Consider the following 70,301-nt stretch of genomic DNA (forward strand, 5'->3'; position numbering starts at 1 on the left):
AGCTTAATAACCCTGCTCTTTAAGAATTCAGTAAGAACGTATCACAACAGCGATAAGAAACTTGTTGCGAAGCTGTTCATGTACTAGTCTATGTATTCATTATAGTCAAAAATGAGTTTGTACATTATGTGAACAAGCACCTACACTACAGTTCCATGAGGTTTTGCAAATTCAGTCAGGAGACTAGTATTCAGACTTTATGTACGTCAGAATGATATAATAAATGTCATCATGCATGTTTTTTATTTATTTAGAAAAACAAAGTTACTTCCCCTTAAGTTGCGAGAAATAGCTCTGGAGATGAGTTTAACCCTAGTCGTCAAAGTATTGCCTGCTTCGGTGCTTTTACAGTGATGTTTTGCTGAGGTCGACTTTGACCGGAAGTGGCCCCGCCTCCTTGCTCTCCTCCGATTGGCCGATTGTCATTGCAATCATTGGCGTCAAGTGGTAGGGGTTGACCTTCTGGCCGTCATCCATGTACTCTTTATCTCCATTGATGCTAAGCTGTAGATACAAAATTTTTCGTCAACATTTAACTTGTTCCTGTTCCAAATTACGTATTCAAAACAGTATTTTGAATAAGCTTCTCATTATTTAGTTCTCAAAATTAGAGGTGCTCCGATCACAATCGGCCGATCATTAATGCGCATCTCGTCAGTAAAGCCGGTTCTCTAATCAGCCGTTAATTCCATCAGGTGCGTGATTTCACATAGAGCAGCTGTTACTACACAGAGCCGTTGTTAATAGAGAAGATGCGCAAATCCACTTCATTTTCAGCGTTTTTTGCCGCATCTTCTCAGTTAACAACGGCTCTGTGTAGTAACAGCTGCTCTATGTGAAATCACGCACCTGATGGAATTAACGGCTGATTAGAGAACCGGCTTTACTGATGAGATGCGCATTAATGATCGGCCGATCGTGATCGGAGCACCCCTACTCAAAATCAATATGAAGTAGCCATACTTTTGAAAAAGTTCATATATATATATATATATATATATTCATACATACATACACACACACACACACACACACACACACACAGGACCGCTTCTCCTCTGCTCCAAATAATCCATTTAAAGGAATGCTCTCTCTGTCTGGCTTATATTACTTTGATGAATGAGCGTGTACCTGATTCTTGACATGCTGCTCCGGTGCCGTGACCAGACTGGCACAGCTCAGCCACAGCATCACCATGATAGACAGGAAGAGACATGCTGCTAAAATCCAGCGCGGTAGTCCTGAGCGCCTAGGGGAAATATACAGGAAGAATTTACATATTGATGTATGTTAAGAAATTACAACACTTTCATTTAAGTGTATTTCGTATATAGTATATAGTTTTAATTTTTGTGATGGAAAATTGTTTGTTTGCATTAAAAATTTTACTGGCATAGCCACACTGTTACCTAAATACAACCTAAATGTTTTTAGTACATGATCAATGGACCATCAAGCTGTTTAAACATTTAAACATGTCCTGACTGGAAAAAAGTCCCTTTCACCTTGACATGCAGCCCAGGAAGTCGTGCTCAGCAGCTGGGTCCTCAGCATGCTGGCTGATATGCTTTTCTTTCACCCCAGGTTTTGCCGCATTCCTCTCCCCATGTGACCTCCCACCTGAAAGGATGCAGAGGCAGCATTTTCAGCAAGTGGACATTGATTTTATGACCCTCCAGCTTCGGACAAACTACAGCGGCGCTCAATGAGTCGCAAATAAAAGTCAAAGCTCAAGCTCTGGTGCTTGGCTCCACTTAAATGAGCTTTCAGATGAAAAAAAAAAAAAAAACGAAAGCTGTCAGCAGCCATCTGGGGTGAAAGCGGTCATTCTTACCAGTATGTGGCCGCTGTGTGTGGGAGTTGACTTGGGGCCAGGGTTTGTCGACCACGTTGGAGCGCGGGGCTTGTAACTCAGGCAAGGAGTACTCAATCTCTGGCTGACTCTGGGAGAATCAACAAACACAATGTCAAGGGCAGGAAACAGCATTATGGGATTTACTCTGCAGAAAGGCTTCTGAATGAAACGGTTGGGTTTGTGACCATTTTGTTGTGGTGAGGATTTCAACGCAATCATGCACAAAGCGGAAAAACAAATACAATTTGCAGAGTGACATAAAAATGCTTGGATTCTTACAAACATGCAGATGATGAATAACACAGGTAAATATGACAGAGCAAACCTAAATGTTAAAAAATCTGAGATATACACTACTGTTTCTATTTTTCTGAAAGAGATTAATACTTTTAACAAGGATGCATTAAATGGATCAAAAGGGACAGAAAAGATTTATAATGTTAGATAGTTATATTTCAAATAAATGTTGTGTACTTGAACTTTGTATTCACAAAAACTCCTGAAAAAAACTGCTACTTTTTCCACAAAAATATTAAGTAGCACAAGTTTAGCATTGATAAATAACAGGGTTGCCAACTCTCACGCATCTGGCGTGACACTCATGCTTGGACTTCAGCGAGAGATTGATGCTGAAAGCGTGAGTTGGCAACCCTTTAAATAATGAGAAATGTTACAAAAAGGTTATTAAATCAGCATATAAGAATGTTTTATGAAGGATCATGTGACAGTGAAGACTGGAGTAATCTACACTCACTGGCCACTTTATTAGGTACACCATGCTAGTAGCAGGTTAGACCTCCTTTTGCCTTCAGAACTGCCTTAATGCTTCATGGCAAGGATTCAACAAGGTGTTGGAAAAATTCCTCAGAGATTTTGGTCCATATTGACATGACAGCATCACGCAGTTGCTGCAGATTTGTCGGCTACACATCCGTGATGCAAATCTTTGTTCCTCATCTTCTCAAAGATGCTCTATTGGATTGAGATCTGGTGACTGTGGAGGCCATTTGAGTAAAGTGAACTCATTGTCATGTTCAAGAAACCAGTCTGAGATGATTTGAGCTTTGTGACATGGTGCATTATCCTGCTGGAAGTAGCCATCAGAAGATGGGTACGCTGTAGTCATAAAGGGATGAACATGGTCAGCAACAATACTCAGGTAGGCTGTGGCATTAATTGGTATTAAGGGACTAAGTGTGCCAAAAAAATATCAGCCTGAACCCCTGAGACAAGGTAGGATGGATCCACGCTTTCATGTTCTTTATAACAAATTCTGAGCCTACCATCTGAATGTCACAGCAGAAATCAAGACATTTTTCCAATCTTCTATTGTCCAATTTTTTTGTGAGCCTGTGTGAAATGTAGCCTCCGTTTTGATGAATGACATCAACAAGGCATTTTCATACACATAACTGCTGCTCACTGGACATTTTTTTGGACCATTCTCTGTAAACCCTAGTGATGGTTGTGTGTGAAAATCCCAGTAGATCAGCAGTTTTTTATAGTAATTTTATTACCTAAAACTGTTCTCAATAACCTTGACAAGTATCACACAGGAATGCATATTATTTTGTTTACTTTTGTCTGCATTGCACTTGGTAGCCCCGTCCACAGTAAAATGTAATTGGTCCAAATCCTGCTTGACATATCATGCCTGTTTAATAAACACTGAAGATGTTCAAAGTGACTGTGATTTTGCCACCTTACACAGCATTTGTGCTCTCACAGACATACTTCTACCCACTCAACTGTGGTCAAGTTACACCTGGTAAGGACAGGACATAAGTATTAGTCAACATTTCAGTTTGATCGACGCCATCAAGATTCCAAAAAGCTACAGTCAGCTGCTTCCAGCTTGAGAAACCATGCAGAAAAACCATGTTAACAACTCAATTACATGATTGCCTGGCGGCACAAAGCCACGCTGGTCAAGCCGAGCACTAGCCAACTCTGATGAGAGCAAGGGGACTACTAGACTTGAATAAGAACTTTTAAGCTGCCACTAATAAGCAGGATCCAAAAGATGGGATTTGAAATCTGTCTCAGTCTATGACTAGATGTGTCCTGTTCTGCCCCTTCATCTTGCCCTGTATGTGTAAATTAGTACTTGTTTTTTCAGACTAGGTCTCCTTTAGTTCCCCCTTGAGATCTTATTAAATAGAGATTTTTACTCTCTTCCACTGAATTCTTCTAAATCAGGTTCAGCAGAGCAGACCTCGGAGATAACCTCTCTAGGGAGGCTCATATGAATCTTTGAAATGACCACAGACGCAAACACACATGGTTTTTCATGTCAAGTCATGGTAGACAAGAATGCAGGGAACTGTGTGTCCTATTCTAATAGTCTGTAACTGGACACATAAGGAGTCCATTGGGATTGTACTTTTTACATATGTATAACTGACTGGTATGTCCAATCTTAAATTCTAAGGAATAGTTTAGATAAAATGAAAATCCTGTCATCGTTTACTCACCTTCATCATGTTCTAAACCCATGTGTCGTTTTTCTGCGGTGAGAAAATCTGAAGTCTGTTTTCTGTGCACTTTTTAAGCAATTATAGTGAATTACAGCAATTACAGGGAGTGAAGCTTTCAAGCTTAAAAAAAGGGTAAAAGTATCATAAAAGTTCTCCATATGACGTGCACTACATTGAGCTTGAGAACTAAATAAGTCTGCTAAATGAACAAATAGTTCAAAGGTGTGTTTCTCGCTGTTTAAAGGGACAGTTTACCCCAAAAATGAAAATTACCCCATGATTTACTCATCCTCAAACAATCCTAGAAGTATATGACTTTATTCTTTCGGATGAATACAATTTGAGTTATATAAAAAAAATATGTCCTGGCTCTTCCAAGCTTTATAATGGCAGTGAATGGTAAAAGTGCTCCACACGGCATTGTAACATTGTAAACTGTAATCCCTATCTTAAGCTAACTGTATCATTTTATACTATTAACCGTGAACTGGTGTTTTGTTTTACTCTCTCCTCAGCGCTTCCACATGCATCACTTCTCACCACAGCATAATTTCTTTTTTGAGGTCAAATAAATGTCAGATTATTGCTTTAACAAACATGGCATCTGAGGTCTAATTCGCAAATTTTTTTTTTGATAATGCACTGTTTTGCGTTATTTCAGATGTTTGATTCAATCATGGAGCTACAGCACATTCACGCATATGCGCTCTTCAAAAACGTTTGCTTTTATTCTTTTGAAAAACTAAAAGACGTTGAATTGAATTAGTATATGTATGAAATGAAAGAAAGATGATGTTTGCGAATGTTCGTTGGATCTATGTTTCGGAACTACATTTGACAATGACTTGGAAATATTGTTGGCGAATGTTGCTGTGGCGAGTGGGGCGGGGCCGAGAGGCGTGGGAACGAGGAGTGAGGCCAGGTGTAGTGATTGGAGATGAGCTACACCTGAGCCCCACCGCTAGTATCGAGTCCCACGTAGGAGATGGAAGGATATAAAACCGTGAAGGACGAGAGAGGACCAGGCCTGGGACATTACTTTATGTTTTGGTTTTTATTTGTGCGCACCAGTCGTCCGTGAGGGGCTGGTGCGCCGTTTTGTATTTACTTTTGAATATTAAAACGTTTTTGATTGTTCGCCGGTTCCCGCCTCCTTCTTCCCGATGAATATGGAGATTTGTTTGTTACAGTTGCTTTTGGGAAAAGCACCCGAGATTGGTTTGGTGAACAGGATCAATTATTTGACTGAATTTTGGTTTGTTCCTCACAATACTACTGCTAGACTTAAAAATATAGCGAAAGAGTCATATGGACCGCTTTTATGGCATTTTTGCATCATTTCTGAATGGCATTTACATTGTATGGAAATGAAAGGTCATATTTTAAAATACATTCATTTGTGTCCCGTTGAGGAAAGAACAGTATATGGGTTTTTATCAACATGAGGGAGAGTATAGATTCACATTTTTGCATGAACTAATTCTTTACATAAACAAACATGGCAAAACATGAAGTCATGTAATGCAAGATAGTATGGGCAATTTAGCTCTGCAAAAAGAGTCTCACAGTTGCGTTAATTGAAAGGGATGCTGTCAAAAATATTGAATCCAGATGTCCGCAAGGGATGAGAATCAAAGGGGGAAAAATGAACATCTGAGGAAGTTAATGTTGACTGGCCACAGACCAATGGAATCTTGCCATTAGTGAAAGCAGTCTGATGTGCATCTGTCACGCATTACCGCAGAACTCGCCAAAGGTGATCAATGCAGCTTACAAGACTGCCAAGAAGACGAGGCCGAGATTGTTGACTTCATAGTAAACAATCCCATTTCCCTTATTAGGAATTTGCTTGCTTTCTCCAAACTCGTCTTTTCGCATGTAGCAGCCGTCAACATTGAACTTGTCCAGAATTTAAACAAGATGGCCGACCTCCTTCCAAACAACAATCCATCGCACCAATCAGTTGCTATACAGCGACCAAGTCATATTTAACCTTCAGTTTGGAGGAAATAGTCTTATTCCTGTTGATTACCTCTGAGGGACTCATCAAAACCCTACAGAACGGCCAGACATTAAGCCCAGACTGCAGCGTAACCAATGTCAAATGTCTGCCTGGTACTGATGTGAAACTAGGCTACAGATCATAGCGTATATCTGGGGGATTGGGGGATTTTTACAAGGTTTTTTTTATATAAAAAAAACAAATATCTGGGCAACAGTGAAGTGAATGGGGCCAATCTTTAAATGTTACAAAAACACTCTGTTTCAATAGTACAAGCACAAGATGTAAACAATATGTGTGTTAACATGATTTTAGTGTGGAAAAATCGATTACTAACCTTTTCTGTGTAAAGTTATATCCAATTTTGCAACATAAACTAACTACTGTAAAAAATAATTTAAACCGCTTTACAGCTCTAGACTTAGATTAATTGCTTAAATAAAATTCTAAGATGCTTTTGAGTCATCTAAAAATTGGGCAAATTAACTTCCATTGTAAGTGACTCTTTGGTACTCAACATTTTTCCACAAAAGGTGTTGATTAAGCTTAACTCAAACATAACCAAAATAATCATTTAATAAACTGTCCACCTGCAAATTGCAAACAAGATTTACCATTTCAGCTTTAAAAAAAAAAAAGAATGGAATAGCGCTACTATTATTCACAAAAACATATTGCCTGTTCTTGAAAAATTTGGCATAAAAATAATAAAAATGCCAATTTTATGGCTTTATTTGGATGTCTACGTATTCCCACAAATGTTGTCTACCATTACAGATAACCCCCCCCCCCCCCCCCCCAAAAAAAAGTAGTTTACAGAGAACTTAAGCGTCAGGAGAACTTCCAACGCAAAACTTCAAGAATCAAAGAGCCGAACAAGCTGGTTCATAAAGAATTTCACATTTGGTTTCTACCGATACTTCATGCTAGTTACTGGATTTTTTTTCAACATGCAACTTTAGGGAAACGTGTGCAGTGCTGTTGGACACACTTGGGGAAGCTCTTTCTGAAGTGCAAAAAATTCCCTCCAGACTTTCCTTCGAAGATATTTTCATTAGTTCCTCACAGAAATCAAACAGATTATAACATAAATGTGATTTATGAAGAAAACTTTGAAATTCCGGTTCAAACTCCATATTCGTTTTTTTTATGCCGTGCTATTTATATTACAGTTGTGCGGTGGTTCATGCAACTGTGAAAACTGCATCATCTGGGCCAAATGCACACCACAGCAGGTCTGTTGAAAAACAATCTGTTTTACTTTCTCTGTTTAGTCGCCTGAGGCACAAAGCCCATCATTAGTGCTCCACTTCCCCCAGAAATTGAGTCTTGCTATTTCAACAAAGTTCTAATTCCATATGCTTGATTTAGTGCGTAGATAGCACAATGCTACCACTAAACCTTTGGTTTTCACCGTCTGTGCAATCTCTGGCCCGTGTCAGTCCTTCACTTGGGCTGGCCGTCTTCCAGGTGACCGCTAAATACAGACTAGGCCTGCCGCAGGACGGCTGTGGAGGTTTTCTATCGCCTCTTCTCCTGTCAAACCCGTTAAATGCGCATTCATCATGGCTCCAAGCGACTAAACTGAGAAATCATGGATGAGTTTGTAATGATGAATTTCTACATTTCTATTTGTTTTGGCATATTTAAGTAAAGCTTTGTGAAGCTTTATTTACAAGATATTTTTGCAGTCGTCTAATAATTGTAGTTGGTGTAGAAACAGCAGGAATCTCACAAAAACATGTTAGGCTATGGATACATTTGGACTTATTTTCCAAGGAGAATAAGGTTTCTTTGAAGAACCAGCCCCCTGCGCTCATATGATCCCAATAGTGCAGTGATGTGACCGCAACCTTCGTAAAACATACCAGATCTTAAAACAAAGAGCATATGAGAGTCACTAGTGGAATCTTCTACACCAGTGATTCTCAACTGGTGGATTGCGACCCAATTAGAAAACATTTAAAGAATTTGGTCTACGTCAGGTTAATAATTAAATATAAAATATTGAATGTGTAAAAATAAATTAATTTAAAATATAGGACATGTTTATCGTTAAATATTGAAATATTTATATATATATATATATATATATATATATATATATATATATATATATATATATATATATATATATATATATATATATATATATATATATAAAAATGTATTTATTAATCATGTCAATAGAAAAAATTATGTTGAATAGAAGAGTTAATTTTAATGAAAATCATCAAATGTAAATAAAAAAACTGTTAAGTTTGCAACTTTATATCTTACAATTGGGATGTTATTTCTTATAATTTCTCATAAACTCAAAAGGTAGAATTATTTTAATTATAATTTATTTTTTACTCTTGAGATGTAAACTCCGATGTTTTTATTGTTAATTAAAATGATTACTATTAAATTTTTTTGCAAACTTAAATCAAATATAAATATTAAACTTATAAAACTTCAAAATAAAACAATTTCATGAGAATTAGAAATGTCGTCTTGGTGATTATCTGACAAAATAAATTTAAATTGAAAAACAAAACTGAAAATGATTACGTTAAATGACAAACGAAATAACATGAAAACTGAAAAAATTAAAATAAAAGCTAATTCGAAATATTAATAAATACTGTATCATATAATTAGGGGAACCATTCTGTGCAATTCATGGTAGTTCTAATAAACAAAAATGTTTTCAGGATATTAGATAACAAAATTATTTAACAAAACTAACTTTAAATAAACAACTTTGCTACTGTTTAAAGCAAAACTACTTGAGAACCACAATTGAGGTTTACTCCGAAAGCAGAGATGCCGATGACGGACTAACCTGAAACACGACAACCTTCCCATCATCAGCCTGCAGGTAGAAGGTCCAGGTGGAAGAAATGAAGCTCTGGGCAGAGCTGATGATGTCATTGCACCAGCTAGACACGGCATCCATAACAGAGATGGGCTTGGGCCGGTTGGTCAGGGCCTTGAGCTGCAGATTTGATAGAGATGTCAAAACATAACTGCATAACCCTAAAAGGAAGCATCTGAGAGTCGTACCTTTCTCCGTTTGATCTCCGGCTCAGCGGGTTGGCTGGCACACCCCGTGCTGCACGCCTCCTGCTCCAGCAATTTACTGTAGGCCTCCTGACATGCTGCACACACACACATAAACGATACCTGTCGGGCGGCTCCATCTCAATTCAACCCTCCCCACGGTCAAGCAGCATCAATATCAACAAACATCTGAGCAGCAGCCTCCCGCACCAGAAAGCGCAGGATTGATTTTCAATAAAACAGCTTCCCTCATGCCTAGCAGCTTCCCACAGACAGCTCTGTTTGCCACTAGCACACAATACCATCTCTAGATAAAAATCAGCTTGTCTCCACACTCTATAGTATATGTCCTTGGGCTATGGGCACTTTATTCATTGCGTCGTCAAATGCATTTTGACAGACAAAAAGATAGTTTTTCTCGCTTTGAACTTATACTAACACACCAATTCGAAATATTTTTGTGGTTCTTAAGCTGCGTTCATTGTCCTCCAGGGAAGTTTGTACTTCTAAGTGCTGGAATCATAATTACGGCATGCGTTTAAGAGAAAAAAAACAGGACTTTAGGTAAAGTCACAACTTTCGTTATTCAGCAAATTTTATGCTAAATAATGATTGGGAATTTCGCAATGGGGTGAAAGATAAGGTGGGCTCACGTTTACTGTTGCTTGGCGAATTTTTCCGAAAGATATCCAGAAATTTCCACATGATTCCACTTGACTGGAGATTTCACAACATGTTCAAGTTGGTTACACCAATTCACTACACTGATCAACAAAAAGCAGCTTGGTTGGATAGTGGATAAGCTGTTTTTTATACATTACTACACTGTTGACGATAGACAGATGACCTTTTTTGCCCACAAACTTTCGCAAATGTGACTGTGCCATTGAACTTCGTTCAAGTCCTCTTGGGAATGAAAATTACTCCATGATTGACTCACCCTCAAGCCATCCTTGGTGTAAACTGACTCATTAGAATCAATCAGGCTTTCCAACTCCTCACGGTTTAGGTAAACATGTTTGATGTAGTTAAGTTAGTAGCATTTATACTTTTAGTTAGCTAGCTACTTCCCAAAACTGGTCAAAATAGGCCATACCTCCCTGGCACTCTTCTGTGCTGGTATTCATGCCTGCATTTCCATTCACAAACTGGCAGATGGAGTAGAGCCGACAGCCACGGTGACAGGCATTCATGATGGAGTCCTATAGGAACAAGGTAAAGGCTCCATTCAGAATCAGTCTTTTTGTACAGTGATATATGTAACTCCAAGAATCACTCTAATAGATGTTCATATAGGGATGCTCTGGTCACATGGAGGTGTTCTCAAAGGATTTTTTATAGAGTATCCAACATGAGTTCCTAAAAAATCATTACGCAATATCTGACATGCACAAGATTTCCTGAATGGCACATCAGAATTGGGTGGAGACTGGCTGAGGTTTGAAGATGGAAGCGCAAAGTGAGTTGATTCAAATCCATGTAAGGTCGATTCATGACCTTTAGTTTAACAGAAGTCACCCGACCCTGCAGTGACCTTTAGTATCACCTTCAGAATTGACAGGAAGCAACATAAAATATATATCTATATATTAGATGTTTACATATAATAAATGTAAACATATAAAGTTGTGGCCTAGTGGTTAGACAGTTTGAATCCTAACCCTAAGGTTGTGGGATCGAGTCTTGGGCTGGCAACAGCACGACTGAAGTGCCCTTGAGAAAGGCAAACCCCAACTGCTCCCCGGGGTGTTCCACTTGAAATAAATTATGATTCTTTTCATTATAAGCTTAGGTGTAATCAGTGATATTCTATTAAAAAAAATGAATGAAAGTTACATTTGAGGGTCTGTAAAAAGAATACAAAGAGTAATTAAAAGTCTATTTAAACACCTTTTCCAATAGACTACTAAAACTTCTTATTTGTTATATCGGTTCTGTTTATAATATATCAGCTCATTTGTATTTAAGGGCGTTTAAAGCTCTAACTGATAAGGATTATAATCGTTCAAATCAATTCTCATCCAGACGAACCATGTCTAGTGCAAAGTGATGCGGGCCGTAAGGAAAATAAGGATCTCAGCTTCTGAATATATATATATATATATATATATATATATATATATATATATATATATATATATATATATAAACAATTCCTTCACATTATATGAAAGCTAAACGACCGTAATTGAACGACGTCGCCTCGCATATCGAGCAAATACCAACCCAGTTCTACAAGCGTTCATGGGCCAACATCAGACAATAGAGACGCGCTCGCGTGCTTCCATTGGCGCGCTCCGTTCTGCGCATTTAGCAAGTAGAACGTTCATTGCGGTTTAAACACATTTAAACAGATCTACATATTGACCGTTAACTTCATGCGTCATAGAGCATCCTTCTCGGCCTGTTCTTGGTGGATACAAAGTAACGTTTCCCGTGCTGTGCCAGGAACTGGGACACAGAAATCCATGAATCGATTAAGAATTGGCTCGAGGTGCTGCCAAATAATGCTCTCATCTTTGCGCAGGACAGTTTTGTGTGAAAATGAACGTCGGATTAAATCTCGTACGTTCCCTTTAGCGATTTTTAATTGCAAAACGACTCTGATGAACCTCTAATAAACGCAAAATCTTATAAACAAATTTTCCACAAGCCGTTACAAATTGTAACGTTACTGCAGAAGCATCTGGTATGTGGCACTTACTTTGGCGGGGCTTTTGTTTTTGATGGACATCTGGCATTGCTTTTTGCAGTAATTGATATCGCCCAGTTGGTTGTCAAACAGATCAGTTGATGCCGCCGACAACGCCACCAGAATCAGGGAGACGAGCGCGTGAACGCCGCGCACCCTGCCGCCGAGCTGGAGCATCCTTTTGTGTTTAGTTTTTTCGCAGGTTTCGGTGCACTGGCGCGTCTGCGGGGCTCGGTGCCTCTCTACCTGTCCCTGCCGTCTCCGCTTCGGATCGGGCTCTATGTCAGCCTCGTGCCTTTGATGCGCCGTGGCGTCACTCCTCACATCATCACGCACGCGCTGCGCGTCTCCGGCCAATGCATTGCATTGCAGTATAAAAGAGAGGTTAGAAAAAACAGCGAAAAACACGTAGGCCTACTTTAATGTAAATAAAAACAACTCAAATGTCTCATTTATACCACATGAAATAAAATTTTAATGGGGATGACTGTAAAAATCTTATTCTGCCAGCAATTAAACTAAAATGTATTTATTTATTTTTTTTTTTTTACAAATGAATAGTAATAAACTCCTTAAAATAGCGTTTATATGTGTACTGGTTATCAACCTGTGGTTATATATATATATATGTTAATGTTAAATAATAAGATCATATACTATTGCAATGACACCATAACAATAATGTACGAACTTATCTCCTATATATATATATATATATATATATATAATTGTGCATACGCGCCTATTCTTACATTTTTATTCCTATTTTTCTCATAATTGCCTCATTTGGAAAATAAAAGTTTGGTATGTTACTTAATTATTTGAAACTGAGCAATCCAAAACTGTGACCAGGAATAAAACACATACCCGACACATTTATAGAAAAAAAGTACAGTTTGTTTTATTAATGCCTCCTGGGTAGGACTGAATTAATTAAATCTCTGAAGTCTAATACACATTCATAAAAAATAAAAATGTATTTATGGTTATGAGAAATGTTATTAAAGAATCTCTAAATTATAGTGTATCCTAACTAATCAGGCATTACGCAATTCGTTGTAAAGTAGCATTGGGTGTAGAGATGCATTTCACAAAACAGACCATTATAAACTTTACGATGTAGACCAAAAATAGGCTAACCGTGTGTATTGGCTAAAGAACAAACTTTAGATTAAAAAACAGTGGCCTATGTGAGAAATACAAAAAGGAATGTTTTTGGGAAGGGTTCATTTCATTGTTTTCTGTCGTGTCCAAATTAGTATACAAAAAAAGAAAAGAAAACACTAGCTGCAGATGCGCTACTAATAATGACTTGTGGCTGTGTGGTAAGACATGGGAGGAGCTTCAGAAGAATCAACTTTTTCAGATTTTGAGGCGTGCGCTGTGTTGATTCTTCTCCAAAATTGAGAGTGAAGGTGAATCTGAACGTCCTCTCCGCATAATGGTGTTTTCCAGAACCAGCAATGAATTTTACGAAGCTTTCTGGTGATTAGGGCTTTAAATGTTCAGCAATTTATGTGAAGGAGAATGGATTATGCGTGCGCGCGCTCCCATCAGCATGACAAGAATCGCGTTGAGAGCGCGCGCGTCAGACAAATGACAATGTTGGTCATGTTGTTTTTTGTTGCGCTTCTTCCATATGCGCTCACAGCACGTAAGTACAATTTCAGATAATTTTTAAAGTTTACTTTAAAGTAAAGCCATTTGAGAGGATACTTCATGTTCAATTGAAGCTTGTGTTGGAGGTGTTTATGTTTTCATTTTCATCTCTACTCACGTTTATGTCAGTCATTTCGTCTTAGTTTACGGTAAAATTCAATAGTTAAGAAGGATTTATTAATTTTAGCTGTGGTAACTTGTCGTTAGCAATAGCTTTCATCAAAAAGAAAGAGAATGACAGAAATGTTATGAATACTTCCTATACTGTTTGAAAGGCGACCTTATAACCGTCTACAGCAGAAATAGTAAATTGCATTTGAAATAAACTATTGGAAAGTAATGTAAATGTGTGTAAAGCCATGCTATATTAAGTAATATATATATATATATATATATATATATATATATATATATATATATATATATATATATATATATATATATATAATATATATAGGATAATAACTGTATTTTAATTAACAGAAAAACCTGAAGTAGCTCGTCCTCGAGTGCAATAGCCTATTGCTTTTATGAAACAGTCACTTCATGATAAAATTAATAAAGACACTAATTTAAAAAGCATATTCATTAACTTAGGTATCCTTCGTCTAGAAAATATAGTCCGTCATAATATAATATTGCTATGAAAAAAATACATAATTTAATATTATTGTCAATATAATTGTTCATTCACTGATTTCATTGGTCAGTCTCTCAATGCTAGAGCATCCAATAAGGTCTTTCCTAATAAGTACAGTACCATAGTTTATAAATTAATTATTCAGTCTTGTTTCCCAACTCTTCAATGTTCAATGGCACATGTTAAAGAGCTTGTCCGCCTCCCACCAGGAGCAGAAATGATCTGCATCAACACTTGGTTTCCCCGAAGGCCAGTAGTAGCTCTTCAAATCCAGCCATCGTCCCTCTGAACATTTGTCTTAAACATGAATAAATATGAGCTCTGCGGACACACAAGAAGCATATTTACAAGATGGAAAACCACTTGAGTTACTGAAAAATGACCCTGTGTGACCTTTCCAACTGCGGTCATAAATCCAGTTGTAAAAGTGCTGGAATCATGAAGTCTCCTCTTTTTCTGACCCCCAGACTTGGCTGTCATAAACCCCCAGGACCCAGTGCTTCACATCGGGTCGAGCTTGACTGCGGTGTGCACCATTGGTGCCGAGCTGGAAATAACAGCTAGATCCTTGTACTGGACGCTGAATGGAAGACGCTTGGCTAGAAACACTTATAGGGTCCTGAGTCAGACCGAATCCAGCGTCACACTCCATCAACTCAATGGCTCCTTACAGCGGTCAGGAGACAATCTGGTTTGTCACAGAAGTAATGGAGAAGTGTTGGCAGGATCGTGTCTTTATGTCGGCTGTGAGTCTGTGAATATTTCTGGCTTATATTAATCGCTATTTTTTTTTTTTTTTGCCATGTGTTTCTGAATACTAATGCCATACTTTATTTTTATTTTAATTTGACATATAGTGCCCCCTGAGGAACCTCTCAACCTGACATGTTGGTCACGAAACACCAAGGATCTCAGCTGCAGATGGAGTCCGGGTAGTCAAGGAGAGACGTTCATCAACACTAAATATATCCTCAAGTACAAACTAAAGTGAGATTTTGACAAAAAATAATAATAATCATCATCATACCAACACCTGTTTTGCAAGAATCCCTTTTAATATTCAACTTTTCCATTTTAATAACCGTCTAGATGGTACGGTAAAGAGAAAGACTGTGAGGACTACACGGGACAGCCGTATACATGCTACGTTCCTCGAGACCTTGCCATTTTTACACCATATGAAGTCTGGGTGGAGGCGTCCAATCAGCTCGGCTCTTCCACTTCTGATGTCATCACTTTAGACATTTTAGATGTAGGTGAGTAAGACTGAAAAGTGCTAGTTTGATGGAAAATGGTGTCGAGATCAAGGTGACTTGGGATAACGTCACGCTTACTAACTTGCACATAAATTCAAGAAAAAAAACCATCTGAACATCTCGCATATGGTGCGCACACACTCGTCTGAGAATAGATTTTTACAGACTGTAAAAACACTTTTCCAACAGCTGAAACTTTTCCAAAAGGCAACTCGTGAAAATAGTACTGTAAAAGTCAATGGGCAGCGGAAAGTCTGTTGTCAATTGGTAAAAATTTCTAATCAAATGACTAATTTGACATACCAATGCATTAATCGAATTAATCACAATTAAACTATATCCATCAATCAGCACTTTTTGCTGAGAAAAGCAAATATATTCCATTACTACATCTTCATTTCCTCATCTTCTGAAACAATAAGCTCCGTGATTGGCTTTGCCCTAAAGGCAAGCTTGATTACAAAACGTAGCAGTGGAGCACGTCCATTTCAAACAACAAAAGAAACGGGAAATTGCCGTAGTAATGGCAAAATATCATCGAGCTAATGAGCGCAGATGAAGGTTTATTGGGAGGTTCAATTACAAGAATATAGTCTTTGAAGTGAAAGAAAGAATAGTTTAACGGCTACTAACTTTTATTGGGTTTAATCAACAGCTTTGAAAATGCCTTTCGTACAGTGTTAGTTAATGTGAAATATTTCATTCAGTAACCACAGATCCGCCTCCTGATGTCCTTGTGAGCCGCGTTGGAGATCTGGAAGATCAGTTAAGTGTACGTTGGGGCAGTCCTCCCGCCCTGAAAGACTACCTGTTTCAGGCCAAGTACCAGATACGATACCGTGTGGAGGACAGCGATGAATGGAAGGTATTGCTGGAATGGTTTAGTCCACAGGAGTTCAAATCTTGCTCCTTGAGGGTCAACATTAACTCCAATCTGCCTCAACACACCTGTCTGGAAATAGCTGGTAATCTTAAAGACCGAGATTAGCTGGTTCAGGTATGTTTAATTGGTGTAGGAGCCAAACACTCTTAAAAATAAAGCTTCCAAAAGAGGGTCTTCACAGCAATGACAGAAGAACCATTTTGGGTTCCCAAGGAAGAGTACAGAGCAAGTTTAATTTAATAGAAAATTTAATCTAAAGCAGGGATGTCCAATACTGCTCCTGAAGGTCCACCAGCCAGAAGAGTTTAGCTCCAGTCCTAATTAAACATACCTGAACCAGTTAATCAAGGTCTTCAGTAGAAACTCCAAGCAGGTACAGTTACAATCAAAATTACTCAACCCTTCAGAGACTGCAGTACTTTACAAATACAAGCTTTTCTGAAGATCCAGAATAGAATTAAAATTGCATCTATAACAGTTCACTGGCATATTAAAAGTGATATTGTCAATATATCATTTAATAAATTTTAGTAATACTGCTATGTCATAATTATTCAACCCCTGTTCAACATTGCTGTTTTTAAATCACTTATTTGCATAGTGGGGAATAAAACAGTCTCAAAACACAATTAAGCCTTTAGAAACTCTATTAAAAACAGAATTAGCTTGAGCCGTTACACATACAGTTAGCCCATGCATGTGCTGAAGTTGAGTAGCAAAAATGTCAACAGAGATCTCACAAAAGCTAAAGAGAATAAATATTGTATTACTTTAGAAAGGCTAAGGCTATACGTAGGCAGATTTCTAAGACATTAAAAGTTACTAGAGAGACAGTTCCCAGCCTTATTTCTTAGCTTAAAGTGTGTTGTGCCAGAAAACCTTTGAGGTTGTGGAAGAAAAAGCACAATATCATAAAACGTTTAATCAGAGCAACTGAAAAATGTGCAATGTTAATCCAAAGACTTGCAAGATGACCCGATGAAAGGAGGAAACCCATTGCAATGCAGTGTGTAAGACGAACATTAGACAAGCATGCCCTTCATGTTGAGACATCTTGATGAATACCACTCATGATCAAGAAGAACAAAAGGCAGACTTGAACTTGATAAAATTCATTTGTGCAGACCTGTGGAGCTCTGGAGGAATGTTTTATGGAGGGATGTGACCAAACTGGAACTTTTTAGACCCATGGATCAGCAGTATATCTGCTGCAAAAAAGGCAAAGCTCATAAGCAGAAGAACACCATCTCCATCATCAAACTTGGAGGTGGATCAGTCCTGTTATGGGGGTTCTTAAATGTAGCAGGAAGTAGAAAACATGACTGTATGAAGGAAATCATGGATTCTTTGAAGTATCTGGCCATTTTGACAAGAATTGTGATGACTGAAGCTGATGATCAATGGACTTTCCTGCAGGACAGTCATCCCAAAGTACACATCCAAATCTACTTCTGCTTGGTTCAGGGATCAGTCATAGAATGTACTTGAGTAATCTGTTCAGTCTCCAGGCTTAATTCTCATTGCAAATATCTGGTTGAATTTAAAGAAAGCAGTGGTCAATGTGAAAACCAAAGATTATCAGTGATCTAGAAAGTTTTTCAGGCGATGAATGGGCCAAGGCTGTAGTAGAGAGGTGACAGAAGCTTCTAAGCTTCTAAGCACTTACATTTATTGGTGATTTAAAAGAATAAAACATTCTGCACAAAATTTGAGTTTTGGGGGGTTGAATAATTTTGAACATAAATGTTTAGAGCCAATTTGAATTTAATCATGATTCATCAGTGTTCCATTCTCATAATCACTCAAAAGTGTATGAACAAACTTTCTCTAATACTTTACTGATGCCTTTGTTAAATTGTTTTCATAAAATTAAGTTCACCGCAGCAAAATGCCTTGCAGGTCAAAGGGGTTGAATAATTTTGATTGGAACTGTATATTGAAGCTAAACTCTAAGATGATGCAGGAAAGTGGCCCTCCAGGGGCAGAATTTCAAATGACAGTTTCACCCCAAAATTAACATTCTGTTATTGTTTAATCAGCCTCATGTGATCCTACATAAGTTTCTTTCTTCCGTGGAACACAAAATTACATTTTTAAGGAATCTCCTGGCCACTCCTTTCTGAACCCTAAATGATGACTGACCCCAAAATTATGTCCGGCCTCTTAAAGGTAGTCCATATGACTTGTGCACATTATTCTAAGCCTTTTGAAGTCATATGATAGCTTTTTTGATTGACCGATTCATTTAATTACCGACTAATCCAGTTCTCACATTGAACTCACTGACGTAAGGATCCAGCAGTTAACTTCTCACTAGAGAGGAAGATTATCTTTGAAACTCTGATATGATTTCAAACTCTTCTTTTCAGAAACCCAATGTACGGTTTCAGAAGGCTTGGAATATAATAGAATTAGATGGACCATCATTTTGATGTTGTTTCAAACCTGTATACCTATTATAGTTTTGGAATGACATGAAGGTGGGAAAAATGACAGAGTTTACATTGTGAACAGCTCTCCCCAATATAATGACTGGTGCACATACTTCGATTATTATTCTTAGTTTTTATTTTCTATTTCCCATGAGGTCATAGATGATGCTGGGAACCAGACGTCTTGTCGGTTAGCGGGTCTCAGGGCCGGTACAGTGTATTTCGTCCAGGTACGCTGCAACCCGATAGGCGTCTACGGCTCGAAGAAAGCAGGTATTTGGAGCGACTGGAGCCACTCGACTGCCGCATCGACACCTGGCATCGGTGAGTTGCATCAAAATGCAATAATGCAATGTCCCTTCACATTAGGCTAATTAGATACAATCCATTTGTGAACACTGAAAAAATATCAAGCTACTTGATAAAGATTCTATTTAGAACTATTTAGAGGACAACTGGTTAATTATCTGGGCTTTTTTTCAGACAGGTCACATATTGGCTCATGCGATTCAAAACCAAGCGAGCACAACTCAACGCTACGAAAGGAGCTCAAGCAGTTTTTCGGCTGGATGCGCAAACACTCTTACGGCTGTACGGACGTCAGCATCAAACTCTACGACCAATGGCGCGTCTGGCTACAGAAAGCCCAGAAAACACACGACCAGGTCAGTAAGGAACAAGCGTATCTCCTTCTTAACACATATCAAGATAACGAATCATTACTGTTGGCACACATGATATAGGGCCTGTGTGGGGAAAAAAGAAAGAAGCATTTTGCTGTTTTATGTGACCCACAAAAAGAGAAACCAAAAGATCTGTTTCTTCTTTTGATCAATAGGCAAACATTTGATTGCGTGTACTAATAACGAAGCATCATATAATCTTCAGACGTTCCCACAACAGAGAGGGACCGGCCAGTCAAAGTAACTAGCTGGAATGCTTATAAATTCCTTTTAGTTTAGACTGCGCAGCAAAGCTTCAGTTGCGATGCAACAGAGCCGAGAAGTCTTGTGTGGCGTTTTCGAACGCTAACCAACATCCGCTGCACGCTCTCTGAACCGATTCAGTGGTTACTGTTGCTTTGGCATTGACGATTGTTGGGAAACTTAGGTCGCTTTATTAGTCACACTGTCCTTTGAAGAACACTGCCACAAAAATGGCTGGTATCAATTATGCTTCTCTCTCCCCATACATCAACTCATCACATTCACTTGTAAATGCCAGTGTCTTCTCTTTCAGGTACTACAAAGTGGTAAATCATAGTGAAACTCTAAAGAAGAGCTTGGGAGAGTTTGCGGGGGCCTGGGACGACAAGGTTTTTATCACTCTCCAGTGCTTGGGACTCTCATTTGGATTAGCCAAGACTCTCTGAAGGAATCCGCAAGGAGCCTGTCATTTGGCGACATGATCTACTGTTTGCCTCCTGCTGTAGTCTCCATCAGATACGTCAAAGGAAGCGCTTTTGTCTCAGACATGCTGTTTATAAGGACATTAAAATATAAAGAAAACTCCAAATTACGATAGAGCATAAAATGTTTAAAATAGTGGAAGACTTTCTCATTCTTATTGACTTTTCATTCAAACAAAAGGACTTTTGCAAATGACAGATTTGAACTAAATGTAGCAAATTTGTAAGCAACAACAACAAAAAGAGAGCATTTAAATATTGTTGAATAAATGAGGACAAACTTTTCATTTCATTTTTAGTGTGCTGTCCCTTTAATTGGTACAAAGTTTAAACAATTTAATTAGTATTGGAAATGCAATTGTTTGTCCTCTGTGTTCAAAAACATCATGTAAATACTGTATCATTATGTATAAATATTTTTGTCTGTATAAATGTCTTCAATATATTTAAGGAATTTTCATGTATTTTGTAACACATTAGCGTTTGCTGAATATTATTATGCACACAATAATGAACATTGTGTCGGTTTAGCAAACAAAACGTCATAAGCTATTCTCAATGTATTCAAAATAATGGAATAAAAGATGCTCAAGCCTGCATCAGCATCAGCAATGCACTCTGTCTATACAACACTTGAGACAGCGATCGATACCTTAGATGAAGGGAGAGTTCATAGAGGATCTGAATCCGTCTCGGACTCCTCGGAGGCATACTTGAAGTCTTGCACAATCTCACTCAAAGCGGCTGTATTCTTTATGATACTGGCAGTGATGGAGAGAAACAGAAAGAGTTTTATCATTCATTCGGATGTTTAGAAGAACAAAAGGTTTTAATCATTATCCTGATATACCAAGTACTGTATATCAAAACCAGGTTGAAACATTACAAAGTGATGTAAGAAAGTTTTTGTTTTATCCAGCTGTATTTACTCCGTTAATAACATCCAAAAGAAAGATACAGTATAATACCAACATATCAGAAAATAAATAAATAAAAACTGATTTGGAAAAGGGATCACCCCCCTTCAGGTGTAGCTAATCACCTTCTCAATTACTATAATACTAATTTCATCAAAAGTACAAAACTAACATCAAAAGTGCAAAAAAACATAGTCATAAATATATATTGACACACAAAATGACCACCAAATGCAATGACTTGACTTGAAGACTGCAGTCCACAAACAGTCACCATCAAATTTAGCTGAACTTCGGCAGTTCTGCAAAGAAGAGCGTCCAAATATTGCAAAGTCTAGATATGCAAAGTTGATAGAGACATATCTCAACAGACTAAAGGCTGTGATTAAAGCAAAAGGTGGTTCAACAAAATACTGACACAATGGGGCCTTTTTCCAACTCAGTGATTCTGTATTTAGTTTATTTTTTCTTTCTGAAATGTTGGTCTTCATTTCAAACTGCAAAGAAACAAAATGTGTTTATGGGGTGATTCTCTTCTATGCCCACTGTACATAAAACAAATCAAAATAAATAACAAATTAATATTTAAAATAGATTTGGAATGCAATTGTGTTCCCAGTAGTTTTACTCAATTTACTTGTCAATGTCAGGGGTGTAAGAAAAACACATACATACACATATATCATTTAATTTTTTATTACAGATGAATAAGAAATAGATAATAATTGCCCCAAAATACTAATAAATATTTTATATAAAATAATACATGGACTTAAATATAAATTACAAGTTCACATTAAAAAGTACATTTTAAATATATATATATACAGTTGCACTTTCTCTTGGAAATCCTCATCTTCTGGGTGATCCTGGGCATTCATTGGGCATTTATTTCTAGCCATTTATTATTCCTAAATGTGATTATATGATACAAGCTGAGTATTTAAAACTAACTAACCATGTCGCTGAAACTGTGTTCTCGGCGTTTTCGTAGCTTGGCTGATAAATGTACTGCGCAGCAACATGTGTATCGTTTCATGTAGCCACGCTGTTGCTCTTACTTCCTGTTTGGGTTTGCGTAATACAACGTCATGTGACGTCACCTAACCGCTTGCATACTAAGACAAAACTCATAAAGTCTTAAGTTTTTACCTAATATGGTTTTTGACCAAGCAAAAAGAGGCATACTTTCTTGAAATGATAATATAATATATAATACAGTTTTTCAATATAAATTTATATTTATAAAAATCTATAATTTTAGGAAGGCTAATATTGAATGTCTCACGCTAAATGGCCACTAGGGGGCGTCAGTGTCCTGTAAAACCCTTTCTCGCGCTTCCATATCGAAATGAATTCACATCAGGTTGAATTTTTTTTTTAAAGCCATACTTTTATTATGCAACTAAGTATGTAAGAAACATCTGAGTTTAATGATATTTAGTTTAAATAACCAAAATTAATTTTAACACATGCATTAAAATAATGCTTAAATACTAAGTGCTACGCGAGGGGTGGATGGACATCAGTTTTAATGCTGAAATATGAGCAATCGGAACTAAAGGCGGATAAATAAGGCCAAGCCAAGAGGGATTGTCTTTACACGTGGAGAGGAGCTCAAAAAATTAGTTGCACGGACTCAACACTTGGGATAGAAGTAGTAATTATTTGTGCAATATACGCCGGAGAGATTCAACACAAAACAAACGAGGGACATAATGAGAGTGCTACATGTCTACCACAATTCCTGGACTTTATGGACCGTGTTCATGTGTGTAACGAGTGGAGTTCATTCACAAGAAAGACTGTAAGTATACTATGTTTGTATGTAGCGCTCTTTTATGGACACTGGGTTCAAAAATTCTTATTAGAAAACACTTTCACTGAAGGGTTCTACTTGTTATTTATTTATTTAGTAAGAATATAAATAGGTTAAATGTTTATTTTTTATTACCATGCAGTGTAAATCCATATACATATAATATGTTTAGTGAAAACATTGTGGAATCGGCTGAAGCAATAGATAACAAAATATCAGACCATGTGACATCACAAGTGCAAACATATTAGACTGAAACTCTGAGCAACTAAAGTATCTATTTTTCTTGGAAAAGTACTGCATTGAACTTTAATTTGACATGTTTATGTGTGCATTGTCATCCAACAGTGGAGGTGGCCGAAGAAGATCGAGAATGTCCTACAGGAGAAGAACCAGAACAGGAACTTATACTCATTCCTGCAGGTATAATCATCTCCTCCTCTTTTTTTTAACACATCTGGATCGGTGACCTGCAGGTGTGAGCGTGTGCCACACATGGACAGGTGTTGAAGAGTTCAGCAATCAGATGCTACATGCATATCAGCCCAGACTACATTAATGCTTGGATAATTAGTATCCCAGCCTCCTGTTCATCACCTCGCACTTTCCCGTATAGGGAAAAATACTACAGCATTGATCTCCAAAAGGTTACATTAAAATGTTTTCTTATCAAATCCAGCCAACTTTTACTCACAGTGTTGTTTTTGGGCTGAGAAAATGCATCTATAGGGCTGTGGTTATTGGGGTTCCTCAAGGTTATGGTTTTAGTCCGCTTTTATTTATTTATTTAAGTTTCCTTTACCTACAGTAGGTGCCTCCTGTTTATATGTTTATATGAATTTGCAGTTCTTTTTTGCTTGAGGTAATTACCAAGTTTGTTTGTGACCTATCTGTATCAATGATTGAGGTGACTTCTCGGATTTGCCATTTGTAAATCTGTTTGGAAAACTCGCACCATTACCTGTGTAGAAGAAATACGTGTTTTGGAAATCTGTCAGAGCATTTCCTTGACACAAATTCAGCTTAGTCCTAGATCAGAAATGTGTTTGAAACCGAATTCTAATTTACAATGATGTCTTATTTTGACCTAAACTCAAAAATAACTGGAAAAAAAGAACATTTATTCTACTCTTCTATTAGCTTCGTTTTATTTATATGGATGGATATTGTAATGATGTTGAAAGATAATATGAAAAATAAGTATACTTCAGTTTCAGGTATAATTCCAAACTGCAAGAAAGACATTTATTATCCTTAATGATTAAGTGGTGCTGAGCAGTGGTGTTAACAAAAACCCATAAACTAGGATTTGTCTCTTTTTTTAGAATTTACGGACCTTTCTACTGTAAAGCCTTACAAACATTCTCTATGGAAAGATAAATGAGTTAAGACATCCAAACTGTGAATTTCTTTTTTACATTAGAGATACATTTACACACTTGGTCTATTGAAACATAGGAGCACCCCTTTCAGGCCATTTTGTAAATGTATTCTTTTTCTATCAGTCATGTAGTCTGGCAATGCTAGCTATATTTATTTAAAAAAAATATATATTTTTTTACCAATTTGATTAATAACAACTACAAACACGATACTTAAATTCCACAAACATGTTTTTAGAAAAAAGTAAAACGGGCCTAAAACATACACTTGAGGGACACCACAGCCAAACAAAAAAAAACGTATCTTGATTTCCAGAAAAAAATATCTAAGTCTTTGAAACAAATCAAACAAAGCTTTTGTCGAAGATGGCAAATTGTTTTGCAGCATGTGATTTATATTTAATAGGTGGGGAGGAGCCAGGTTCTGGAGCTGAGGTGTCCTACTATTCTTACAAGTATTCCCCAGAGAGTGAGGGAAAAAAAAAGTGTCTATAGAAGAAGAAGAGGTGGCAGACACCACACAGCTTCTGGGTGGACATATCCTCACAGTGGACACAAAGGACTCACTTGAGCGATGGTGAGATACAACCCATTTATCGCAGTCATTTAAAGGACTATTCTTCCAAAAAACATCTTCACATTGTAAAACATCATATTTTTTCAAATACGTGTATAATAAGCATCCATGTTTTGTCTGTTTCTCTGCTGCCTCTACAACAGAGACCCCTGGCTGCCAGCAAATGCAGGAGCTCCACATTTTACATTCTCTGCGAATATGTTTGTGTATAAGAAGGGCTGGGAAAAATAGGGATACCCGGTCAGTTGTGATGAGATGACAGCTCTGAGTGTGTATGGAAAGAGAGATAATATCAGTTCTTCTTTCTTTTATTTTTTAAAATTCATTTCCATAGCAGACACTGACTATGCATCCATGCTAAATGAAAATTGGCTCGTATGAAATCTGCACTTTTAAACAGAATGTCTCTAATGCGACTATTTAAGTTCACGGAGTAATTTGGTTTAATTAAATGTTAAGTTACCAATAAGTCCCATTTAACATACTTTTACTCTATTTAAATTCCCCTAAAATCAATGCAGATTTGCCAAATGGCCTATGTCATTTGGAAAATCACTTAAAATTAACCATCAATATCACATTTATTAAAAAAAAAATTAAGTCAGTGTGAATAAACTATTGCTATGCTTGAATTGCAATTTGCATTCTGTTTGTTCTATATAATATGCAAAATTAGTATAAGGGCATACCAAATATATACTAAAAATACCATATGTATATTTTGAGTGGAAATTTCTAAGTATTTTAGGACACATTGCTCACAATCAGTAATACTGGAGAATTTGGTATGTGATTATTCTCCAATGTGTAAAGACCGTATACCACAACCGTAAAAAGTATATACTATGCAAACGCTTAGCATATGCATACAATAAGTAGTATTTCAAAGTGCTCTTAATCTCCCAATTCTATCTATTTTTCGCACAATTGCAAGTTATAAAATTCTGATTTTACATCTCACAGGTTATGCTCACCCTAATGTATGCATGAAAACCCTTAATATACTTTGGGCTTTATTATTGCAGAGCAGTCTTATGTATTCACAATACTACTGTATATACAGTATTAAAAGTACATACACTTATGCTAAAGTTGCTTTCAAACAGTTTTGAGAGAATCTATTGTTCCTGGTTAACTGCTTGAGCTACTTCAAAGCTCTCTGACACTTGTTTGAAGGTCCAGGCAGAACATTGACCCCATGTATTTCTGTCCACTGGGTCAGCTTGTGAGACTTCAGCTCCAGTTACCTTAGGATTGTTAATGTTTGATGTTTATTTGATGGTCAGTGAAGTGGTGAACATGTTCACCTATCATGCCTCCATTCATTTTAATAGCTCTCCCAGAGTTTCTTACAATGCATATCAGATGGGAATATTGTGCATACTCACTTACATGTCCTTCAGAAGTTCCCATCTTCTCAAATGTCGAGGGCCTTTTCTATGCTGGTTTGCAGGGAGGGGTCCCAGCTGCTGGTCTCCTTAGTGACCCATGCTTGATGGTCCATCTCTGCTCAGCTGAACAGAGTAAAGACATGAAAGAGAAAGGGAAGCGAGAGGAGGAATTCTCTGATGGATATAATGTTACATGACAATGAAGTGATGAAAACTTTTGTGCTTCTGTCTCTCAAACACATTTGTAATATTTAGAGGACATCTTATTTAGTTCAGCTAGGAAGAAGGTCCTACTAACCATCGCTTCAGCTTTGTACATGGATGTTTTGAAGATCTACCCATACTCGTGGTTTTGCAAAGTAGCTGCTTGCGTTTTTAAATTTCCTGAAACTGATTTTGCAGGAAACATTCTGTAGATTTCTAGAATGGTTATACCTCCAGTCCCAAATGCAATCTTGACTTGAACTGTGTTTGAAGGAAGTATCAGCATGTGTGGAATCAAACTGGTCCTCAAACATTTGTGGGCTGATGTTATGGCAGTATCAGAGAAGATAACCAAATGCACTGTCAGTCCTCCACTCCAGGAAAAACCATCAGGCCACTGGGATGAGCTCACATTCCTGCTGGGCTGCATCTAGAGGGTGTGGATCTTCTCAACAGCTGCCTGCCAAAAACTGCATCACTGCATATTTCTGATAACAAGTAGGGAAGTGCATATGTTGTGTGTGCATGACTGCATTATGACGGCTGTGTTTTCCAGTCTTGTTTACAGGGCCTGGTCAATACATCCTTCCAATGACTATTGGCTTTGTAGGCCATGATTTCACCAGTCAACAATTCCTACTCCCTCCATGGCAGGATGACTAACAACAGTGAGTTTATATGTACTTACAGTGAAATAAGAGAACTCCGTAGGAAATAACGCAAATATAACAGCTGGAGTCTTTCTAGCTCATTTTATGCCAGGAATGTACAAATCAGCAATGATGACATTTTCACTAAAATCATTGATGAAGTTGTATTTTGCTAATGTCAGCAGTAGAGGGAGACAGACTGCTGGAAATATCCATTGTTGAACATTTCTGTATTGATAGGCTAGTAGATCAGAAGTTATATATGTATTAATATTATTTTCATGTTACTTTACAGAAAAGGATACAACTACGCTTAATTTTGCCCCTAAGGATTTTTTTTTTTAGCATTAAAATATTTCTAATATTGCTTTTTTATTATTATTCATACTAAACCATTTACTTGTTTATTAACAAGTATAAACAATATCAACAAGTATAGTGATATAGTATATCGGTTTCTTTCCGGAGTGATATAATGCTTTGACTGTACAGTGCATAGCATTGACCGTAGTCCAGGGCCTAAATATCCTATTGATGCCAAACTGACTCGCTTTGGAAGAGAGAGCAGCCCTGTCTACTCCATACATGGCAGGATGGAAAGTCAAGATAAATCGGTTATTTTGAAGTGGCACTGTTGAAACAGTTCCTTGTTTACTGGTCGATCAAACTACTTCATGTCGAAACCACCAGGAAACACTTAGCTGGAATGAGTTGACAGTTCCTAAGCCTTGTTGTAGCTGATATTTGCAGCAGCAATCTTCTCCACCGCTGAGCACACAGTCCCGGGAAAGCCTCTCTGTGCAGCATCCATCGCAAACCAACAGTTGTTTACCTGCAGTAAAACAGTTGTTTACCTGCAGTAAAATCTTGCTTTATTGATGCAAAAGGTAGTGACACCAGATACTGAAAGAAAGCAAAGATTCACATGCTTTTGCCCTTCAGATATGTAACTCTGGATCAGTGTTTTGGGTAATATTTATGCAAAAATATAGAAAACTCTAAGGGGTTCATAAACTTTCAAGCACCACGTCTGTGTATTTGTGTATGAAATCAGGGAACTGATTTTAAACTAAAGCAATAAAAAAAAATCTTGCTTTAAAATTAATTTTAACTGAAATAAAATGATTAAAATTAATGAGCGATATTTTCGGATTTCATTTCAGTTATAACTGATGTACTAAAATAATAATAATTACAAACTAAAATAATTTTATTTCAGTTTTATTGTTCACACTGTATCATGCTAACAAAAACTTATACACTATATAATAGGAAAAATAATCAGCTAGATTTTTTTGAAAGTGTGAGATCAATAAAAAAAAAGTGAAAAATATTATTTGCATCAAATACAAATTCATTGTAAATTTAAGTCATATTACACTGACTACAAATTAGAACGCAAGTGAGCTAATAAAAATAATATTTATTGATTTGTCAACAACAAATGAGGAACAAACAAACGTTGACCGCTCAACATACAAGATGAGGATGTTAACAACACCAGTTGAGCAACAGAAAGCATCGTAGTGTACAACAAAAACTATTCCTTCTATTCACGACAGGGGCGATTACTAGTCCTGAAACACCTTCCAGCTTATTTAAACGTGACTTAAGTGCAGATCTAATGAAAACACTTCAGAGGATGCAGTCCGTCCCCCTTTATCTATGCTCCTGCTACCATCAGATCTCCAGATGAAAGGGGGAGGGGAAGGAGGAGTAACATTTCATTACCATAGATCTGCAAATAATAAAACTTATATACAAATCACAACGCATGGAAAGAAATGCACGCATGGTCAGACTCAACCAAGTAGTTTAACTTCCAATGACAATCTGGAAATCTCATTCCTTGGGAAGCGGTCTTCGAAAAAGCAGGATGTGGGGCTCTGTATGGAAAGAGTAGGATTAGGGTCAAGGAGAATAACAGGCAACCTTTTTATAGACATTTGGATAAATTTCATTCACCAGTTAGAGCTTACTACCTAGACAGTATTTAAGCTGTCAAAGTAAGTTTTAAAGCAGCCCTAGGCCCTTTATGTTAAGACAGTGTCTTAAATACGAGTTTGACCATCTATCAGTTAGCCAGTAAGTAATCAGTCTTATTTTTGGAATGAATTTAGAATAATCTATGCTTTTATGTAACTGAATTTTAAAAATGATTAATAATCTTAAAGGGACAGTTCACCCAAAAATGAAAATTGTCATTAATGACTCACCCTCATGTCATTCCAAACCCGTGAGACTCCGTTCATCTTTGGGACACAGTTTAAGATATTTTAGATTTAGTCCGAGAGCTCTCAGTTCCTCCATTGAAGCTGTGTGTACGGTATACTTTCCATGTCCAGAAAGGTCAGAAAAACATCATCAAAGTAGTCCATGTGACATCAGAAGGTCAGTTAGAATTTTTAGAAGCATCAAAATACATTTTGGTCCAAAAATAGCTGAAACTATTACCGTACACACTTTAAATGGAGGGACTGAGAGCTCTCGGACTAAATCTAAAATATCTTAAACTGTGCTCCGAAGATGAACGGAGTCTCACGGGTTTGGAACGACATGAGGATGAGTTATTAGTGACTATTTTTATTTTTCTATGAACTAACCCTTTAAGGTGAGACACTGCAGGCAAAAACACTTTTTTTTCAAGCACCTGTCAATTTTGGGCTTTTCATCAAGTGCTTTTTCAAACAAGTGGAAGAAAACATCCAAAAGACACTGTTAAGTGTTTATTTTATAGCACTTCATCGGTTTGTGTCAATAGATTTCAATTACAATACATATTTTTAAAGGCCGAAATTAGTTTTTAGTGTTCATATATATTTTCCTTGATTATATATACAACATTTTATCCCCCCAAAATTTTGAAAATATATTGTTTTCTGGCTGTTCAAAGTATTTTCTGAATTATGGAGTGACAAAAAAAAGAGAGCCATAATTCCCTCTGTAAAAACATTTGACTGTAACGTCAAAAATATATAAAAATACATAATTTTGAAACTGACTTCATCCAGTGTTCAGATTTTTGTGCTAGACGTTTATGCAAATTAGCGCATATTTCAGTAAATAATGCCTCATTTGCATATTTAAACATAACATTTTAGAAAAACTGTAATACAATTTTTTTTTTTTTTTGCAATTATCAATGTAACGTTATCAATCAACTGGGTAAATAAGATGATAACTATTAACTTTAGTCATTTTTTTTTTACCCTATTCACCTGCCTTAAAGGAAAACTTGACTAACTTGTAAGACCAGTCTAAATCATTTCTGCAACTGGTCTCCAGGTCTATACTACTAACCTGGTTTATGGATCATGTAGTGGATCCAGCCCTGACTCTGCTGGACTCCCAGTCCTCTCCATTCCTCCTCGGACATTAAATGGGAGGACGGCACCAGTTTGGAAAGCTGCTTGGGAAGCATGACATGTCTAAGAGGAAGGAGAGGGACAACATGTTAGTTTGACTGACTAATACTGAATACTTAATAGCTCTTCAAACTGTTTGTCAGGCAATATGACACGGCTCGGACGACAGAACTCGGAAAATACATTTTAAACAGACCGTCTTTAAACACTAGCGGATGTTTTGAAGATATCGTTTTAAAACTGACCCAGTCAAATGCCATTACAACGGTCATTATGAAGTGTCGCGTCAACTCGAAAATGAAGTGAACAGTTGAACGAGAGAAATTCATCACCTGTACTCGTATTCCTCGTCAGAATACTTGTCGGAATAGTAAATCTGCTTTTTCGATGAAGACATTGTGGTTAAATAGCTAAAATCCGAAGTGAAATCCTGGAAAGCTAGCTCGCGGTGTTTTCCAGAGGGCGCCGCTTCAGGTTTGAACTCAAACGGTCCCTCGCTCGCTTCTGATAGGCTGAGGGAGTCGCTCGTCGTTTAGGCCCCGCCCCCTCGACGCACGCCTTCTGCGTTTGACAAGAGCTAGTTCGATCGATATTACTGACCTTGTTTTGTTTGAGACCTTTTTTTAATATATTATATATTTTTTTTTCTTTTCAACTTTAGAGCTTTTTCCTTTTTTTTTTTTTTTTTTTTTTTTTTTTTATAAAGGTGAGTTTAACCGTTTCTACACAGACGTGTGAAACCCAATGATGGTGATTATGCTAAGAGAGTTTTACATTGCTGTGATCTTACAAATATACAATAAACCAAAATACTTTTATTTTAAGGTCAGATACACGTTTGTATTACAACAGAAAGTAGTTTAGTCCGTCCCTCAGTTCATTAAAATCGGCCCTACTTGGGAGGATAAACTGAAATAAACATTACAAAACACACTTTTTCAAGTGTAGTCATGATTTAAATGTCATATCTGTTAATATCAGTCAAGTGCGATTATAAAATGACTATTAACTTCAACTCTGTCACAAGCATTTAAAGCCAAAAACTAGGATGAAGGATTGAAATAAAATGATGTGACAAGATATTCACAAGATGCTGTTTGCAAAGAGCAAAACGTCGACAACACATTTATCAAGATAGAAAGTGAGACCATATTATGTTCAAAGGATGTGTTAAGCAACTCTTGAATGAAAGACGTGCTTTAACAAGATTTCACCAAATCAAACAGTTCCCGTTAGTATTTCAAGCTTTGTTCATGAAAAGTCGTGACTTGGGTAAAGTTATCTTTTTGTTCTTTATGTTGAAAATAAACAAATTACTGCATTATTATTTCATATTCATTTGTTTGAGGTGGCATAAGTTGGCTCCATTTTTTTTCTTTTATTTGTTGTAGTCTTTTTTTTTTTTAATGGTTTAACACCTTAGTGTCATGGCTGCTTGTTTGACCACAGTGTTCCTGTGACCTTTTTAACAAGCACACATTGTTGCAGTACAAAATCAAGCAGAGCGAGCAAGGCATCAGAAAGCTTCTTTACCGTCTGTATTTTATCTTTTATCTTTTATCTCTGTTGTAGTCATATCTTATTTGGTGCAGTATACAGAGTGTTTTTTGGTGTCATGTTGTGTATCCAGTGATTATCATACTTTTTCTGAACACATTTCTTCCACTGATCTTTTTTCACTCCAGTTTTATTCCTTTTTTATGTGTTGTTAAAAAAAAAAAAAAAAAAATCAGGCTTGCTAGAACTTTAACCAAAGGTTAACTTCAGTGACTCTTTTGTTAATGAATTACACCGGTTCCGCTTCAAAAGTAACACTTAATACCTTTTGTTCAAGATGTGAATTCAAATGAGGAATGCATTTCTGCATGTTTTAATGCTACGACACATATAACTGTCTGCTAGAATATAATATACATTTTATATAAAGTCTTTGATATAAACAAATCAAGTCTTTCATGAACTCTTAGCAGCATCAACCATTATTATCAGTGTTAAGTTTGGAAACACTTAAATTTATATAGTGTTTATGCATTTTGCAGCTTTGCAAGTTTGGACATTTGTGTTAAGTGCATTAGACCAGAAAACCAGTAACTGATTATCGTTGGAGGAGGTGTGTGTAAGTGATGGTGTGTGTTCCTGGTTTGGTTTAAGTGGTTTCTCTCACTCTCTGGGCTCAAACTTCACACCTCTCAACTCTTTTGTGCTTTTTGCTTTCCTCTACATATAAATAAATACTTTTTGCATGTTTTCTTTGCTGCTTGATGTAGGGCTGGCATTGCAACCTGCATTTTGGTGAGTTACGATTGGCTTTTCTCTTTATCTATATTTTTAATCTGCACATGACTAAATTTAGTAAAAAATTTAATATTATTTTGTGTTACATTGCTACAAACGCTTTAAATGAGGATGTGGTATGTTTCTGACATGTGGAAGATGTATTTTAATTTGATGGTATTTTAAGAAGTATTAATATACCACCTTCTCCTGACCACAATTTGATGTTTAATGTCAAGATAATATGCTGATAATAAACTGGCAGTAAATGTCACCTGTTGGGTGCTATTGATCTATTTATGTGCATGTGAGTTTTAGACAGACCGGTTTGGGTAGGAATATTTTTTTTTATCAGATTAAAAAGTAGTACTGTATTTTCCATTTTGCAAGTCAGGATGCAGATTTGATTATTATTATATTCTCTTTCCTAGATATTCATGAATTGTCACAAATAATCTTGAGAAGTCACATAACTATTTTTGTAAAAAAAATAAAAAATAAAAAAAAAATATATATATATATATACACACATATATCTTAATGATAATGCTGTAATAAATTATTATAGTATTAGTCTCAACGTAAAAACAATCTAAAAAAAAAAAAAATATATATATATATATATATATATTAGAAATCAACGGAATGTTTTTAGATTCATAATAACAATTGCCCATATCATTTTACAAACCTACCTGTACTCTTTTAAATAGGAGTTAAAATAAATAAATATATCCAAATTAAATACTATTTTTCAATGCTTACAGGTGCATCCTACGATCTGAAGGTATATAAACTTTTCAACAAAATAATATGTATAAATTAAGTTATTTTCACTTGTGGAATATGTGTAACTGTCTTATGTCAGAATGCTTCTGTGATAAAATGATTATGGTCATATTTTCAACTTCAATACCTTCACGACTGAGGTGCCCTTGGGAAAGGTACCGAACCCCAATACCCAACTGCTTCCCGGGCGCTGCAGCACAAAAATCTAAATTTACTTGATCTGAGACTATAGACAGGTGCATCCAATGGGAATCTGAGCATTTATGGCTCCCAGAGGAGAACCAGACACTAAATGAGTGAAGTAATCTTGTTTTGTCCTTTTCCTCCTTCTTATGCTTTTATGTTCTCCTCTGTAGTTTTGTTCAGATCAAAGATATTGATCTGGAGCATGACCCTGCATGTGCACTCTCACTAATTGCTAATGGTCACGCTGTCCCCATTCTTGAAGCTAAAATGACCCCAGATGCACGTGCTGAGTAACTAATGGAAAAACAACAAAACCTTTGCGCACCACATCTGAGAGGTCACCCAAGAGATGATGATTTAGGAAAATGTAACACTTGAAAAGAAGGCACTTGTGAGTCATGAAGCAAGCGTGATGCTTTGCCAACACCACAAAGTTGAGGTTTCCACCAAAATATCTCTGTACACATAGGCCACGGTAGTGGAATATAGAGTATTTTAGTGCTTCCTGTTTATTTGGCCTTGTGGAGTCTTTGCATTTACTTTTTTGGGCAGTTGCGAAAAAGGTGACGTCAGAGTTAAAGGAAGAGACTATTTGTCAAACACGCACAGCGTCTTGCGCAAGTCCTGTAACTGTGACAGCTCAGATGGTTTCTTGACTTCAACAGCGAGAGACAGACCAGAGAGACTCAACAATTGTTTTATAGTCCATCCTGCAGCAGTATGAAGAACTCTGAATGGAGAAACCAGTAATGCTGTTGTGAGGTATTTAAAAAGTTCATTTATTCTTTATTAACTGGAGTAAATTATGCTTTGACATCTTGAGTACTCGTGTATGTATGCTGTGTATCAAGCTACTATCTGAGATAGTCTAAAGTAGGTCTTAATAAATTGGATCTGTGACATAAAAGGCAACAAATAATTAAGTATAAGGAGATATTTAAAAGAATTTTAAGGCCCAGACAACATTGGACCATAACGTCAATACATATACTGTGTGTGTGTGTATGTGTGTGTATATAACACATACAGACACACTTAGACATTTTTAATTTTAAAATTGTGCACTTGTAAAACATCTACTATAATGTAACAAATCATTAGTGATAGCTACGGAGAAAAAGGTTTTTGCTGCCAAACAATGTAGTTATAACATTCACCAGCAGGGAATATCAGCGCTATGCTAACTAGCCAAAACTTCATCCCATGCCATAAACAATGAAATGTGTCATTTATGCACTGCCTCAACCAAGAGAGCTAGTAAAATAATTGATATTTTCAACTGAAACCAGTATTTTCCTGTTGGCCTAGTTGTCGGGATGCTAAAAAAATAGTAATGGTTTGCTAGCTTCACAGCGTTTACACCTTTCTGGGGAATCAACCTGGGATAGGAGAAAGTGTGGTAGCATTCAAAGCATAACACACATCGCCTTTCGCTAAAGCTAGCTAGCTGCAGGACTGAATGGCTTTGCTTGTATCAGACTGTGTGCAGGTTGATAAGTGTAAGATGCTTTAAGGAGGTGCTCGGGCAGATGTGCATTAGCTAATGTTGCATGATCGCAGCTGGGTTGGGCAGAGCTAATAGACACACCATAACACTGACATCATCAAGAGAGTGGGGGGAAGCTGGGCTGAGAGGGAAAGAGAGAAAGGGAATGAAGAAGAGAGGGAGGGATTAAGCAAGCCACAGTAAGGGACAGAGCAACTGACAGAAAGCAGAGAGAGACCGAGAGGACGCAGGGCTAGACTCAGTCCGCACAGAACCTTGTGGATTTCTCCTTCGCTTCCTCTGCATTTTTCCTTTTCCCTTTCCCTAGCCATCCCCCTTTCCCCTCCCTCTTCCCCCCCACTGTCCTCTCTGCTCTGGACCGCTCCTCCGGGCATGCTACTTAAGCCAAAGTATGGCCGCTTCCGGAACGACTCAGTGACCTCCTCCGACGACCTGATGCAGAGCCTAGCCATGAGCGGGAAGGTGGTGGCCACGCCGGTGGCCTCCTCATCCACGCCTGGCTTGGAGCTGCCACCCCTGGAGACTGCTGCTCTTCCTCCGCCTTCGGTCCAGGTGCTGGCCGACTCACCCGGGCTGGATGGCGAGCAGGACGGCACCACCACCTTCTGCATGCTCATTCCTAAGATGCCCCAGTGGAAGTTCTCCAATTCGTTGCTCAGTCGTAGCCCGTCCAATAGCAGTTCCAATTCCAGCAAGGATTCCAGCAGGGCGCCTCCGACCAATAGTTCCCCTGGTGCGGCTTCAGGGGGGGCACTTGCTGCCAGTGGTCCCGTGGCTAGTCTTGCAGCTGTGTTCAACTCCTGTGACCCTGTTTGTATGGGCCCATGTTCCCTACAGGCCGCCAGGAGGCAGAGGGCCAGTCCAAGAGAGTCCAGCCCAGGGGCCACCGAGGGGAGTCCAGGGAGCTCTGGGAGCTGCAGGACCGGGATGAACCGGAGGACCAGGGTGGAAGGAATGTGGCTGGGAGATAACTTAACCCAGAAGGGCAGCTTCATCAACAAGCCCTCACATGGGTGGTTGCATCCAGACAAAAAGATCAGCAGCACGGGGGCTTCGTACATCGTCAGGGTGAGTCACTGCTTATCATCTCGAAATCTCACCATGCTTTCCGCCTAATGTTGTTTTGCAGCTCCGCAGCGGTGTCAATAGGCAACTCTGTAGTATTATTGATAATCGGTAATTTACATTCACTGCACCATCTTATGCAGCTCTGAAGAAGCTGAGAGTTATATGACTCCCCTTGCAGAATACCGGATAAACAACTGCAACATCTTGTCCTTTCAGAAGCTGAGTTCAGTCAAAACAACTTATGATATGAGAACAATGGGACTCTATTCTCTACAGTGTATTGGTTATGTCAGGGTGCAATTGCTTGAGGAGAATGAAGGAATATATAATTTAATCCAGATATATTGCTTTGTGTGGTACAGCGACTGCGTCAGAGCAGGGGGGAGGCGTGGGTAAACAAACTGCAGATGTAAACAACTCAACTAGAATTGAAGGGAGGCGAAGATAAGTGATGGCTGTTCATAAAATGTATATTTGATCCCAAGATGGACATTTGAGCAATTACTAAATTTTCCCTTCAATACAGATTCTTATTTCACTTAGCAATAATAATAATAATGAAATTGCAATTAAATTTAGCTTGCATAAGGCAGAATGTTCAATATGACCTTTTCAAGCTCATGTTAAATATAAAAAAAAAATCCCAATATGCTTGATTCTTTGTTTACTTTTGATGAAGTAGAAATGTCTGTAATACGATTGTGATAAAAGGCTAACCAACTACAAAAGGCTAACTAACTACTAAAGGCTAACTGCTATTGCAGTTTGGTAGATGTTGTGGTTGTAAACAACTATCTGCACTGGACTGCATCTTGGTGAATCAAGGGTTGCAAATATTGGCAGACTATTTGACGTCAATCACAGCGATCCTCTCTCAACCCAGTTTCTCACCCCTCCACCCTGCACCCCCTCCCGCCGTGTGTTGTAACCACACAGCCCTCTCTCCAACAGCCCAGACTAGGCCTGCGCACACTTCTTAATTGCATTTCACAGGCACCATTCATTCGTTTATTCAATTACATTTAATCACAGTCATTTGTATCACATGTGTTGCAGAGGAAACAGGCATGGAGGGGGGCTGTAATGCAAATAGCGTGGTGGCACGTAGGTACACCACAAAGATTTTAGATCAGGCGTGCATTTTCTTCTATTGTTCATCCTACTGTGGCAATGAAACGCTAGTGGCTAGATACGTGAAAGCATTCAAAGTGTTTGTTAAAAATACCAATCTGTATTTACATTGGTGAATAAGTTGTTGCTTCGAGATTAGACTAAATTCAAGTCATTTCTAGATTAGAACCAAGTAACTTTCTAAGAACCGAAGACTACAAGAAATGAAAAATCTAAAAGCAGTCCCCACAGATTTTCTAAGTTTCCCCTTTTATATAGGAAGCATAAACCTTTCTGGTCATTTCCTCCTGTGCAAACCTTTCTTGGGCCTTTCCTGTCTTAGAAATAGGTGTGAACAAGTGATAAACAACATTCAGTGATGTCACGTGTTGTAGCTGTGGATGATGTATTGTGATTTTTTTTTTTCCCATGAGGAGAGTCGTGAGATCTTTTGAGAAGATGAGGAAGCAGGAGAGTTTCATTAAAATATAAAAGGAAGTCATCTAATCACACTGATTGGATGCTTCCTGCTGCAGACTAATCTAGTTAAGATGTCTGCAATGGCTCGCTTGGAAATAAATGGGCTGGTGTCAAGAAATACTAAACTAACTAAATGGACAGTATGCCTTATGTTATGTTATGTAAATAAGGAAATTTTCATTTTTGGGTGTACTGTCCCTTTAAGACAAAAGGAGAGAGTGCAGAAAACTTGAATGTAGTGTTACAGCGACTGATCTTTATTCATACAGAACAGTTTCAAATTCATAATCAGCTCTTGGGACTTCCCCAAAACTCTCTTAGATTTGTTGAAGAAGAAGAGGATGTTGATTCCAGGAACGAAAACAGCAAGAACTAGTGTCTCAGATTTTTAGTTCACTCAAAATGAGTTCATTTACTCACTTTCATGTCGTTCCAAACCTATATGACTTTCTTCTGTGGAACATACTCTGGAAGTCAATGGGCTCCAATGTAGTTTGGTTGCCAGTGTTTTTTAAAAAAATCTTTTTTTCGGGTGTTTCGCTGAAGAAAGAAAGTCATACAGGTTTGGAAAAAAATTAGGGTGAATAAATGATGGAAGAATTTTTATTTTAAGGTGAACTGTCCCTTTAAGTTAGTGCTATAATCCACTTTACGTTTTTAACTTTAATGACTAGGGTAACCAATTTGACTCAATTGAAGGCCACATGATCTGTGATGTTTGTCGAGGTATGTGTAGGCCTCTGAAATCCTTTACCAAGGCATAGACAACAAAAATGATGTAACAAGAAGTCTTGTTATTCAGACATATGTTGCACCGTCCGTGTGGGGGTGAACATCTTGCGTAATGTTCCTGTGACCCTTTGAACGTATTAGTGACTAACTGCTAAATGGATATTCCCCTACATCTTCGTCAGAGCTCTTTCCACGTCCCAGTAGGGCCTGACTGCAGTAATACCTCTTAAGTCCACCCCCACCAGCCATGATGCGGTTATTGCCGTCAATCTTTTCACGCTTTCCGGTAATTACCTTACCCAGCACAGCTGTTAAACTGTCTTTTGCAGAACTGCTGAGAACAAGCTGTCTTGCAAAATTATACACTTCGTATTTATCTGTAATTATGCGCCGTTACGCTAAAGGTGCGCATACAACACTGGATGTAACTTGCTTCTTGCTCTAATGTGCTTGAACCATCTTTGTGTATGTGAGATGGAGACAATTGTTGTTTTTGTTTCCATCAGCTAAATCACAGACTCTGGCTCTTACCAATAGGAATTAGATAAATGTTTTCATGAAGTATTGATGACCTCTGGGAAATTAAAACCAATTATATATTTATTTAATTAATTTTTTTTGCAGTACATGGGCTGCATTGAGGTTCTGAAATCAATGAGATCTTTGGACTTCAGCACTAGGACACAAGTCACAAGGTAAACGTGTTTTTGTTTGGATTGCACTAAACCTAGATAAGTTTTAACCACAATATTTGTAGTAGTTTCTTGGTTTTACACAAATACCCCCCAAAAAAGATGTTATTGTTTTGGTTCCCTTTGCTTATTGTTTTTATTCATTTATTTATTTTTTATTATTTAGATTTAGATTTTATTACGCACCTCACCTGTTTTTGTTTTGTTTGTTTTTTGTTTTTTATTTTTGCTTTGCTTAGCTGAATAAATTTTCTTTATTTTATTATTTTATTTTATTTTATAAACATTTTTTTTTAAATTTTCATATTTTACCCTCTATTTTGTTTTGTTTTGATATTTATAGAATTTTTTTAATTTTTAGTATTTTTTTTAATAGTTTATTTTACAATTAGAAAAAATGTATATATGATGTTGATCTTGCTCTGTTTATTTCAGCTGTATTTTCTTTGCTTGGTTTATTTTAGTGTTTTCTAATTAGTTTTAGGCCTAAATCACAAATATGTCAGCCTCCATGTTTGTAACTTTTTGTTTGGTTTTGTTTTTGAGAATGATTTTGAATGTTTTCTGTTTATAAATTGACGAATGAACATTATGCTATATTTTTTGAGTTATACACTTTCCACAAAAGGACTAGATTATTATTTTGCAGCTATTTTTTTATGTGCCATATCATGTTTGCATATATGTAAGTATGCATTCATATGTTGTTTATATGTGTAGAAGCATGTGCATTCTTGTAGCGGTGGGGCGGAGCTCCAGATTCCCAAGGGCAACAGCGGAGTCCCTCTCTCTGCCCTTGCTCATCGATCAGTAGTAACCCGAACCCCACAGCCCACGATGGGCTTAAAGTGGAGATAGCACAGGCGAGATGGAGACAGAGTGATACAGCCATGTATTATTAACAACTCCCAGTAATGACTGAGGCGGCCTATTGGGGCCCAAGATGATGCAGATTGCATGGGGTGGAGTTAGAGTTGATAAACACAGAGGACTAGAGAAGAGTGATTGTTTTGAGTAGGGAGCGGCAGTCTGTTATAACATTATAATGGTTATAATGGGAATGCTTGGAGCAGGCTGCATATTTAGCCAGAATCTATTTTGCAGCAGAAACGGATGCTGAAAGAGGGAGTGTGGGTGGGCTCTCTCATTTGTCATTGTCATGTAGTGTGGCCAATGAGTCATTTTTTATAAGATCTGAGGTGCAAAACACATACAGGCGCAAAATCTTGCAACAAAAACACCCAAATGCGTTATTAAAATAACACTTTGAACTGCAAATTTTATAACATTTATTGGCAACATTCCCTGAAAAGGCATTTTCTGGGACAGTTTGCACTTTTGAAATACGAATGGGTTATTTGATTGTAAGCTGGTGTTTTGAAGTCACTCAGCCTGCTGTTGCTGTCTACAGTCAAACACGTTCCCCTGTGCCAAACACTCCACGGCCATAGGTATAGTTTCACAAATGACATCGCACATGTTTTGCTTAGACGTGTTTTGGTGTCCATCACTATTGCCTAGGTTTAAGGGTTTTCAAAAGTGTTTTCAACAATTTTAGAATCAGTTTTTTGTTTTGCTTTGCTTTTTTATTTGTTTTGCCTTTTGGTTTGTTTAGCTTTGTTTTTTGTTTTGTTTTGCCTTTTGGTTTGTTTTTTGTTTTGTTTAGCTTTGTTTATTGTTTTGCCTTTTGGTTTGGTTTTGTTTTGTTTGCCTTGCTTTATTACCGTTTTTGCATGTACATATTTGTTTGCTTTATTTATTGGTTTTTCCTTTTGATTTTTATTATTATTATCTGATGCACTTAAAATACACTGAGTCCCTCTTTATTGACCTGGTTTGAATAAGCGTTATTCTTAGGCTCACACTCATTCCTCATTCATTTTCATACTGTGGTCGCACTAATACACATGGGAAGTTGTTTATTATCGGTTTTCCAGATATGTGAGATTGTGATATCTGGTAATACCACTCTAATAGTTATCTTTATCTTTGTAAATGTGTGTGTATGTGAACACAGGGAGTCCATCAACAGGTTGTGTGAAGCTGTACCAGGAGGAAAAGCTGCCTGGAAGAAGAAAGTAAGAGAGAAAATTATCATGGTTTTGTATTTTTATTATTATTATTATTAAGCATAAATCAAGAATATTTAGTTATGTCCAAATGTTTGTTTTGCTGCCCATTTTAGGCCACCAGTAAAACCCTCCAGTCTATCATGGGGAAGAGTAACCTGCGTTTCGCTGGAATGAGCATCGGTGTCAACATCTCCATTGACGGCTTGAGTCTACTCGTCCCCACCACACGACAGGTTGGCCTCCTCTTACACTGGATAGCCCTTCAAATCATATCAGAACAAATAACTTTTCCCACTTGTGTAGCTTTGAAAGGTTTGAATCCTTTTAATGATTTATTTGGTTTGGATGAATAGATTCAAATTTGTTTCATAAATGATTCAAGTTCCTCTGCAGCCCTGGAGTACAATGTTTTGACTAAGCTGCTTAAATTTTGTTAGACATTTGTCAGTTAAGTGTGACTAATTGAGTTAATTCATCAAAACCATAACTGTTTTTGTGCCAGAAAAATTAGGGCTCGGATTAAATTATGAAATACATTATTGGATAGTTGTTTATTTAAAAAGATATGTTGCCCCTTTAAGTAACTTCAGATCTCTTGTAGCTCATTGACATTTTTTTATTTATTTTTTATAAGTGTTGAATATTGATTTGAATTGAAGACATCACATCTTCTCACTCCCATCTCTTTATGTAGGTGATTGCCCATCACCCCATGCAGTCCATATCTTTCGCCTCTGGTGGAGACTCGGTGAGCCCTCTTCTTTCCGCTCTTACCATTTTCCTCTCCATTAACAAATGCCACTTGATTCTCACTTGGATTTCATCTTGTGTTGCAGGATACACCAGATTACGTCGCTTATGTGGCCAAAGACCCTGTCAATCAAAGAGGTATTTTTATATTAATTATTAAGATTATTTTATTTGTATGGGTATAATTTAAAAAAATAACTTTTTAAAATATTTTATTAATCTTATATTTGAATGTTCATGCATATTATGCAAAGAATCCTATTTTCTATCTTGTTTGTGTTGCATATTATCTTGGCTAGATTTCTCTCATGTGAACAGTGTTACCTTTTTCTTGTCCCTGTAGCGTGTCACATCCTGGAGTGCGGTGACGGTCTCGCCCAGAATGTGATCAGTACCATCGGCCAGGCCTTCGAACTGCAGTTCAAACAGTACCTACACAGCCCACCCAAAGCCATTCCCGCCATGGATAGGTGAGAGCCACATAATTTTGCATAAACCATAAAGTCTGTTTGGGCTTTTGAATGCATCACAACATTAAAATGATGGTGGTTCCTAGTTTCACCTGCAGTTAATCTTGAGCTTCATATCTGAGCAGCTTTCGCAAAGTTGAAACGGGATACACACAGCTTGTGTTTCATATAGCCATCCTGTTTTGATTCCAGGCCGTTATTTAAAGCTAAATTCATTTAAGGAGCTCTCAGAAACCACACGACTGCTTAGTGTCACATCAGTAATGGATAATTTCTTGCATTTTGGTCTGTTTCAAATCATAGTTGTTGCATGTGCTTTCTTGTCTTTTTTTTTAAACATTTAAACTGTGTTCGAAAACATAGTGGGCTGCCTTGTAGTCTACTTCCCTATATACGCAGCATCCTAACCAAAATAGAAGTAATGTGACTCATGTGAACTGCTTTACTAAGGCAACAGTTCGGTGTGCTGTTAGCATGATGCTAAGCTAACAATATCAAAATCTAAAGGTGCGGTCACATTTGGGAAATTTCACTGAAAAAAAAGTCTATTTTCAACAGTGTAGCAATGTATAAAGCACACCTCACACACAAGTCATTTTAAACCAAGCAGCTATGTGTCTATTAATTTGGTGAATTTGCGTGAACCCGTGAGGAAATCATTCACCCTCATATAAAATTCCCAGTTGCTATTAAAATGACTGGATTTTGCTCACTCAAAACAACGGCAGATATCACCTCATGTTTATAATCATTAAAAATATTGTCAATCTTTAAGTAGATACCACTATATCAACTGTTTTTTAGTTACTGAATTAAAACATATTAATGATTTATAAATTCATGTTAAATATATGTTTACTTTTTCACTGATCTTCTAAGATGCTAAATAGCTTTATTTAATGGTTAGGACCATACGAACAGAGGAGTCGGCATGGGGTGATGACGAGGAATCATCTGAGCACAATTACTACAACAGCATACCAGGAAAGGAGCCTCCTGTTGGGGGAGTGGTGGACTCTAGGCTCAGGCCTCCTGCGGGCCTACTGGGTCATGTCCATACGCAACCACAGAGCAAAACCACTCAGGTAAACTTTGTTATATAGACTTTATTATAGATGTATGTGGATTTTAATGTGTGTCATGAACAGCATGAAGTGGTTTGTGGAGAGAATTCACTAAGGTTGGACTTAATAAACTTCTCTGAGTGGTGTTAGTATAACGCTTATTGCTTCAGGCAAAGAGCTGGTTATGAATACAGCACATTCTCTAATGAAAGCTGAAAGCCCATATGCCATTTGTAAGAAATTATCAATTCTATCTATTTATCATCTTTATATATTTTATACAAGTGTGCTGAACTCATGCCTGGAACGAAGCCTGATCTCAGACCTGTGTTTGCTTTTTTCAGATGGGGTCACCGGCCAAAAGAGATGCAGGCAGCCTCCCTGCCACCCACTTGTGTTATGAAGTGCACTGGGACACAGAGAAAAACAGCAGCTCAAGTGAGACGCCTGCTGGTTAATCATCTGTATTATGTTACTCTCCTGATGTTTTAGTGCATGTGCACGGAGCCTTTTACTGGGTCTGATATTCCAAATGTTCCATACTAATTGCTTAGTTAATTACACTCTTCAAAAAGAATCTTTCAGTGAACAGTTCTTAAAATATATGTTTTTTTCTTTGTTGTCCATGGAAACATTAATGTTAATAAAGAAGCTTTATTTGTAAGAGTTTAGTTATGTTTATTTTTCTTCAGGTTTGACTTCCGATGGTTACCTGCGAGCAGACGGTCATCCTCCAGGTAGCCGCGATTACGAGGAACACCTGTACGTAAACACCCAGAATCTGGACAACATGGAGGCTTCAGCGGATGCCCGAGGAGGACGTAGACCCGAGAGTCCAAAGAAAGACATTTTTGATATGAGTGAGTCCATAACAAATAACTGTAATATCAGAATATGTTTGATTAATGCGTTTAAGTCATTTCATTCTACAAATCGTACTGTATTAAACCTCACAGGACCGTTTGAGGACGCCTTGCGTCTACACGAGGCCAGTGGAGTTTGTGTATTGGAGGACAAGTGGCCGAGTCCCCCACGCCGTCGGGCCCCCGTGGCCCCCACAGAGGACCAGCTGCGGCGGGAGATGTGGTATCACGGGCGCATGAGCCGCAAGGATGCAGAGAATCTGCTGGGCCGAGATGGAGATTTCCTAGTGCGGGACAGCGCCACTAATCCGGGCCAGTATGTGCTGACTGGGATGCAGTGTGGGCTTCCCAAACATCTGCTGTTGGTGGATCCTGAAGGAGTGGTGAGTGCTGCTTCAAAGCTCAGTTTTCATACTGTGTAGACTTTGATGAGGAGCTTGTTTGATGTCAGAGTTGGGTTTCCAGGGCTGTTTCCCAACTCACAATATAATCAACGAAACCCCCAAGTCCAGTGGCATGGTGTAAAGTTATGTGGAATCAAATAAATTTTGCAATCGGTTTGAAAGCAGTCCAGCCTGATTTAATGATGTTAATGAGTATTAATGATTGCTTGACTGTCATAATTATGTTGGTGATAATAATAAATGTTAATATTTCTATAGCAATAATACTATTTTAGAAAAATAACAAAATAAAAAATAAATGAAATGAGAGATAAAAATGGTAAAAATGAAAGTAAAAAAAAAAATTTGTATATATATATATATATATATATATATATGTGTGTGTGTATATATATATGTGTGTGTGTATATATATATATATATATATATATATATATATATATATATATATATATATATATATATATATATATATATATATTATTTAAAAATGCTTTTATTTGCATAGCACATTCATAAATAAAAATGCTTTTGGGTCAGAATATGTTTTCTGAAAAAAATATATTAAAATATAATAATTATCCAGATTTTTTTAAGGCTAAGCAAATTAGACTTATGAAAATGCTTAAAAATAAGAGTTAAAATATATTTTTTTATTTGAATAGCACATACATAATACAGCAGTAAGTTCAGTGAAAACAAAATGTAAATAATATATTTAAAAAAATTATAAAAATAAAAACTTGACAGATGAATGGATAAATGTGCTAAAAATGAAGGTGAAAAACTAAAATAGTAAAAAACAAAATAAAATGATTACCATTATAATTTTAAAAAGATGAGTTCGCAAAACCAAATAATCAAACTTTGAAAAATAATTATAAAAAAACACCCTTGAACCACAATAATTCACATTTTACTTACATGAACTTAATTTTATTTTTCATTAGGTTCGGACTAAAGACATGCTTTTTGAGAGCATCAGCCACCTGATCAACTACCACCTGACAAACAAGCTGCCGATTGTTGCAGCAGAGAGTGAGTTACACCTCCAGCAGGTGGTCTGCAGAATGAACTGACCTCTATCTGAAGCCCATATTGAGTACATGGTAAGAGGTTTGCGGCATTTTTATACAGATTATAAAAGCCTTTTTTATATGGGTAATTTATAGTATTGTTTATTTTTTTAGGGTGTAAGGCCGTCCCCCGTGCCGCCAATCTAGAGGCCCCACACTGTTGCCTTAAACAGACTCTGAGCTTTCACTGGGACTTGTGGGATATCGCTGTTTCTTAAGCACTGACCACAAACAGCTTTCAGCATGTCTTGCTCCATCAACCCCTTCTTCAACAGAGAAGACCCCAACTGAGACTTTGGCATTGGGAAATAAAGTGCTTGTGATCACTGAGTTTCCCAGCAGACTGTTCTTGGCATTGCCTGAAATGTGAACTTAGGAGAAACCTATGAGACAGACAGTCTTATTCCCTTCCTTTACATCCATACGAGCGCTCGTAATCAGTGAACTGTTGTTTCTAAATATGATGTATTGAGTAACTGTGGCTCTGATCTTCTCTAATGGTCACCTCTGAGACTGTGGACATCTTTGTGTGTTGTGCATACCAACGATATGCTCTCAGGATGCAGTATTTGTTAAGGACATTATATAAAGCTCATAAGCTCAGTTGCTTTAATTCAGTCGTGTCAAATGCACGTTTAATATATGCACTCAGGACCAAAATTTTGGGTCGTTCTCATGTGATATTGCCCTTTTTTAAAATTTGGTGATTCAGACATGCATTATACTTCACAAATATTTAATTTCTCTTTTGTGTTTAGTCACAAACAGTTGCCCACAATGTGCACCATTTTGTTTTAAGGTGCATTCAGTAGTTTGGTGGCAATTAAAAAAACTAATTATAAAATAAAAGCAGTCAAATTAGCAAAACGTAAGATTCAAAAACAAAGGTCTGCTGTCCATTATCTATGGTGTAGGGATGGATGAAGCACCACAAATTCAGAGGCCACTTCCAAACTAAGCAGCTTTTTTTGTTAAATGTGGCGAATTTGCAACCGTACAGAATCCTTAAATCCAGGCTGGGAAATATTTAGCGTGTGGTGACGTTTGCCAAGGTTCAACAAATTTTTAATAGGCAAAGTACAGTAATTTCATTAGGAATCCATTCACCTGATCAACTACCACTTGACAAACAAGCTGCCAATTTAGGTAACAAACTTGATGAACTTGATGAAAATTTCCATGGGGAAATGTTTCACATCAGTCTAGTCATTTCAATAGGAATCTGTACGATCAGGAATTTAATGTGAGAGTCCAAAAGCGAATCGAATATTCACATTGCGTTCCTCACTCTATATTACTCACGGGTTGTTTTTTGCATTACTTGCGCAAATAAAAACATAATTATGCTTTCCTACATTTTCTGATATAACCGGACATATCAAGCCAGACATGTCAATAAAAGTTTCGCTCATTGGCTTGCGCGACAACGAATAATGTTAATTTCCCACTCGAGCTGAAATTTTTCAACTTGTGCGGAAAACGCAATTGAGCAGCAATTTGCGAATTGAACAACAAATTGCGAATTCACATCTATTTATGTCTTTTCATTGATTGTCTATGTAATCTACTCGCCCAAATGGTGTACACACCTTTCCCCATGGGTTTCTGGTCATGCAGATTTGCTACATTGACCAACAAAAAACTGCTTGGTTTAAAAATGACTTATTTGCTTCATACATCTCTACGCTATTGACAGTTGTACATTTTCCCCACAAAATTCTTACACTAATTTGTTAATGCAGCCCTTACACTATTATGCACAGATTCCTATGGAGATGAGTGCAATTTTGCAGTACAATGTGAACACACCCTAAAATGTCTGAGAGAATTCTCAAAATCCTATAGATATGCTAGTAGCAAAGTGTAGTCTGGTGACTGCTTTACCAGTGAAGACAACAGAAGAATCCCTACCAGTACGACCAACAACAACAAAAAAACAAGTGCAAACCATGCAGACATACACAAAGTGGAAAGATCCTATGATCCTAGAAAAAGCGCTTATCACCATTGTGGCTTCCGTACTTTAAGTACACAAAGAACAGCAATGCTAACGCTATCTAACAACTGAATGCACCTTCAAAGTCCTCATATATGTACTTTTGCTGTTGATCTGGACACAAAAGTCAACCACAAACATTTTTATAAATTTCATTAAGTAGTTTGTAATGTCAAACCATCTTTTTTCAACCTAAAAGCTGCTTTCTGAAGAAACCTGTCTCTATAAATGTTCAAATATTCTGGTTATATAAAAAGAGTTTGGTTCACTACCATGTATAAAGAAACACATTTTCTTTGTCTTCCCCACTATCCAAAAAGAAGATTCCAGTGCCTTAAATGCATTAATTTTTTACTTCAAAAATGTCTTTCCAAGGTTTATTCATTTTTATTGCATTCCTAGTTTCATTCCACTCTTACTTCTTCAGTAATATTCGTATATGGCAGAAATAGAAGGAATAGCAAGTAGAGTCAGGGTTTAGCCAGTTAGCAGATTTCAATAAGTGCGTACTGGTACAGTAGATGCTGCAGCTGTAACTTTTGGGTCCAAAAAGCATCTTTATCCACTGACAACCATTCAAAGGTAGCCATGAGTTTTTTGCAAACAACATATAAATCACAAATATTTCAAAACGCATACTTACAGAGCTCTTGCTCCAGTCTAGTAACTGACATTGAGATAAATGGGAATGCTAACGGCTAACTTTCTCCACGTATTCTAGACTGCCTTGCCACCACCAAAAACCACTTACTTAAATTTCTTACAATGTTGTTCCTCTATGCTCTAAAATCATTCTCGATAAAACTGAACAGAAAGGGAAAAGTACAAGGAAATGTTTGGTTAATTTTTAAAGGGACAGTACTCCCAAAATGAAAATTTAATTAACATTTAATGATGTTAGACTTGCAATGTTGGTCACCAGTCATATGGATTACTTTTATGATGTTTTTTGTCGTTTTTGAGAGCTTAGCATTGTATACACTACCATTCAAAAGTTTTTGGTCAGTGAGATTTTTAGTTATTTATTATGCTTTTAAAAGAAGTCTCTCCATGGCTGCATTTAAGATATTTTAGATTTAGTCCGAGAGCTCTCTGTCCCTCCATTGAAGCTGTGTGCACAATCTACTGTCCATGTCAAGAAAGGTAAGATAAACATCAAAGTAGTCCATGTGACATCAGAGGGTCAGTTAGAATTTTCTGAAGCATCGAAAATACATTTTGGTCCAAAAATAGCAAAAACTATGACTTTATTCAGCATTGTCTTCTCTTCCGTGTCTGTTCTAAGACTTTTCAAAACAAAGCACTTTGTCATATCTGGGTCGCGAATGAATCATTCGAAGTAACCGGATCTTTTTGAACCAGTTCACCAAATCGAACTGAATCGTTTTAAACGGTTCGCGTCTCCAATACGCAATAATTACACACAGTTTCAATGGAGGGACTGAGAGCTCTCGGACTAAATCTAAAATATCTTAAACTGTGTTCTGAAGATAAATGGAGGTCTTATTGGTTTGGAACGACATGAGGGTGAGTCATTAATGACATAGTTTAGATTTTTGGGTGAACTAACCCTTTAAAGTATAATTTCTTTCCAAAAAAACCCAAAAACTTTTGAATGGTAGAAGTGTATCACCCTTAACTTTCATTGTATGGAAAAGAGCAACTTGGACATTCTGCCAAGCATCTTTTGTTTTTTAACAGAAGAAAGAACAATACAGTTCAATCGACATGACGCATATGAATTTTTACATATAATCTTATTCTGATTCGAAAAGGAAAGGAAACCTTTACTAAAAGACGTGCTCAGCTGTTTGTGGTGAGAGAACATGTTTAGGCGCGAGTCCTGTATACCAGCGAAATTTGAAATGGACAGATTACCTGTGGTGTGCTACACATCTTTTTACCACAAAGCAACTTTTGACATGCAGTACTGTGAGAGGCCAAACCGCAGAGTTGCAAAGAAAGACACGTCAGCCGCATTTCTCAGTGTTTATTGAAATGTGGTACAAAAGTATCTGTATTGCCCCTCATAAATCGTCACATACAGGATATATAATCATCTCTGTCATGTTCCAAAACTATATCTTCTCATTCACAGTTTCAATGCCTCTCATTGGCGGTACACAGTGGTGATTTGCTTTGGTTCAAGGGTACGCATAGCACTCCCTTGAACTCTTTGTATGGCTGTCAGTTACAAAGCACTAATTTTGACCTTTCTGTGATATGCAGAGGATTTGAAGCAAAAGCGCCTGAACTTCTTCATCCATCCGGCCCTGTTGAATCAAAAACAGTGGCATGGTTTAGTGTAATATAAGACTTTCCTGTAGATGTACGTTTGGGTTTATGGGTCACACCTGTACAGCAGCTAATAGATGAGAACGATATATTGAAACAACAGCCTTGTGTTTGCGCTCCCAGTCCTAAGCACAAAATGAAAGGAAAGACATTAGATTTGTGTTATTCATTTAAATAAAGGTTCTTTATTGGCACCTCCATCCATGCAATCTTTCCATTCTCTACAGTGAAAAAAGTTTGTGGAGATGATTAAAATGTTCATCACGCTACAAAAAAAAAGAAAAAGAGGTTTCTTTTAACTGAAAGATTCTTTAGAGAATCAAAAATGGTTTTTCTACACTCTTAAAGATTAAGGGTCCTAAAGGTGGTCTTCACAGCAGTGCCACAGAAGAACTTTTTTTTGGTTCCCCAAAGAACCTTACCTTGAACAGCTCTTAAAAGAACCATTAGATTCTTAATTTGAAAAATATTTGTAAAAATCAGAAGAATATTTTTTCCACTATAAAGAACTTTTGTGCAAGGTTCCATGGATCTTAAAGCTTCCGCATGGAACCATCAATGCCCATGAAGAAACGTTATTTTTAAGCTTGTATTTATCAATAAGGCTGATAACGCGAGGAGTATATGAATACGTTCACCTGGAGTTGCTGTGTTAATGCGGTCACACGGTTCTGCAGTGCCAGCTGTTGTCCAGGTGTCCCTGAGGATGGTGGCGAACGGGAACGTCCCAGTGGAGGTGTCAAAGACCCCAGAGCCTCCTTCAGACGAAAAACCTCCTTAGACAACTCTGTGATCTAGAGGGAGATGGTAAGAAAGTTGAAAAAGAAACACATCTCCATATAATAGATTTTTTGCATCATTTACGGTGATCCATGGGAATGGAGAGGTGCTGAAGTGTTGTTTCGATGCAATTTACTTGACAGGATTCTCTGATTTGTGGAATTTATTTCCGGAATTATGGGTAATGTAGTTTTACAATAATTCCAATATTGAACATTTTGCATATTTTGAAATAAGGCAAACTGATGTCTTCAACAAATGCATATAATGCATCGATTAACAACCCTGTAGCTCACAGTAGGTCTTTCTATTATGGTTTATAAATTGTTAAAAATCAATTCCCCTATGGAGAAAATGAATGGGGTTTTACTTTTAGAACCAGACTGCTGCACTCTATTCACAGCTCCTCTCCTGTGGTCTCATGGGACAGTCAAGTGTCCATTAGATATGCACTTCATGGTCCCACTGGAGGACATCCAGGTACTTATTGCCTACTGTTTTATGTATAGTAAAGTATGGAAGTTGGCATATTCGGATGCAGCCCAACTTTTTCCCCTCACACCTTGCGGTCTTTCTCCTTGATGAGCCCCTGTGAGTCCTGGATGTCCTGGTGCAGCTGGTGGATGTGGGTGGACTCGGCTTGTAGATCCGCCAGCTGCTTTTTAACTGTCTCCAGCTGGGATTCAGCCACCTGACGCTCGCTCTTATTAAATAAAGCCTCCCGCTGCACCTGGAACACCTGCAGAGGGAGACTTTTTATTATTATTTTTTAAATACAATTTGGCTTGTTTTTAAGATATGTGCAAATAGGTGGAGTGGAAACGGTCATAAACAACATCAAGGACAACACACACCTCAGTGCAGGTCTTCTCGTGTTTCCGCGCTAGATCGGCTAACTGGGCCGTCACGGTGTTGATCTCAGCCTGTAGGGAGAGTCTCTGGGCCTCATGGTCTTCCTTGGACACCAGTCCCTGTTCTAAAGCTTTCTGCGATCGCAGCTCTTTCAGTTCCGTCTCTCTTTCGCTCAGAGACTCCTGCACTGCTCTTGCACTCTGCCGACTCTCCTCTAGAGAGCGCTCTAGCTCTTCCTGCAGTGAGGAAGAATCAAGCTCAGAAACCACAGTCCAGAGGTGCCCAAACCTATTCTTGGAAGGCCAATGTCATGCAGAGTTTAACTCCAATTTGTCACAGATAACCTGCCTGGAAGTTTCTAGCAAGCCTGAAGACAATCATTAGCTGATTAGGTGTGTAGTGGGCAATCATGGCCTATTGGTAAAGCCCCTTTCACACTGCCATTCCGGCAAATAAAGGGGTAAAGTGTCCCGGCAATTGTTCCCGGGTCGCTAGATTTTGCACTTTCACACTGCCAGTGATAACCCGGGATATGTGCATGCTTTCACACACAACCCATGAAGATCCCGTAACGACACGTGACATCAGGGCGTGACGTGTAATGTACGAGTCGACAACGCTAGGCACGTTATACTTTCACTGAAGCAAGCAAACAATCTTGGCGTCAGCACGGAGAGTTAGGAACTGATCTCTGCTTCATTACAGTTTGCACATATTTTTTTGTAGCGAACGTTGATCTTTCTTCAAAACAGAAGGTAAAAGAGTTGCGCAATAATGCGCATCATCACTACGACACGGCATTAGATCTGGCTTTTGTTCACACAGCGCTCGTCCCGGGTCGAACCCGGCAATGTTACTAGATCCCCGACCCGGGTTCAATGCCGGAATAAATCCCGGGACGTGGTTGCTTTCACACAGAAGGCGACCCGGCAATGTTCCGGCAATATGCCTGGTCCGACGTCCAGTGTGAAAGGGGCTTTAGAGAGTCAGACAAGTAACCCGAAGATTGCGGGTTCGAGTCTCAAGTCTGGCAGGAATTGTTGATGGGAGGACTGAATAACCAGTTAAAAATCATGCATTTTAATCAGTTATTTTCATTTTAGTAGCTTTGGTAATTCTGATTTACTTTAGTGAATCGATTCTTACAGATGAGTGGTTTGTGAATCATTTTGAGTGAGTCATTCAAAATAATCGGAAATTGGATAATGCTACATTTTAGCATCTTATGTAACTTACCTTGACTTTATCATGTTCTTCCTTGCTAACTGAGTCTTTTTGTACAGCCTTCAGCTCGGATTCTAGTCTGGCGAGCTCGGTTTGGGCTTTCTCACGCACTGCCCTCTCTGCTTGCAGCTCTTTCTCTGTTTGCGCCAGCTGCTGGGCTACTGCAGACAGCACCTCCTGGTGTTTTACAAGTGGTACTGCATCTCTCAGCTGTAGTGCATCCTGGGCCCGACTCTCTTTCTCGTCACACAGGCTGTCCAGAGCTTGTGCTGCCTCTTGCCTTGCAACTTCCAGCTCCTCCTGTATCGCCTCCAAGGTCCGTCCGCCTGGTGACTGGTTCAGGGAGTGATCTGATTGGTTTAAAATTGAAGTTATATTTAAAGGCAGGAATTAAAAAGTTATTTCGGAGAGTCTCAGAGGGACAACAGGTGCACTCACCAGATGCAATAGAAACCTCTGAGCTCACGGATGGTTCCTCGTCGTCCTCATCTTCGCCAGTGTGGGATGAGGGGCGGAGCCTTTCCAGCTCCAGCAAGGCCAGGTTGAGTCGAGTAGCCACTTCGGCTCGTTCTCGATCTAGCTGGTTAAGCTGAAGACCCAGCGTGACTTGAACCTCCTCAAACTGACCTCGAGGGACACTCTCCTTCAATGCCATCTCAAGTTCTTCCACCCGTGCCTGCAACCCGTTCACCGGCATTCCCTCGCCCTCCTTGTGCCCTGACGTCTTTCTTTGCTCCAGGGCTTTTTCCAGCTCTTTCACCCGCTTTTTAAGACTCACAACTGTCTCGTTCTCCTCCTCTCCCTCTTTCCCTTTCTCTCTATCCTGCAGAACTGCTTCAAGTTCCGTCACCCTCTGTTTCAGCTGTTGGATGGTGTCATTGTCACCTTCACTAAGCCCCTCCCCATCTGTCTTTTTGCTAGCTAGCTCCACTTCCAGCTCCTGCAGCCTTGCTTTTAGCTGCTGGTTCTCCAGATTTGCCCCTTCCTCAGGGGACTTGGAGCCCCCTTCTGGCTTCGCTCCTACTTCCTCCACCGAATAGACCCCCAGACGCATCTGTTCTTTGAGTTCCTCTAACTCGGCCTGGGCTTGGGCCAGCTGTACCTCCAGAGCTTTTGGATCTTTTTCCTCTGATCTAAGAGGGAAAGCAAGCATTTAAATTACTTGACAGGATTCGTAAGTGCATGAGGGATTGATACTAGTTTTGGTTAAGTTCCAGTTCCAGCTCCAACAACCTCCTTGTCAATAGGGGTAAGATTTACCAGAGGCTAATAATATCACAATACTTAAGCCATGATGAGATAATATTGAAATTTTGCATTTTTTTTTTTTTACATTTTATTTTAACTGCAGAATATCAAGCAGACTGACCAACACTGTCATAAAAAACTGTATTGATATAAAAAAGGCAATTGATTTTATTATTCAGAAAAATATTTTCGTATTTACAATATTTATAATAAAATATTGATCTTTGGCGTTCATGTATTGATACATTGTCACCAAGCAAAATATCCACCAACTGTCTACCGACAACTTTCTCTATCAATGGTTAAATATTTTTATTAACTTTTTTTTTTTTAATTTTGAGTAAATATTTTGTAAATTTGCATTTAAATTCAGCAATTTTCCAATATATCATAAGTTTGCAATATCAAGCAGCATAACAAACTATTTTTGTGGATTTAAAATATGCCTGTGCCCACTTTTAAATAAAAAATAAGGTCGATATCAACCAATAATTAATTAATGGCATTAATTATAAGCAACAAAAAAAAGTTTGTCTGTCATGCGACTCTGTTCCCCTTTGGGCTTGAACAGACGGTAAAACGACGGACGTTATTAACATGTAGCTTGCGATTATGGAAAGTGGTGTTACTTTTCTGACAAGTGCTTGCGGTGTTCGGCCAATCACAATGCACTGGGTCAGTTAGCCAATCAGAGCAGAATGCGATTTTCGGAAGGCGGGACTTTGTAAAAAATTACTTGTTTGAGAGAGGCGGGGCATAGAGGAATAAAAATAATGTACAGTTTTTGAAAAAGAATGTGTTTTTTGAACATTAAAGCATGTCAACCTATTTTGTTACACCAAATACACCAAATAATGATCTTTAAAAAAGCATCATATGATCACTTTAAGGAAAAGATTGACAAAATATCAGTCTGATCTTATTTTGACCACGTTACCCAGGATCCTCTGCGATGCTTGAGGCTTCAGTTGAAGCCTGGGCTCTAGAGTATTTCTCCTGTAGTTCCTCAAACTCTTTCCTCAGAGATTCATACTGAGCTGTGGGAACAAAATCTGGGCCCGAGCTCTGCATATCCGTGTCATCCTTTTCAAACATCTCCAGCATCTGCAGATCATAACACAATGGAGATTTTTTTTTTTTTTATATTGCAGTAACCAATGATATCGGTTGAATGGTTTTGACTTTTACAGGCAGCACATTTAGCTGCCATATGTTGCCTCAGCCATTATCCTATATATTTCACCAAGGCTTTGTAAGTGTAATGTCAAATTAGTTCTTTGCATTCATGCCATGATATTTTTATGAGAATACAGTACCACACTGATCTGGTTAGTGCTATTATAATGTCATCTGTGCTTTAGCTATATAAATAAGCACCCTGTATATTTAGACCATGAAACATTTGATTATAATTGGGTTTGAGTTGAATAAAAAGAAATCAGTTGAAAGAACGTTTAGGTCAAATTTCACCCAAATCCAAGAGATTATATGGATTTTCTTCAGTTTATTTTTTTATTTTGTTCTCATGAAAATAAAGCCATTTTGTACATTATTTTAGTTAGAATTAAGTAAATGTTTCACTCAGTTCTCATTACTGTAATGCAAAAAATCTCATTCTTCTAAATACGTAATTATATTTTTTTCAATGTAAAAACTGCAGCGATGTGAATCACCACTGGGAATGCGAAATGAAAAACGTCCAGTGTAATTTAACATATAATGTGTTGATGTGAAATATGTATAATAAAAATATCTGAGCTATATATATACAGCATCAGGTTGGAGTAGTGCATGTGTTGTGTGTTCACATCTTTAAATCTCTAAAGCAGATGCCAGGCTTTAAGAAACATGTCAGGTGCAGTATGTGGTTAGCGCATATTTATCTTGCCCATCTGAACAGCCTTTTAAGAACTGCTGAAAACACATTTAAATACACAATGAGGTCAGCGTTGTGTATGCGTGATTAAGTGCTTTGTTGGCGTTCTGCATGTGTGTGATTTAAGGAGAGAAACTCCACCTGCACTTTGAGAACCAGGTCTGCATTCTGGGAGGTCAGTTCCTCCACTTTTCTGCGGAGCTGCTCCACCATGGCAGGATTCTCTTGAGAGGCATCCAGACCTCGGGATTGCTTCGATAGTAACTTCTCTGCTCCTGATATGACATAACCAGAATGTCCACTTAATCTCCTCCAGGGCTTTTTTTTTTTTAGCTCTTCCACTTACTTTTGAGACAGGAAGTGTTCTCGGCTCACCTGGGAAGTCCAACATGTCATCTGAGTCCTCCGCATCTTCAGAGTCACAGGTCACATGGCTCATCTGAGCCGCTCTCAACTCCTCCAGCTCGGCCAGCAGTCGGTCACGCTCTGCCTCGACCTCGCTCAGACGCTCTCTCAGACTGTTTAACTGCAGGACATTCTGATATTTAGTGATAACCGCTATATTATGACAAAATCACGTACATTTAAAGAGACAGATCCCCCCAAAATTAGCATTCTGTACTAATTAACTCATCGAAGGTGGTTCCAAACCTGTATTAGTTTCTTTCTTTTTTTTTTTTGTTGAACACAAAAGAAGATATTTTGAATAATGTTGGTAACATTTACTTCCAGAATATGAACATCTACAGTCCCATAAAATATTTCGTTTACCAACATTCTTCAAAATATCTTATTTTGTCTTCAGCAGAAGAAAGAAAATCATACAGGTTTGGAACAACATGAGGGTGAGTAAATGATTAATTTTTTTTTTGGGGGGGGGGGGGGGGTGCAGTACCTCCTCCAGGACAGTGGTGGCGCTGCTCTGCTGCTGCTCTAGAACCTTGATTTTCTGCAGCAGGCGACCTCTCTCCAGCCTGAGCTTACGGATCTCTTCAAAGACCTCCTCATCCTCCGTCTGACAGAAACACACATTGCAATGTCGAAACGGTGTATATGATCATTTCAAATTACTAAATGCTTACATCATTATAATGTACTGTCACAATGGGTTATGTTGGGCAAATTGCGGTAACAAAGCAAAAGGTTTTTCATATTTGTTGTCACTCACAAGGTTCTCAGATGGGAGGGTCTGGGTCCTGGGAGCAGGAGAAGGTGGGGAGGGGCTCTGTGAGTCAGGTGACTGGGCGGGGACAGGGGGAGGTGGTGTGTTCGAGGCATCTGAGGAAGGGGGCGGGCCCTACAGAATTATTAAGCAGAAGCCATGCATATTTAACTGAAACAATGGGTATCATTCAGTAACTGTGTGTATGATAATGGACTTCTATAGTTTCTGTGATGTGGAACACACGGATGGAATTTGGTTGTAAAGATCGAATTTAAAGCATAACGCTGAATTTTGCTAATTTCGGGTGAATAAATGAAAAAGGGCTATACACTTGATCTAATCTCGATGTGGACTTCGTGAATCAAAAGGGGAAATACTGATATTTACATTTTAAATTTTTAAAAATTAAACTGATATCATAGGGGCCTGAAAATTAAATGTTTGTTAAACGTAATAAATTTATGTTACATTCAAGTTTCATGATTTCAATTAATTAGACATGTTTTTTAAATGCTAAAATTAAATGTAATCATTAACGCGGAATACAGAACAGCTAAAAATAGAAAAATTGAATTTAGGCAAAAAATTGGTTCTGCATACAAACATTTTCAAAAACAATGGTTCATCAATAGCTTTCAACTTTTCACAAAAACCCTTATATGGAGATGGTTTTGGTGAGTTTTAGATGCTTTAGACTAGCATGTTCATTTATTAAAACATATAATTTTGTGAAAATCAGTTTTCATTATTTTGGAATGATATGAAGGTGAGTAAACGATGACAGAAATTAAAATTTTTTGGTTGGACTTTCCCTTATATTTTAAATGCTTTTCTCTTTTAATGTTTTATGGGATTCGTGAATCCCACTGTACCTGAGCAGGAGACTTAGGAGGAGGAGGGGCTTTCCTTTTGCGGGGTGTGGTTCCACTAGATGGGGGATTGGGAGGAGGAGCCTGCTGGTGTGGGCGGAGTTTCAGGATGGACAGGTTAGAAAGCAAAGCAAAGCAGCAGTGATAGTTAGATTTGTTACATATGCTTCTGACCTCAGACTACTAATATGCTTTCTAAAAGCTGAAGTGCATACTTTTGTGATGTTATATAGGAAGTGCGCCATACTGTAGTTACCCTACTTATCTGAGAAACAAAATTATATTTGTGAAATATTCGTATTTTAGAGTATCATAATGCATCCCTAAACGTCCTTGAGGATTTTCTGTGGTTTAGTTATTTGTATGCATGTGATAAAGTATTGGGGGAGGCTGTTTCTTTTGACAATTACCTCCTCACTCGAACCCTCAGCAGCTGGGAATGCACGGGACAAAAATAAGAAACAGACAGCAGTGTGGTGAGACTTACACACACACACACACACACACACACACACACTATCCCTCTAAAAATAACCCTGCAAGCCACATTCAAACACATATCTATACATAATCTTCCCGATGCACCACATGCTCACTGCTGCATTAAAAAAAGAGGCAACATGAAAGCAGGTAGGCATCACATTTATCACTCTGTCAGGCTGTACAACCACGGGGCCCTTTATTAACACTGGGATCCATTTCCAAGTCAGTGCGACATATGTTTCCTATCATCCTTTGTAACTTGAGTTAGCAAACTTCTCTGTTTTCATCCCCTGGCCCAACGTAACATCTGCTTTTAGTCTCTTATCTCAGATTACAAGTGTAGCCAAATGAAAATGGGGGCCAAACATCAGAGGTGGTGGAAAGAAGAACCACCAGGCACCAGATGGCCCCTCTCTCTCTCAAAGGAGTTAAAGGTGAGGGCTAGATGTGTGTGTGGTTACCTGTGGAAACGCCTATGTTTTGCAGAAACTGGGTGATGTTGTGGTTGCCGGCGGTGAAGCTGTAGTGGGTGGAGTTGTGCCCCAGGGCATCAGTTAGGTGTGGGTTAGCTCCACCCTTCAGTAAAACCTCCAGAGTCTCCATACTGTCACTCTCACAGGCCAACATCAGTGCTGATCTGCCTCGAAACACATGGGTTTAAACTCAGATGTCTAATACATGAAATCAACGTATATAAATACATTTTCTGTATAAATATTTCAACAGTAGGACTAGAAAAAAAAAAAAAATTACCAAAAACACACACACACACACACACACACACACACACACACACACATATATATATCAAGGTAATTATAGTTAAGTAAAACTGAAAACATAAAAACTAAATTTTTGAAGACTTGAAATAATCTTTAACTGAAATAAATTATATTATATATATACATTTCTATATTATATACAACATTTCTCATTTTTATTTAGTTTATTTAACTTGATGTACTAAAAAACTAATAAAAAATTAAAAAATAAAATTAGTAATTTTTTAGATTAGAACAGGACATATAATTTAATTTGTTTTTAAAATATAAATAAAAGCTAATAGTATCTCAATAATATTACTATATATTTATAAACACACACACACACACACACAGCTTTTATTTTTATATTTTTATTTTCAATTTACTTTAGTCATTTTTATAGGTTTTATTTTTCCTCCCCTAAATATTTCTACAGCTTTAATATATATATTTTTTGGTTTTTAATATATATATATACCGTTTTTTCTAGGTTACTTTTTTCAATATGAATATCTTATTGCAGCTTTATTTCAATAAATAGTTTTAGTTCACAATAACAAAAATGATTTAAACCATCCAATATTTTCCCATTTGTATATTATGTGTATTATTTTCATTAAAATAAGAATAATAATGAAATAAAGCTCTTATTTTGTTCACAAGCAGTTTAAAGCACATCTGACCTGCCCTGGCTGTCCTGTATATTAGGATTGGCTCCTCGTTCCAAAAGGAAGGCACAAAGTTCGACTCTGCTCATCTGGGCGCCCAGGATCAACGGCGTTAACCCATCCTAAGAGAAAACAGCAAGTTAAACCTTTTAAAACGTTTTCAACTTGCTCTGCTCAATATATGTTGGATACTTCTTAGTGTCCCAATGGATACATGCTCACTTATAAAAAGGCTATCCTAATTGTCACTCCAGATCAAATCTGCCAAAATTTACAATTATAAATAATATTTTTACTTTTTGTTTTCTTCAAATGAACTTACTGCATCTTGAACATCAAGGTTGGCTTTAAAGTCCCATAGTATCTCAGTGCAGGCCAAGCAGCCACTTACAGCTGCACAAACGCAAAGACAGAATAACATCACAACCAACAACTGCATACACATGCAGTGTAAATATTCGAATATTAGAAGAGTTTTTATTACCAGAATGGTGTAAGGATGTCCTCCCAAAACTGTCCGTGGCGTCGACAGGCATCCTCTCCTACAGAATGAAGATTTTAACTATACCTCAACATTGATAACAAATCAGCATTGGCTCTTTCTAGGACAATAACTCATGACTCCTACCTGAAGAAGCCTCTTTAGACAATCTGACTGTCCATTCTTAGCAGCAAGATGGAGAGCATTAAACCCTACCGAGAGAAATGAACGGATCTCTTCGAGACCTACAGTATAAGAACATCCATTACTAGTACACTAAACCTTACCAGTGCCGTCTGTTACATGGATGTCCACCCCATGAGAGAGGATGACCTCCAGACAGTCCAGACGACCTCGAGACGCACAAAGATGGAACCTGTGAGTAGTTCATGTGTTATTTTTTATAACGTGATTACATAAATGTGTAATATTTCGGACAAGACTACATCATAAGGTCCACTCACGCTGATTTGCCCTCCACGTCCAATTTGGACGGGCACAGACCTTTCTTGACCAGCAACGTGGCTACTTTTTCTGGATCATTCTGTTCCACAGCCTGCAACAACCTGTCATCTGTCTTACTCCAGTCCTGACTCTAAGAACAAAGAGGAACAAAGCACATTATGACACACACAACTTATGTGAACACAAACACATATTATTTTAATGTAAGGCCTATACTTTGACCCAAATCTATTGCGTAGCCCTTTTGAAGTTTAAATCGTGAAACTCTTCAAATAGTGGTTCAACGGATCACAAAACCCACGGTTCGGATCATATTACCGTTTTTCACAAATCAGGAAGAATTTTTTTTTTTTTTAATTGTAACTTTGCTTTCCATGTATTACTTAAAGCAAAGTACTTCTTTGATGTAAATCACAACCATTTTTCATAATTCGTTTCCTCCTTTTAGTTAAATCGTGAACATGTAGACTACTAACTTGTACTTCGTTTTAGTTAAATCGCGACCACACTGTACAAATCCGTTCCCTTGTTTTAGTTAAATCGCGACCGTTTTCCTAATTCGTTCATTCTTTTTAAGTTAAATTGTGACCACGTTTTATAAATTCATTCCCTCGTTTAAGTCACATCGCGACAACATTAAATCTCGAACATGTTGTACTAACGTGTTCCTTTAGTTTAGGCAAAGTTTAGTCGTTCCTTTAGTTTAATATGTACGCAACCATGCGTACATATTAGAATTTTTGTTTTAATTAAATGGCAACCACAGATGTTTCCTCATTGTAGTTAAATGTCGACCATGTTACTAGTTTGTACCCTTAGTTTAATTAAATCGTGGTCACACTGAACAAATACGTTCTTTTGTTTTAGTTAAATCGTGAAGATGTTGTAGTTATTCTTTCCCTTGTTCTAATCTGATAGACTAAAATAATGGAACATCTTATAATAACATGGCAACCATTTACCTAAAACAAACAATTTAATATATTGAACGAATTAATTCTTAATTCGTGGCCAAAATATTTTCTTGTTTTTTTTGTTGTTTTTTTTTCTTGCTGCATTTAGGGTTTTATTGATATAGCTAAAGAATTTTAAATGATACCATTTCTTACGTACCGTAATCACTCCGTAACACATGCAGAAGCTTTTCATTGGGCCAAAGATGGCATTAGGATCCATAGAGCTCAGAGGACGTCTGAAACCTCTGCTTCTTTCCACGACCCATCCACACTACGTGCTCTCAACCAGGACATTACATACTTTAGCAAAAAAGTTCAAATGAACTGAACCTGAACATGACCGCTCCTCATTGTGCAAAAGCCATGATAAAACAGCCAAGGTTATGACTTTGTATCTAATCTCTCTGTAACACGAAGGCCTAAACGCTACTAAATATGTAACTCTGATTATACATCCGATTGCTGAAATCTGTCCTGCAAATGCAGCATTGTCCTGTGCAACTCTTGCTATGCCATCCTGCTCTGCTGTCTGTGGGGATATACAGTACGACACACACTGCAGTCCCTGCCTCGCACACACACACTCACACACACACACTCACATACATACACACCTCCCTGTCCCGTTGTCCTTCTTTTTTTCTCTCCATCCCAATATTGTCTCACTTCTCTCCGACCACCATTTATTTTACAGTCCATGCTGTTCCCTGTACATCACACTTCTTGCCTAATCATTCTCTGATCTCAAAGCTACTGTATTAGCATCGGGGGGTGGGGGGGCGGCTCTGAAAACAGAACGGGGAAATACACATTCAGCAATCAGACTAAATGGAGGTATATAAATACACACAGTTTGGGTTGGCTCCCAGCACCTAGTGCACAATACTGCATCACTTTTATGCTAAGTCAGTCTGATTAAATCACTTCCTGTGAGGCCATACAGATGCTGTAGAATAATAACAGTGTGGTTTTAAGTCATTTGAGGTCATTTATATGCTAACGCATTCCTAAAAGTTGACAAAACTAGCTTTCAGCAAATACAGGCATGTTAATGCATTTTTCTTGTTGTTAATATTGAGGCCTCATCTTTTTCACACAAAAGGTGTAGCAATATTTTTGTCTGATTAAAAGCTCTTTTGAACTTCTTTTAGAAGAGAACTGGGCTGATTGGTGACATGTGACATGTTTCGAGTAAAACTTTCAACAATAAACAAATTTTAGGCCAGGACTTGATTTTTTAACCATCATGCGGGATTTGATTAGACCATGATAACTTGTCTCTAAGTTTAGCAAAAAATACAAATAAAATAAAAAATAAAACACACAACACAAAAAAGGTCAATTGTCAAGAAAACGCTGAAATAAAATAAAATATAGATATTAGATGGAAAACTTGAACTTAAAAAATTAAAACGAAAATTTTAAATTGAAGTTATAAAAGTACTAAAACTGAGATAAAAATAAGTGGAATTTTTTTTTTCATTAAAAAAATTAAAAAACGACAAATGCATATAACAAAATTACTTAAATCGAAATGAGAACTGAGAATATATAAGAACATTTATTTATTAAAAAAATAAATGTACAGTATTGTTCAAAATAATAGCAGTACAATGTGACTAACCAGAATAATCAAGGTTTTTCGTATATTTTTTTATTGCTACGTGGCAAACAAGTTACCAGTAGGTTCAGTAGAATCTCAGAAAACAAATGAGACCCAGCATTCATGATATGCACGCTCTTAAGGCTGTGCAATTGGGCAATTAGTTGAATTAGTTGAAAGGGGTGTGTTCAAAAAAATAGCAGTGTGGCATTCAATCACTGAGGTCATCAATTTTGTGAAGAAACAGGTGTGAATCAGGTGGCCCCTATTTAAGGATGAAGCCAACACTTGCTGAACATGCATTTGAAAGCTGAGGAAAATGGGTCGTTCAAGACATTGTTCAGAAGAACAGCGTACTTTGATTAAAAAGTTGATTAGAGAGGGGAAAACCTATAAAGAGGTGCAAAAAATGATAGGCTGTTCAGCTAAAATGATCTCCAATGCCTTAAAATGGAGAGCAAAACCAGAGAGACGTGGAAGAAAACGGAAGACAACCATCAAAATGGATAGAAGAATAACCAGAATGGCAAAGGCTCAGCCAATGATCACCTCCAGGATGATCAAAGACAGTCTGGAGTTACCTGTAAGTACTGTGACAGTTAGAAGACGTCTGTGTGAAGCTAATCTATTTTCAAGAATCCCCCGCAAAGTCCCTCTGTTAAAAAAAAGGCATGTGCAGAAGAGGTTACAATTTGCCAAAGAACACATCAACTGGCCTAAAGAGAAATGGAGGAACATTTTGTGGATTGATGAGAGTAAAATTGTTCTTTTTGGGTCCAAGGGCCACAGGCAGTTTGTGAGACGACCCCCAAACTCTGAATTCAAGCCACAGTACACAGTGAAGACAGTGAAGCATGGAGGTGCAAGCATCATGATATGGGCATGTTTCTCCTACTATGGTGTTGGGCCTATTTATCGCATACCAGGGATCATGGATCAGTTTGCATATGTTAAAATACTTGAAGAGGTCATGTTGCCCTATGCTGAAGAGGACATGCCCTTGAAATGGTTGTTTCAACAAGACAATGACCCAAAACACACTAGTAAACGGGCAAAGTCTTGGTTCCAAACCAACAAAATTAATGTTATGGAGTGGCCAGCCCAATCTCCAGACCTTAATCCAATTGAGAACTTGTGGGGTGATATCAAAAATGCTGTTTCTGAAGCAAAACCAAGAAATGTGAATGAATTGTGGAATGTTGTTAAAGAATCATGGAGTGGAATAACAGCTGAGAGGTGCCACAAGTTGGTTGACTCCATGCCACACAGATGTCAAGCAGTTTTAAAAAACTGTGGTCATACAACTAAATATTAGTTTAGTGATTCACAGGATTGCTAAATCCCAGAAAAAAAAAATGTTTGTACAAAATAGTTTTGAGTTTGTACAGTCAAAGGTAGACACTGCTATTTTTTTGAACACACCCCTTTCAACTAATTGCCCAATTGCACAGCCTTAAGAGCGTGCATATCATGAATGCTGGGTCTTGTTTGTTTTCTGACAATCTACTGAACCTACTGGTAACTTGTTTGCCACGTAGCAATAAAAAATATACTAAAAACCTTGATTATTCTGGTTAGTCACATTGTACTGCTATTATTTTGAACAATACTGTAATACTATTCATATATTAATATATTTATCAGCACAAATTAAAAGCAGTACAAACAATTACTAGCATCCTGCATAAATAGTTTATATTAGGTCTATATTTGGTTGCATGTTCATTTTTGTTTACTAATTACATAAAAATACATTGCATCATATTGTATCTGTTGAGAAACATAATTTTATTTTCTATTTATATATTATTTCTGCATTTAAATAATTAATATATAACAGCAGATATGCATTTATTTTTATATATAACATATATAAATCAGCATGTACTGAAGGCAGTACAGTTATTACGTGCATGTGTGAATAGTTTACATTAGTAAATAGTAGTATACTAGGGTTGTGTGTTTAATATTTTCTCTTCTGTAATCCATGAAAGTATACTGAATTATATTGAATCTATTAAGAATCACCACTGAGAAGAAATGACGGATAAAAAGGTTTAATTTCATTCATGCAAAAACAAATGAATGAATGACAAAATGACAAATGAATCTTTTCTAACACACAGATATATCTATGTTGACTTTATGCCTCCACCAAAAGCACACAGTATGTGGACATCTAACCCAGACATGAATTTTGGATGAAAGATAGGATAAAAACAAAGAGAAAACATCCAGCTCACTTTCTCTCCCCTACAGTGGCTCATCTATCTGTTCATCCCAACACAACCTCAGTCGGAGGAAAACACACACACAATTCATTCAGAATACCAGGATGGTGTATTTCACCTTCACACAGTGGGCTCAGATCCAATAACATAATGTTTTATTAATGTTAGTGAAGAAGAAGGTCCATAAAAGCTGTTTAGGCTAACAATGAAGAGCGCAGACTTCATCATAAACTGAGTATGTGAGTGTGAGTGAATGAATGTGTTTCAATAATTGAACATTAGAAGAGGTCTCTGGTTTCAGGTGCTGTCTGCTCTTCTACTGCTAAAACACATATGGACTTACAAAGCAACAAGTCACCAAAATACTCAACAACTTAGGTAGGCCCACTATATAAAAGCGTTTTGGAAACATAATGGCTCATATTAAAAGGCAAACATACTGAAGTAGGAAGAATAGCATTCTTAGCACGGGACTGGTTCTTACCTCTGACTTCTTGAACTTTGCTTTTAATGTTTTCATCTTGTTTTAAAGTATGTTCATGAGCTGTAAGGAATAAAACACATTTTATGTTTATCAGGAAATTCAAATATACTATTACATACAAACACCCACACACACATTTTTCTAGAAAGTCTTATCAAATTTGAATAAATACAGAAGTTTCTTATATTAATGCATTCGAAATATTTGGCATTAAAGCAATAGCAACTTTGTTATGTATAAGTATTTATTTTGAATAATCATTTTTGATCTAAGCACATGGTTGTTGAAGACTCAACACTAGAAGTCATGGAAATACGGAAGCTTTATAGAGAAGACATTAAATAAAACAAGATCAATGCAAACTGACTTACATTCAGTGTTTGATGTTTGGTGGTGATCTTTTGCTTTTCTCGGGTCTGCTGTATGGATGTCCTGTGGTGGGATGCCCTGACGTCATGTGCAGAGTACACGCCTGTTGGACCTGGCTGACTGGGCACGAACTCCGACCAATCAGCGGCGAGGGGCGGGCAGTAGAGTCTTGATTGACAGATTCGCGCACCTCATGTTTCAAACTTCAGGTGTCATGTGCGTTTCACTGAACGTGCCTTTTTTTTCTTTGTCTTATATATTATATATACATATATACATATATTCTATTATATATTCTTATATATTCTTTATTATATATTCTTTAGCTGATGATGAATATTATGTTATGTTTTAATTCACCCATTGCTTTATCGATTAAATGGTTAATTAATCAACAAAAGTGCATATAACATTGTCATAATTACTTTAGATGTGGCAATACATGAGTGACCACTTGGGGGCGATAAATACTAAGCGCTTGTTCATATTGGATAGTACAATTCATTAGGACATTTACAGTGTAATCCAATGTATATGTAATATATTTTTTGTAAAAAAAAACTAAAAAAAGGAAAAATTATAATACGAATTATATATATATATATATATATATATATATATATATATATATATATATATATATTACATTATATATTATAATATGTGTTTTATAGATACATTAGTTTGAAATAACTAGAATTACACAACGATGTGAATAAAAAATAAAGAAATATAATTAAAAAAAACAATCTGACCTGAAAATGGATATCTATCATTTAAAAAATACTTTTATTTTTAATTTAGTATATTTTAAATATTTCATTATCATATACTTCTCATATTTCATTTAGAAGTAATTTATATAGTGTATATATAATAGTGACTTTTATTCCAGATTAACTAAAAAATAAAAAATTGCGATTAGCGGCCTCATATTTTAAAAAAGCATTTGCACTGCTAAAGCATTAATATAAAAACATTATGAATGTATGCAAAGTGTACAAAAATGGTACAAAAATGCACATTTAAGTGTATAATGTTTAAATCATATATTAACCTTTTTCCTATTCCCTTCTGTCTCTCTTTAGAAAAGGGCAATTTCCCTCTCTGTACTGCCGTTTTCTTTGTCCCAAGAGGCCCTTCCTCTCTCAACATGTCCCCGTTTGAAAGGGGCAATTTAGAAAAGTGAGGGGAAGATGTGTGTCGATGCTGGCTGGGGATGGAGGGGGTGGTGGATGGCGTCTGCTATGACCTCATCCTTCCCTCCATGTGGAAGAAAGAGAGAGTGAGATCATGCCTGTCGTATAAAAAGTGTCTTTATATAGTGAGGTTTTCAGGTTTGTGTTTTAACGGCATGGGAATATATATATATATACTTGCTGACGTCATCTGCTTTTTCTTTGAATTCAGTCAGCATCTGAAGAACATTAAGACATCTTTATGAGAGGACGGCAACCGCAGGCTAGCGGCACAGATGTGCGTTTGTTATTTGTTGTGTTGTAAACGATTAGCCCTGGGCTTCACTTTTATGACTTCCTCCCTCTGCATTCAGTTCTCAAGTGTGTAACTGAGGAGGAACACTTCCACACACCTTCCCCTTCATCATTAACACTGTGGTGAGTCTGTCAGATTCATGTGAGACGCTCAGAGTGGTGTGAAAACTGACAGGAGCTGTTCTTCCTTAATTAACCAGAATCTCACTTCTATCTATCTATCTATCTATCTATCTATCTATCTATCTATCTATCTATCTATCTATCTATCTATCTATCTATCTATCTATCTATCTATCTATATGTCTATCTATATGTCTGTCTATCTTTCTCTGTCTGTCTATCTGTCTATCTATCTATCTATCTTTCTCTGTCTGTCTGTCTGTCTATCTTTCTGTCTGTCTGTCTATCTATCTTTCTCTATCTATCTTATTTTGTCTGTCTATCTGTCTATCTATCTATCTATCTTTCTTTGTCTGTCTGTCTATCTATCTATCTATCTTTCTCTGTCTGTCTGTCTATCTATCTATCTTTCTCTGTCTGTCTATATCTTTCTTTGTCTGTCTATCTTTCTTTCTGTCTGTCTATCTATCTTTCTCTGTCTATCTATCTATCTATCTATCTATCTATATATATATATATCTATCTTTCTCTCTGTCTATCTATCTATCTTTCTTTGTCTGTCTATTTATCTATCTTTTTTGTCTGTCTATCTATCTATCTTTCTTTCTGTCTGTCTATCTATCATCTTTCTCTGTCTGTCTATCTTTCTCTCTGTCTATCTATCTATCTTTCTTTGTCTGTCTATTTATCTATCTTTTTTGTCTGTCTATCTATCTATCTTTCTTTCTGTCTGTCTATCTATCATCTTTCTCTGTCTGTCTATCTTTCTTACTGTCTGTCTATCTTTCTGTCTGTCTGTTTATCTATCTATCTATCTATCTATCTATCTATCTATCTATCTATCTATCTATCTATCTATCTTTCTGTCTGTCTGTCTGTCTGTCTGTCTGTCTATCTATCTATCTATCTATCTATCTATCTTTCTATCTTTCTGTCTGTCTGTCTGTCTGTCTATCTATCTATCTATCTATCTATCTATCTATCTATCTTTCTGTCTGTCTGTCTGTCTGTCTGTCTATCTATCTATCTATCTATCTATCTATCTATCTATCTATCTATCTATCTTTTCACTTTGACAACTTACCCCATTAGTGTGACCATGTATTCAAAGAGCTGCTCTTTTTTTTTCCTGGAAAGAGTTTCTCAAACTAACCAACTCTGATAAATATTCACTGTAGACGAAACATTTCTGTTTTCATTTGTTTATTTATTTAATGCTGTTAACAGTAATCAATCTTAAACTATGCAAACACAACACACCGACAATTAGCATACATGTTTAATAAAGATCTGTGCCATACAGCTTCTAATAATGATCGGCTAAAGCGAAAATACAGCACCGCTGGATGTAAGGACCTCCCCTTTAAACGCCTCAGCTCTCTCCCTCTCGTTCACTACATCCAGACGCGTTCAGACGAGCTTCATGTTCTTCTCGTCTATTTTCCAGCGGTGTGCGCGTTCTTCATCAGATTATCGGCGCGTGTGCTGTTGTCCTCGTGCAACGTTGTAACATTCGTCTGGAGTTCCACGATAATTTAATGCTGGATTCAAAAACGTGAGTAGCACAACTTGGTCTGTTCGGCAGCGTTTCATTTCACCTCAGTTCATCTACAGTGATATTTTAGACGAAGCGTTCATCACGTCAGCTGTGAAATGTTTAACGTTAACTGAAAGTGCGACCGCTC

At 37.4% G+C, this 70,301-nt stretch overlaps 6 protein-coding genes and 2 long non-coding RNA genes across 16 annotated transcripts in view; 4 read left to right on the top strand and 4 right to left on the bottom strand.

Moving 5' to 3' along the window:
* Positions 1-224: 224 nt before the first annotated feature.
* On the bottom strand, positions 225-12,416 carry LOC127943285 (transmembrane protein 59-like). Its single transcript, XM_052539629.1, has 8 exons — positions 12,084-12,416; positions 10,476-10,581; positions 9,383-9,477; positions 9,162-9,314; positions 1,835-1,943; positions 1,506-1,620; positions 1,132-1,249; positions 225-504 (listed from the first exon to the last, which is right to left on the bottom strand). The coding sequence occupies exons 1-8, from the start codon at positions 12,246-12,248 to the stop codon at positions 346-348; spliced, it is 1,020 nt and encodes a 339-aa protein (XP_052395589.1). The 5' UTR covers positions 12,249-12,416; the 3' UTR covers positions 225-345.
* Positions 12,417-13,384: 968 nt separating this feature from the next.
* On the top strand, positions 13,385-20,951 carry LOC127943284 (cytokine receptor-like factor 1). The gene is made up of 8 exons (XM_052539628.1): positions 13,385-13,725; positions 14,838-15,116; positions 15,228-15,357; positions 15,460-15,626; positions 16,334-16,491; positions 19,097-19,265; positions 19,429-19,606; positions 20,181-20,951. The coding sequence occupies exons 1-8, from the start codon at positions 13,599-13,601 to the stop codon at positions 20,311-20,313; spliced, it is 1,341 nt and encodes a 446-aa protein (XP_052395588.1). The 5' UTR covers positions 13,385-13,598; the 3' UTR covers positions 20,314-20,951.
* Positions 20,285-22,546, bottom strand: LOC127943287 (uncharacterized). The gene is made up of 3 exons (XR_008149619.1): positions 22,225-22,546; positions 21,002-21,110; positions 20,285-20,417 (listed from the first exon to the last, which is right to left on the bottom strand). It is a non-coding gene; the product is annotated as an uncharacterized LOC127943287 (long non-coding RNA).
* Positions 22,547-22,558: 12 nt separating this feature from the next.
* LOC127943286 (uncharacterized) lies at positions 22,559-27,924 on the top strand. Of its 2 annotated transcripts, none has more exons than XR_008149618.1 (4): positions 22,559-23,090; positions 23,434-23,508; positions 24,874-25,044; positions 25,188-27,924. It is a non-coding gene; the product is annotated as an uncharacterized LOC127943286 (long non-coding RNA). The 2 variants fall into 2 exon arrangements; XR_008149617.1 differs by having other exon boundaries at positions 22,561-23,073.
* Positions 27,925-28,692: 768 nt separating this feature from the next.
* LOC127943213 (cyclin-dependent kinases regulatory subunit 1) lies at positions 28,693-31,152 on the bottom strand. Its single transcript, XM_052539453.1, has 3 exons — positions 30,987-31,152; positions 30,590-30,717; positions 28,693-29,175 (listed from the first exon to the last, which is right to left on the bottom strand). Exons 1-3 carry the CDS (start codon positions 31,049-31,051, stop codon positions 29,132-29,134), a joined length of 237 nt encoding a protein of 78 aa, XP_052395413.1. The 5' UTR covers positions 31,052-31,152; the 3' UTR covers positions 28,693-29,131.
* A 1,677-nt stretch (positions 31,153-32,829) lies between these two features.
* On the top strand, positions 32,830-46,804 carry LOC127943197 (SHC-transforming protein 2). Of its 3 annotated transcripts, none has more exons than XM_052539429.1 (14): positions 32,830-32,946; positions 36,248-36,478; positions 39,425-39,495; positions 41,510-41,570; positions 41,678-41,797; positions 42,259-42,312; positions 42,401-42,452; positions 42,658-42,784; positions 43,692-43,869; positions 44,193-44,286; positions 44,541-44,708; positions 44,805-45,094; positions 46,066-46,224; positions 46,306-46,804. In XM_052539429.1, exons 2-13 carry the CDS (start codon positions 36,338-36,340, stop codon positions 46,192-46,194), a joined length of 1,485 nt encoding a protein of 494 aa, XP_052395389.1. In that variant the 5' UTR covers positions 32,830-32,946; positions 36,248-36,337; the 3' UTR covers positions 46,195-46,224; positions 46,306-46,804. The 3 variants fall into 3 exon arrangements, with proteins under 3 accessions (XP_052395389.1, XP_052395388.1, XP_052395387.1); XM_052539428.1 differs by lacking the exon at positions 32,830-32,946 and adding an exon at positions 33,729-34,665; XM_052539427.1 differs by lacking the exon at positions 32,830-32,946 and having other exon boundaries at positions 34,687-36,478.
* A 3,358-nt stretch (positions 46,805-50,162) lies between these two features.
* Positions 50,163-61,099, bottom strand: LOC127942551 (ankyrin repeat domain-containing protein 24-like). The gene is made up of 19 exons (XM_052538341.1): positions 61,040-61,099; positions 60,896-60,953; positions 60,734-60,804; positions 60,427-60,533; positions 59,441-59,616; positions 58,907-58,929; positions 58,500-58,583; positions 57,631-57,759; positions 57,358-57,477; positions 56,838-56,988; positions 56,604-56,737; positions 55,524-55,690; positions 53,777-54,471; positions 53,351-53,688; positions 52,117-52,350; positions 51,825-52,001; positions 51,121-51,276; positions 50,542-50,607; positions 50,163-50,460 (listed from the first exon to the last, which is right to left on the bottom strand). Exons 2-19 carry the CDS (start codon positions 60,945-60,947, stop codon positions 50,389-50,391), a joined length of 2,952 nt encoding a protein of 983 aa, XP_052394301.1. The 5' UTR covers positions 60,948-60,953; positions 61,040-61,099; the 3' UTR covers positions 50,163-50,388.
* An 8,871-nt stretch (positions 61,100-69,970) lies between these two features.
* Positions 69,971-70,301, top strand: part of LOC127942546 (SH2 domain-containing adapter protein F) — a 24,577-nt gene continuing 24,246 nt past the window's right edge. For 3 of the 6 annotated variants that reach the window (XM_052538330.1, XM_052538331.1, XM_052538332.1), the window contains exon 1: positions 69,971-70,171. The gene's annotated coding sequence lies outside the window, so the exon portion shown is untranslated. The remainder of the gene's footprint in view (positions 70,172-70,301) is intronic. The other 3 variants (XM_052538333.1, XM_052538334.1, XM_052538335.1) reach the window with 1 other exon arrangement.

Source organism: Carassius gibelio, chromosome A22 (assembly GCF_023724105.1).
Source record: "Carassius gibelio isolate Cgi1373 ecotype wild population from Czech Republic chromosome A22, carGib1.2-hapl.c, whole genome shotgun sequence".
Lineage (NCBI taxonomy): Eukaryota > Metazoa > Chordata > Actinopteri > Cypriniformes > Cyprinidae > Carassius > Carassius gibelio.

Excerpts from the sequence above, each read along its gene's own strand:
- LOC127942551 (XM_052538341.1), bottom strand. The coding sequence starts at position 60,947 with ATGCCTGTCGACGCCACGGACAGTTTTGGGAGGACATCCTTACACCAT. Across the intron at positions 55,691-56,603 it reads ACCTGGTTCTCAAAGTGCAG|ATGCTGGAGATGTTTGAAAA; the intron begins GTGGAGTTTCTC and ends TATGATCTGCAG. Across the intron at positions 52,002-52,116 it reads ACGAGAAGACCTGCACTGAG|GTGTTCCAGGTGCAGCGGGA; the intron begins GTGTGTGTTGTC and ends CTCCCTCTGCAG.
- LOC127943285 (XM_052539629.1), bottom strand. The coding sequence starts at position 12,248 with ATGCTCCAGCTCGGCGGCAGGGTGCGCGGCGTTCACGCGCTCGTCTCC. Across the intron at positions 9,315-9,382 it reads CGGAGATCAAACGGAGAAAG|CTCAAGGCCCTGACCAACCG; the intron begins GTACGACTCTCA and ends TCAAATCTGCAG. Across the intron at positions 505-1,131 it reads AGCAGCATGTCAAGAATCAG|CTTAGCATCAATGGAGATAA; the intron begins GTACACGCTCAT and ends TTGTATCTACAG.
- LOC127943284 (XM_052539628.1), top strand. The coding sequence starts at position 13,599 with ATGGATTATGCGTGCGCGCGCTCCCATCAGCATGACAAGAATCGCGTT. Across the intron at positions 15,358-15,459 it reads ATCCTCAAGTACAAACTAAA|ATGGTACGGTAAAGAGAAAG; the intron begins GTGAGATTTTGA and ends ATAACCGTCTAG. Across the intron at positions 15,627-16,333 it reads TTTAGACATTTTAGATGTAG|TAACCACAGATCCGCCTCCT; the intron begins GTGAGTAAGACT and ends TATTTCATTCAG.
- LOC127943197 (XM_052539427.1), top strand. The coding sequence starts at position 35,783 with ATGCTACTTAAGCCAAAGTATGGCCGCTTCCGGAACGACTCAGTGACC. Across the intron at positions 36,479-39,424 it reads GGGCTTCGTACATCGTCAGG|TACATGGGCTGCATTGAGGT; the intron begins GTGAGTCACTGC and ends TTTTTTTTGCAG. Across the intron at positions 42,785-43,691 it reads GCCATTCCCGCCATGGATAG|GACCATACGAACAGAGGAGT; the intron begins GTGAGAGCCACA and ends TTTAATGGTTAG.
- LOC127943213 (XM_052539453.1), bottom strand. The coding sequence starts at position 31,051 with ATGTCTTCATCGAAAAAGCAGATTTACTATTCCGACAAGTATTCTGAC. Across the intron at positions 30,718-30,986 it reads GACGAGGAATACGAGTACAG|ACATGTCATGCTTCCCAAGC; the intron begins GTGATGAATTTC and ends CCTTCCTCTTAG. Across the intron at positions 29,176-30,589 it reads CTACATGATCCATAAACCAG|AGCCCCACATCCTGCTTTTT; the intron begins GTTAGTAGTATA and ends CTTTCCATACAG.